We start from the raw sequence: 72,089 nt of genomic DNA on the forward strand, positions 1-72,089 counted from the left end.
TTTAAGGTACTTCGAACCGTTACAGGCGAGGGAGTAAGCTGTTTGATTTTCGGGTACTACGTCATGGTCGTAGCCCAATGGGTAAGACGACTGACACTAACACTGCCTGGTCTACCAAACACAAGCTGGAATCCTGCCGGTGCCTCTGTGATTTTTTTGCAATTGTAAATGCTATTAACACGGACGTGGACGGACATTGCGCGGCCCTAAGGTGCTCCGCACCTAAAAAATCGTTTTGCCGCACTAGCGGCGCCGCATCTGCGATTTCGCCGGGAAAATAGCACCATGTAGAACGGGCTTAAGGCGCAAGCGGATTGCGAAAAAAATAGCTGGAAGCCGCAAGGCGACGAGTCGCTTCGAGAGCGAGGGCAGGAAGCAAAGCGTCTCAAATGTTAAATTGGATGGTATGGCTTTCGCATTCAGAGCCCTTAAGACGTCTATAGATTTTCTCGGGCGTTTTTTTCTGTATGCAAAGAAACGTTAGAGCAAAAATGGGAGGCTTTATGCGTAAGCATTATTTTACGGGTACCCCAGCCGCAAAGAAGTCACTGCTTTCTATTCGCACAACACGCGAAATCGGCAAAGTGAAGATTTTTTTGTTCTGACTGAATATTTGGGACAGGGAAACAGATTAACAAAAATACGAAAACAAACCCTGCAAATGAGCTAACAAAATTATGCAGGTCTCTTTATCCCACCGCCCTTACGCGATTAAGAAAGAAACTCAAAACAGAAACGAACAAAAAATCGCGAAAAAGAACCAAATGTCGGAAATATTCCCGCAAATCAACACAAACATGCAGGGTTGGTGGAGTAAACACATTTAGTCGTTATACAGTAATAGTGTAAATTTATATCGTCGGCAAAAAACAGGAAATAAAGAATGACGACCAACCAAAACTCACCATCAATCAGCAGTTTTTTTTCGTTGCCAAGGTTTTAAAGCGGAGCTTTCTATACATCACTGGTGCAGTCCATTGTTATCCCCAAAACGCACAGCAGAAAAGCCAACCTACCCAAGTGCCTCAAGAAAAAAAAATATTGGGCGCGCATCTGTTCCCGTCGCTGCTAATGTCGTCGAAAGACGATAGTCTTCTTTCTCTCCTTCCACATAACTGCTCCTCCTGCCACATCCGCCCAGCTCTCACGCTGTTCCCCTCTCGGGCCACCCATTTAAAGGAGCCATGAAGACAAAATACAAGTCTATGCTACAAGCCTAAGTCTAAGATTTCGTGTTTTATAGTGCCCCCAGGGCTTCTCCAAATGCAAAAGATGCTTTATTCACTGAGTCATTATTCATTTAAGCTAAAATTTTGATTTTCCCGCTAAACCATGCGTTTTAGTCGTCTGCAATGACATAACAGAAACCGACCGTTCTGAAACCTAGATGGCGCCACCATACCGTGCCGTTTTCTGCGTTTAGATTTAAACCTGGATTGTTTTTGTTCAGGGAGAAAAGAATCGTTTCGTGAAACATAGTGCTCGCTCGAAATATGTGATCACGTAAGACACCGTTGCTTGCGTCAATCGGCCAGTGTCGTCTGAGACAACCCCAAAGCCCCGCAGTCCTGTGGAGCTAAACCAAGCATCGTGCACGCAGTATCATCAGCAGCACGCATCGGTAGTTCTATGTTTACGCGCGCTTTCGTAACTTTCACTGTTTGTCCCACCATTCTTACGGCTTTAAAAAGAATGTTCCCTAAGTTTAAGCGCAAATAGCTCGTTCGGCAAGAGTTTAAGCTCTGCCTAATTTCGCCGCCGTCCGCCATTCGCCGAGCTGGCTTGTATGACATCATAGGTTCTGTTGCGGGAAATAAGCTAATGGGTCGCATAGCCATTGCCTTTTTTCCAAATTATGTAGCTTATTTGAGCGACGTTTACGTTAAAAGTGGTGTCAGTATTATTCTAACGAGGCAATCTTTTGAATGAACCAAACTTGTGCTTTCTCTTCATGGCTCCTTTAAAGGGACACTGAAGTGATATGTAAACATTGCGGGATTACTAACGCAAATTGTAGTCCGGAGTCCCCAGGCCATGTTTCGACCACTCTGGGCGCGTTTCCGCGATTTTATTTAGTAGAAAAATTAATTCGAAAATGCTGTCCTCCTCTCTTTATGCTCGCCCATTTTCTGTGGCGTTTTCGTGTGACGTCGGGAGGAGCCGAGCTCGCAATTGGCTGCGCTACTGCAAGGCGCAGCCAATTGCGACTCTGGCTTTCAGACAGAGTCGCACTCTGACTCTGGCTTTCTGACAGAGTCAGTCGGCCCAGCGTTTCGTCCGCCGGCCGCCGACGGGTCGTCGCAATTCGTTCGCTCAGTTGAAACGAAGCCAGGACACGTTTGTGAATGGAAGAATGTGCCTTTCTTTACTTGGTTAGTTTGTACACTGTATCTAGGTCCAAGTCAAGGTCGCTTCACACAAGCGCTGCACAAGCGCACATGCGACGCTTCGCTGACTGGTACGCCAGTAGGAAAATATAAGGCCTCTTGAAGGCGGGAGAAGAGTCAGCGAAGTCAATATAGGTACTAAGGAAATAAAATCAACTGATATTTTTACCGTACAGCGTAAAACTAGGGTGCGGGAAGCACTTTTTTGCGCTGGGCGAACAAGCACAGCGGTCAGCAGCACGACTACGCATCTGCGAACGCTTTTCCGTCTAAGAAATGCAATTGCTAGACGTGATATATTGTGGAAACTTGGGGGATGCTTACTGCACGAGCGCAAAACAGCAAAGTCACCTAAGCTGCTTGAAATGCCGAAACTAAATAAAAGTGTAAACTGGTTATACAATATATACCTTATAGTACCAAGGTCCGCAAAGCCCGCCCCGTGGCCGAGTGGGGTGGAGCGCTAGCTATGTCATCACAAGTGTTTTGCAAGTCGCAAGTTCAAATCCCCGCGGGTACGTGGTTTTTTTTTTTCTGCAACTTAACTTTTTTGTTTTCCGCCGATGTCTTCTATATTGAGTTCACCTTTTTTGGGGGCCGCAACGTTCATTGCTCCACGAACTAGTTCACGGAACGCGCGCAGGCTGGCACTGGCGCGCTAGCGAGTTCTCGTTGGCGTGCTGTTGCCATAAGCACCGACTGATTGCGGGCAGTGGGCACAGGCCAGAATCAACAGACCCTTGGCCTGGTGCGAACACGCTTTTTACGATACAGGCATGAGTGAGGCAAGCTACAAATATGGGGAAAAAGCGCATGGCATTTGAGCGTCTGCGGGGACGCGGAGGGCGTTCATGCACTGCGTAGGCCTCGGCTAGTGAATGCTACGATTCTAAGCCGTCCTGGGAGGCTTATCTTACGCATTTTACAGCCGACAACATGGCAGAAGCGCGGTACGATGATTACTGAGATATTGAGAATGCCCATCCAACAACGCCATCGGTTGTGTTTTACAGAAACGAAACCGAAACTTGTTTGATTGCTAACCTTGGGCATCGTCCAATCACGGTGCTCCCTCCTCTCAACGTCACAGCGTTAGTTGGTACGGCCGCCGCAAACCGCGCATAGTAGTTTGTCCTCTTTCGCGCTGTGTAAAATAATTACCGATTTGTCAACCGGATAAACGATGAAAAGTGTGCTGATTTGAGCCAGTCTACGCAGTGCACGCAAAAACAGGAGCTTGACAAATTCACTTCAGTGTCCCTTTAAGGTTCTCGGTGTTCAATTTTGCGGTGTTCGCTCGGCTGCGCCATTTGGTTTGGCACTGTCGACACTTAGCGCTCGAGCCACTATCGCAAGGCCCAGACGCCAGCCTTGTTCGTACTTTGTAGTCAAACCATCCATTTCAACGAGGATTTTCCTACTCTGCTCTCGCAAAAATTGAGTATCTTCTTTTAAATTAATGAACAGTTCAAATACCAGTTACGTATTGACGTTCTTTTCCAAAAGGCCTCAGATAATCTTTTTGCTGAACAATGTCGACAAATGTACAAGATATTTCTTGATTTATTAGACAAAATTTTTGCCTATATGGACATGTCACTCAAGAATTATTTTATATTATGGCCGGGCGGCTGAATCTAGGGACAAACAGACAGACCAAAGTTCCGCGTTTGAGCAGCCCAAGAAAGACTATCGTCTTTAAAACACTTTCGTGGTCTTTGTAAGAAATACAACTTTAGTCCCTCGCGATATGATGTCGACGTCTATTCGATAGCGCCATTCCTACACGGGCAAAGCAGTTTCGATTTCGGACTTGGACTTTGAGGTTGGAAGAAAAAAAGCTTCACGTTTTAACTATCTGTCTCTTCACAAAGGGCTAAGAATTGTCGTTTCCGTCCGTTTTCCGTGTTTTTCTATTACATCGATAGCATTAGTTACTTCCACTGAGATTACAAACATTTCCTTCTGAGCCCGATAATATTCATCTCCACTGTGTATCCCCGCACGTACAATTACCCCAACGCGTTAGCTGGCTGCTTACAGGTGATATGTAGATATTAATACCCTCTCAAAGCACGCATTTCCTTCATCATTATTTACTGCCCTAAGCGAAAATGCCTGTGTCGTGCAATTGTCACACAAAAATTGAGAAAGACCTAGGCCCTTCGCACATTTATATCCAACTTCTTGTATTTCGCATAAAAAGCTCTTCCCAGCAATGTCGCCGCGTAGAGCAGGCAGAGCTCACGTTACAGGAGTTCAGTGTGTAACGTTTTGTACAGGTACATCGAGTCTCACCACGGTAGTACCTATTAAAACGCCCTAGAGCTTTCATAACTTCGTATAAGAATGCTTATATGGCCCTTCGAATATGTGAGCCAACAATTCATTTTAAAGCGAAGCTTTCTATGTCTAAGTAGTGGCGTCCATCGCTACGCCCAAAACGCGCTGCAGAAAAGCCAACTTACAGAATGGCTTTCCACTTGAAGCGCCACACACACACACAAAAAAAAGAAACAAAGAAAAGAAACGCTTGCTGTGGGCGGAATCGAACCTGTGTCCCTCGCGTTATGCACCCGACGTCTGTTTGATTGCCCCATTCCGACAGGGTCGAAGCAGTTTGGATTTTGGAGTCTGACTTCGACTTACTTTGCATGAAAGAAAGCGTCGCGTTTCAACCGTCTCTCTTTTAAGGAAGAGGATTTGATTTTTCTCAGTAATAGTAAAACTAACTTTGAAGGAGTTCGATGTCTGTGTTCACAGCGACTGAGAACAGCGTGAACGCAATGTCCGGCAGTTCGCACTTGGGCGTTTCTTCTTTTTCATACCTTGTACTTACTTCTTATAGCCTCCAATCACGTCATCCCACGCCTACTCCCAGCTTTTACTGCCTTCCAGTCGTCGATTCATCGCGGTTGTAACCACGTGAAACCTACAGCGAGTTTTTAATGTGGCGCCCTTCTATCCCGTCTCGATCAGGGTTGTCGTATGCAGAAGGAGCGATGTGGACAGGGGTGAATGAGATTCCGGTCCCGGATCTTGTGTGGTAGTGGCCAGTGGTAAAATGGGTGGTACCGTGTAACCTCCGCTCTGCGTGCGTTTAAGAACGGACTCGTGAAGAGAAAAATAAATTTTTCTCCTGCATCGGAGAGATCGTGCATGAAACTACTTTGGAGCGGTTACAGAAAACCGAATTCGACTTGCGTCCTCTTTTTTTGTTGACTGCAGTTGCCTTTTGAGAACGATAATTTATTAGGGCTTGGATGGTGACCTTTACACCTATGCGGTAGTCGACAATATCCGGAATGTTTTAGGAAGTCGTGCGACACTACGAATGGAAGAATAGGCTGCAGTAGGAGCACACACATACATGAAGAGAAAGAGAGAGAGAGGGATAGCTTGGCAAGAAAAGCTAGGTCAACTTACGCACCACGGCAGCCCCAACCGGCTGATTTTTTTCTTAAGTCTAGAGGTGGGAAATGAAGGGAGGATGATGAAGTGGTGTTAAATTACGGACATGTTTTGTCTCCGCTATGCTGCCTGTCTTAAATAACAAGAAAATCCGGCTTACCCCCTTTTTCTCCTAGCGGCTTTCAGCCCCTATAGATCCACGTTGAGTATGGAGCCACCACTCCCAGTCCTGGCGACGAGCAGGTGCGTGCAGCGCAATTTTAAACCAGCATAAAAAAGGCAGAAAGTCCCGGATCCAGACTGTAGAAAGTGTTCGAGTTATTCCTAGGACCACAAAATGAAATACACCCGGCTGCAAGTTAGGGCTGACGAGCCGTAAATGTCGCAAAACGTAACCATTTTTTTTCGTGTGGGCTCCGCGTCTCTTTCTTCTACGACGCGTATGTCGACCACCTTCATACATAAATACATCTATGGACGGCACGCTGCAAGATATTCGTAAAAAAAAACATGAGTGGCACCGACTGAGGCAACTCGGACATACAATAATGACGAGAAGGAAAAAAGAAAACGAGGCTCTTTTTTGCCTCTGGAAACATCATGTCGATTTCTGTGTAGACAGCCGCGCGCGCACCCATCTATCATGGAGGTATTCGACAGCGATCACTTCTTGCACGGTTTGTTTCTTTAGCCAGGAGTCTGCCTACTCCATTTAGCGCCATTTAGTGAGAATAAACGGTGCTTTTGCTCCACATTGACAATACGCCACGAGAGTTACGAGGCTGCATACCGCCTCAAAAATACCGAGAAAGGATTCGTAGTCGTTTGACAGCTGTCCCATTTTTCAATGTGGAATATGTCGAATTTTCGTTTTGTGCAGGAATTCAATGCAACCCCGCTACTCTTCGGTCCGTTCCTTTTAGGTTAGTGCAAAGAAGTTGTGAGCAGTCCTTCAGGGGCGCGCCTTTTTCATCATTCAGTAAGAGGCAGGGACGCGCCACACACTCCGTCATTGGAAAAGCGTAGGTTTAACCCTCAACTGTGGCTCAGTGGCTAGGGCGTTGTGCTGCTGAGCCCAAAGCCACGGGTTCGATTCCTGGCAGCTTTGGCGGCACACGTTAAAAATCCCCCGATGGTCAAAATTTATACGGAGCGCTCCACTACCACGTGCCTGACCGCCTTTGTAGAGTCGGCGCATTAAACCCCGCCGTCAATCAATCAATCAGGCTTACCGTGCCAATCACGCGCAGGTCATCGTTTCAAGTTTCAAGTTCGCCTGTACTGCAACAATGCCCGTTTTGATTCCGTTAATCCTGGAAAAGTGACTGATATGAAATATATTTTGCACTGCCATTTGTGACGGCACTAACTTCAAAATCTTGCCAAATGATTTAATTGTAACAATCAGCGCTCCTTCCTGTAATGACCTGGACAGAGAGTGCACGAAAAACAAGAATGTACAAAAAATACAGGAATTGTCCAATTATAGTTAAAGGGGACCATGCAGACAAAATACAAGTTGGCTTTATTCGATAGAATAATACTGCCCCCCAGCGCTTGTCTGGCAGCAAACGATTATTTTTTCACTAATAAATTCAACAATTTAAGTTAAACTTTTTATTCTCCCGCCAAATTGTGTGGTCTGTGACGTGTACGATGACGTAACAAGGACAGGTCTTCGAGCCAACGTTGGTATGCCGTTTAGTCTGCAGCAGACTGGGAACGTGCTGTTTACCGTCAGTCTTCCTAGATGGCGCCACCATACTGCGCAGCACCTCTGCCATCATACTGCGCAGCACCCCTGTCCACCTTGCTTTGTTTTTGACCGCATTTGTACCTGGCTTGTTTTTGTTACGGTAGGGAGCAATCGTTTCGTGAAACACGAGGTATGCTCGACAAACAGGGTCACGTAAGACGTTGTCGCTTATGTCAATCGGCCTGTGTCGTGTGAGACAACCCCAAAGTACCGGACGGCTGTGCAGCTATAACAAGCATTGTGCGCGCAGTACAAACAACAGTCGCACTGGTAGTTCTCTGTTTACGTGCACTTTCGTAATTTTTATTGTTTACCTTACCATTCTTACTGCTATAAAATGAATATGCATTACATTTAAGCAAAAATGGCCCGTTGTGCAAGATTATTAGCCCTACCTAACTTGCGTTTGTTTTTGCCGGCTTCAGCCAATGACACAGCTGTGCACATGTCGCTATCGGTTCTAGCGCAAGAAATCAGCTAGTGAGTCGCATGGCCATTCCGTTCTGCGGAATTACAGACCAAAGCAAAGTTTACGTTAAAAGTGATGTCAGTATGATTCTAACGAAGCAATCTTTCGAAAGAACCAAACTTGTGTTTTGTCTGCTGTCACCTTTAAGCATTCCTACACCGCTTGTTTTTACATCGTTTTTTTCCTCCATAAATATTGCACACATAGATTATTATAATGACTGAATGTGTCAAGTTCCCCAATTATGTATTTTTGTGCACTCCTGTGCTTCATCACGATTTTAGTTTTGCTGTGTAGTTTTTTTGTGGGCTTTTTGGTTTCGGAATTCGTCGTGTGACCGCGCTGTTTAAGATAGACAGTTTGATGTCGCTCGTTAATTTTGGTTATTCTATTATTTTCTTTGCCACTTTCCTTCCACGAATCATCTCCATTTACACTATTACAACGATTAAATGTTTTAGCTTCGATACTTATGCATTTTGAACAGATGGACCGTGTTACACGGCTGGTGCATTTTCACAATTTTATTCACGTTTACCTTTGTTTTCCAGTTATTTTTATCCTTTCCTCGTCGTGTGAGGGCGGTTTGTAAAGTTGAAAGCTGTAATTTCGTTCTTTATCATTGTTATTTTTATTTTTAAATTTATGTATTTTGAAAGTGAAAATTGACGAATAATCTTGATTTAGTCTATTATAATGACTAAAACTATCAACTTTGCAATTATGCATTTATGTTAGATGGACCAGTACGCACTTTTTCGACATCGAAGTTTCTGCGAAATCTGTATAGCTTTCCTTCGTAACCGGATAGCTGCGTTTCAGGCGCATGTCAAGTTTTGTTTAACACGCATTCCTGTGCATACGCATGGCGTTACACGGTAGGTGCTTCATCACGTTTTTTTATTCACGCTTGAATGTATTTTTTTGGGGGGGGTTCGCTTTTATGTCTTCGTCGTGCGAAGGATATTTAGGGATGAAGATTTTTATTTTGTTAGTTACATGCTTTTTTGTTTTTCAATCTTTTGTATTTGTGTTTCTTTTGCTAATTTTCTTTCCCCAACTACGTCCTTTCGCAGTAATGTAACAATTAAACGAGTTAACTTTGCCAATTATGCATTTTTGTGCCTATGCGGGGACTACACGCTTGGTTCCTTCCACAATTTCAATTCCCGTTTCGGTTGCATATTTCGCTCCTCTTTATTTCGGTCCTCGTCGTGTCAAGGTGATGAATCAGATAGACGTTTTTTCTAGCTCGTTAATTCAATTATATTGTATTTTAGTTTTTATCTTTTTTGCTTTTTAATCAATTTTTTTCGACGGGTATGCACTATGTAGTAACGAATAACTGCGTAGCTTCGCAATTGTGCATATATGTGCATATGCAAGGCGTTATACTTTTAGCGCTGTAGGGTACTCGGCAAGGAATGCTTACCCATTAAAAAATACAGCTGGCTCTTAAGAGGACGTGTTTACCGAGGCGTACCTATCGCATATGCGATCCGACTTGATAGGTTACTACTTGATACGGAAGTCGCATCGCATTGGAATGCGATGCGATGCGGTACACACTAACCAACCAAGTCGCATCGCATACTGAAAGCCTATACTTAGCGATCGTCTCAATTTTAAAAGAAGAAATGGCGCGGTTGTAAAATATATCACCACTGGCGACTTCGGCGCTTACAGCTCCGGTTTACACTAGACACTTTGTGGCGTTTACGTTGCTTCGAATTTTACCGTTCATTTGCTACAGAGATACCATGAACGGGGGATTTACTGTAAAACACGTTTAGTGTGCTTTTTGGCAGGAGCGGCAGAAAGTTAGATGGGCAGATGAGATCAAGAAGTTTGCGGGTATAAAGGGGTCGCAGTTAGCGCAGGACCGGGATAATTGGAGATATATGGGAGAGGCCTCTGCCCTGCAGTGGGCGCAGACAGGCTGCTGCTGCTGTTGCTGCTGATGATGACGACGACGACGACGACGATGATGATGACGATTATGATGATGATAACATTTGTGTCAGCTATTTGGTTCGCATTGCTACAATTGAACGAAAGCTGAACGGAGTCGCGGTACCCCCGAATTATACCGTTATACCTGCAACTTCGAAAAACCAAAAAGAATGTGGAAAACTGGGAGCCGACTGACAATTTGTTAATTATTCCCGGAGCTTCGCAAAATCGGATTTCGTAAACTTGTTGCTCGGCTGTATATACAAGTTGGAGCGCAAACAAGACATGATCAAAATAGACATGAGCATGAACAGGCAATATGTGTGCCAAAGTTTGTCTTTGAAGCCCTGCGTATGTGTTACATATAGGGATTAAAAAAGCCTCATTTACTTTAAACATGTTCTCTTCTGTAAAAAAATGGATGTGTGGCGTGTTTAAGTGAGTCCGAACAGGAAAAACATGGTGCACCCAATGCTCTCTACAGCCAAGCAGTTAATGGTTAGAGTTCTGTGTGTTGTGAAGTTAGGCCCCGAACTTGATGAAAAATCATTTAATTCTTTACAAAATCCTGTATAACTCCTCACTTGGATGGGAATTATGAGTAGATTAGTTACTATCGATAGGCACTTTCTTTTGAGATCAGCAGACCCTCAAGTAGATAACAAAAAATCATCCAAGATTTGCCGTGCTGCGAGTCGTGTCGGCCATGTCAATGTTTACACCGCCTTCTCTGTGTCGGCATTCCTTGCGCTTTCGTGTCTAGTTTCCTCCATATTTTCGTGGCGCCAGTCCTGTCGCCAAACAAGATGCCATTCTCCGAAGTTCCATTCCCCTACTCTTCGGTCGTGGTAATGCGGGGTCTGCGTGTAGTTACGACTCCCGCTTCGCTGGTCATACACCTTCACATAGGGGAATGGCTCATGAATTGGTTTTTCTTTTTACTAAAACTTCACGTGTTGCAGGCGCATAAAAATTGGCAGGCTATCACTTCTTATTCTAAGTGTGTAAAGCAAATTAATGCTGGGATCGCAATGCATTCATCATTTCCAATTCCATGCTCATTTCTTAGGGCTTGTGTTCAGGATATTTCCATCCGTCTGAATATGCTTAGGGTTGTTCGTTTTCTGGTAAAACCTGATTTAACCCGGTTTTAGCTCCCCGAAAATGTGTCAGGTGAATCGGGTTTAACCAGATTTCTCACCGAATGGTCCTTTTCAAAGTAGCGATCATCACAATTGTGCTCTGACGGTCCGCCATTTTCAACTATACTTAATAGAAGCACGCCCCACAAACACAGCTTTTGAACTCACTGATAACTATCATGACTCTGCCGCTCGCTTACCCCAGGCTGGGAAATGCTACACTGACATTGTTGTGCTATAGCTAAAAGAAGCTGTGATGTCGAGTGTCTCCTTTCTGACAGCTGAGATACTTTCGACGAGGGTGTAAACAAGGATGCGTAAAAAAATGATGAACAGTTTTATTATGAATGAAATATTTCCTTTCTTAGAAGTTATTCATGCTCTTCATTGTCATCATTACTGATTCATTTCCAAAGAAACACCAAATTTCGCAGAGTGTTTGCTAGAAAAACCTGATGTCCTTCACATTACCAGCTTCAAACGAACGCCAATTTTTACGTGTTAGAGTTTATTATGAAGCTCATGATGAGCTCGGATAAAACAAAGTGAGTGTATTACATAGTTAAGTCGTAGATTTAACAACAAAAACCCGAATGGTTTTACAAAAACAAAAACCCAATGCTCAATTGGAAACCTTAACCCGGTTTCTCACTGGTTATCAGTTTAAAAAATAGCACCCGATTTCCTAGCCCCCCCCCCCCCCTATATTTTGAAAAAATATAAAACCTGAAAAGGAACAATCCTAAATATGCTGCATCCTAGCTACGCCGCTTTTCCTTACGGTAAGAGGCAGCCTATACAAGAGTTATCCTTGAGGCTGCGGCATAGAACGGTTAGGTTAGTAAGGTGGTCCAACAGAGCGTGAGGGAAAAAGGGGGGGGGAGGAAGAGGGAGGGGAAGAGCGGGAGGGGTGGTAGCAATGAGTGGTTGGCGGCGCCCCAGCCCCTTTGGCGATTTACTGCTGCCGCACTTCCTACAGCTTTGAGTGGAACTGCTTTGATTTTTGAGATCAGTTGACATCAAGTAGACTTGGCGGTTCTCGGAAGCATAAAGCACCCAGACGCAGTCGATGACATTTCTCATGTCAGCTGATTGGAAACGACAGTTTTTGTGAGCGCACTTTCTTTCTGTTCAGTTAAGAGGCATATTGTCACAATAGGTTCATAACCTGCATGCAATAGACACCATAGGTCGGCAGTCTTACTAACTATTCTACTTACTATTCAATCATAGATCATGGGTGAATGGAGAGAGAGCCGGTCTCATCATTTCTTTTGGCGAATGCGACGCCAAGTAGGTGCCGGCACGAGCAGAGTAAACGTCCGGCTGGACAGTGGCGGATGCGACTGCCATTCCTTAGTGTGAGCACCCCTAAATTAGATTTGCTAGGAATGCCGACCACTCGGCATTCTAACGAGTGGTCGCAAGTGCCGCTCATGCTCAAGAGTCGCCGCTCGCTGCATGCAGCCTCCTCGGCTCGCGAGCACAGCCCTCGTATGCTAGTGCTTGCTTGCGGTGCGTGGTGATTGCGCTGATTAGTGGCCACTGGCGATGGAGTGCTCTAGGGCTTCGAATGAAAACTCGCGGGAAGTGGCCCTCACAGCTTTCAGTAGTCACTTGCGCTGAGTAGCACTCGAACTCACGAGTCGGGCAATCTATTCACCCGTCCTTGTTCACTGCGCCTAGGTTCGCGGTCGGCTTCCCAAGGCTTCGTTCCTGCTGCTTTGCAGCGTGTATCATGCCAGTCAATCACGTATTTAAAACAAAGTGGCCGCCTATCTGCTCACTTTGATGCCAATGCCGACTAAAGACAATAGTCTTCAGCCATGGCACGCAAATGCTTCTCTCCTTGCCCTTACCTTAACAAGGCTTGACGTTGGGCTAGTTGGGTACACATTATTCACACTAAAAACAGCGCAGGGACGAGGACGGAAGAATTGAAAAACTAGAGCGCTGACGAACGACTTAAGTACGATTTATTACACGACATCAATGAAGCCTCCAATGAAGCAGTCTTGCAATACATTGCAAGAAATGCAAGAAAAGTGGTTGCCATCCGAAGTTAAAAGAAACGCGCGTTTTGAAACGCTATCGAGAAGCTCGTTCACGGGAAATATTGGAGGCTTCATTTATTGACATTAGGGGGGAGCAATGCGTGAGCACGCCATCAATTGCCCTTTTGGAAAGAGAGGTGGCATATCTAGCCAGTTGAACATCACTTGTACCAGATAGCTGGCTTGACACCAAGTCTGATTGTTACATCTTATCCTTGAACGGGCGCATGCTTGCAGCCACTGGTTTTCTGTGTATTTAATGTCGTGTAATAAATCGTACTTAAGTCGTTCGTCAGCGCTCTAGTTTGTCAGTTCTTCCGTCCTCGTCCCTGCGCTGTTTTTAGTGTGAATAATGTTGCCCTTACCCTTCATGCTCTTCCCTTCCGATTCGGTCCTCCCGCGACAAACAGGGGGGAGGTTTGCTAAAGTCAGTTCAATTTTCCCGCGCCTTTTTTTACTGTTGAACATGGGACATTGCGACGAGGTTGTCACTCGTGCGAGCCCTTTTTGTATTTTTGGGTCAAAATATTGTTTTCAATGCCTGTTTTTTATTTGCTATCGTATATATCAAGCACATTTTTTTTTCAGTTAAAAGAACATTGTGAATACCAGTGGTGCATTCATTTCTTGCCGCAAATATGCTTAATGCTTTCATTTTGTCCAACAAGGCTGAAAAGTAGGAAGTGTGTTTCCACATTTAGTGGTTCGAAAGGTTTTGGCTATATAAACGTCATGTTCTAGAATACTTTTCGCTTTTGGCCGGTTGGTTGAATCGATGGACAGACAGACAGACAGAAAGACAGACAGACAGACAGACGGACGGACGGACAGACGGACAGACGGACGGATGGACGGACGGACGGACAGACAGACAGACAGACAGACAGACAGACAGACAGACAGACAGACAGACAGACAGACAGACAGACAGACAGACAGATCAGAATTGTCAGGTTTAAGTAGCCCAAGAAAGACTACTGTCCTTGAAAATGATATTAATGAACTTCTGACGCCGTACTGCGCTGGTGTTTTATTCCGGTTGTGGTTCGTACCTGAGTTGGTTTATTCAGATTGGTAAGGTGTGCTCCAGAGCTGGGGTTGGGCACGTTGGGGCTACAAGGTGAATACACCTTGCTACTACGGCATGTGAGGAGGAAATCTTACAAAGTACTTCGCACTCCCAGATGTCAGATCTTGAATTGCGTGCCGAGATGGCTTAGCGTGTTGGCACACGGATGCTGTTTTGTGCAGCCTAGTTTGTCGAGCGCACCTGCACTAAAGAAAGGCGGCTAGACCTTAGGGTAGAGGTGTTTGTTCTCCTAAGTGAACGGCCTGTTGTGGTTGGATCACCTAGCTTTCTTTCGCGGGGTCCCGGTGCCATAAACGTAAATGCCATGGCGCGTGACAGCTGCCCTCGCGGGCTGACATCAGACGTCAGCACAGCTCGACTTTAGCAGTAGCAATAAAGTATAAGCAAGGGGCGCGCGCTTCTACAAATGCGGGAGCTCTTCGTGCCGACGTCAAGGCCAGCCGTGCCGGTTCAGTGGCAGAAGTGCTTCGTCTTCACACGTCCCGTTGTTTCTTCTACTATGACTACTTGCACTTGACTGTGGTGCACATGATTTGCTAGAGCCGTCCTTAGGAAAAGAGAAAGGTTTAACGCGATTTTGACTATTGCAAGAGGTGCCGCAAATATCGCGTTTCAATTTTAACATGCACGTGGCTCAATCAGAGCGCGCCGAACGGAGTCGACCGTATCTAAGATGACGACTGCAACTGCTTACAGTTTATAATCTGCAGCTTTCGCCGTTGGTTTCGTAGGAAAAGATGCATTTGTTTTGGTTTGTAACAACGAGTATATTCTGCACTGTGCCCGTTTCAAGAGGCTTGAGATAGGGCGGCACGGCTGACTAGAATTAGTTTCGTGTAGTGCCGGAAGTACATTGCGGGGGCTAGACACTGCAGATGTTTTCGACCATGAGTGCATGCATAAAACAAACACACTCCTTGTGTATTTTGAAAGTTCTCTAAAATGAAGGGCCACCACAATTACGCAAGGCTTAAACCACGATGCATGCGTAGCCCTTGTGTGCGTCATGCTGAAAGCTTGTTTTGCGGAGCGTTATCCCTTTTAGATGCGACGCATCTCTTTAACTCGCGTTTTCCCTCCATGCATGCATCCGGCGTCCATCCGCACGCCTCTCCCCCATTATCCTCGCCACGCCAGCTGCGCGGTAACGCTGCTCTAACTGCAGCGCCATCTTGCGTTAGCGCTCGCTCCCCTCGCCATGCCAGCTGTGCGTCAGCGCGCGTTAGCGCTCGGTTAACACATGTGCATGCGCTACTCTCTCTCATTCCCCTCACCGTTAACGCGGGGTACATATAAACGCGATAACTGCGCCGCTCCGCTCAGTCGCTCCACCGCCGCCGCTCCGATGACATCCGATGACCACCGATGATTTGAATGGAGACTAACAGGTCTGCTACCGCGATGGTCGGCGCAACAGTAACAAGCACCACCCAGATGCGTCGCATCACCCTATGGTTTCCCCCCGCGCAAAGATGTGGTCAATTTTATCATGCTGGAGAGTATGGTGACACCACTGTCAATAAAAGCGCAGCATATTCCACGACATGCATGACTCGAACTAACAGTATCGTTTCTATTGCCGCAAGCCATGCATTGGGTTTGTTTATGCTTTGTTTGTGCCGATGGGCTGCGCCGAGCTGTGTTTTCTGTGTTGTCCGTGTGCCAAGTGAAAGCCCGTCTTCCGTTCTTCATTTTTATGCTGCACGTGTTAGCCCTGTTGAAAGAGAGAGCGTTTCGAACTAACGCCAACAGCCTAGAATAATCTTCTTTGATCTACAGGGTTCTGGATGAAATCGGTGGTTCGAGAAACACTCGCTCCCAAAGATAAATGCCCGCAGAGCAGACGCCATGGTATTAGACTCGCCTACGCTCGCCTCCGCGCGTCACTTCGTTGACTGCTGCTTCGCCGCCTGTGTACCTTTTTGAGTTGTTAGGGGAGGACAAGTTCGCTCCAATAAACTTGTTTTTCCTTCAAGACGACTGTGTCATCTTTGGCTTCGTGACACTATACTCAGAGATGGCGGAGTTTTAACGCCCTCTTTGACGTTCCGGTCGCGCTATAGGAGCGTAAGACGCTTGTCGACGAGATGATATACTTTTAAACAATTACGCTGTTACAGTTTGTTCCAGCCACTGTTTTTCAGACGTCATTAACTTCTGGGTTCCAGCTTGGACCTCCCCTACCGAGGTGAATCACGTAGGGAGGCGATGCTTACTGCCACACGCAATAGCACTTTCACGAGAAGGTCACCGCCCTTAGTTGGGCGAAGTAAAAACACTTCTATTTATTTTCATTTAAGGCACCCATTTAGGCTTTCCATCATTGCTTTTTATCCGCAGTTTGTGTGTGATACCTGTTTTTCTTTTCAACGCGAGAAGTAGTTGCCACGGTGTAGGTGAGTCGCGCGGAAGTAACTCACATTCTCATTTCGAAGACAATCCTCGCAGCGCAGAAATTTGGGCTTGTTGGTGATACGACTTCGACATGGTAAGAAGCGCGCATGATGGGGACACAAGAAGAGAGTTACATGGGACGAGCGCTAGGTCTTCTTGTGTCCCCGTCTAGTGCACTTTTAACCATGTCGACCTAACAGCGCCATGAAGCTGGCTGATAATGGAACGTGGCGTCGCGGCTCGATTCGGCTACGTCTCCGAGGAAAGCCGTCAGGGGCAATGTTTCTTGCCTGGCGAAGATAGGCGGATGGGGGGAAGTTGTAGCGTTTACAAACACATGTGCAGAAATGCTTCACGGGTAAAAATCATGAGTCATTCCAGCATGAACGCGGATGACCGGTGAAGCTTGAACAAAGGCAACCACTCATTTACGGTCTGATCGAACTATAGCTGATACAAAACTGTACAAAAAAACAGGAACTGCCTCTCCAAAGAGTTTCTTTAAGAGTGGAGCACTTTTAGGGCCCTGCTTGTCGTTTTAGCTCCTCTGGGGTCACGATATATACCTACCGTGGTCACGCGGCGTCGCGCCTCCGAATCAAATAGAGGCTTCAAAAAGATGATCGCTCTCCGAGATCAGGATTGACCCTGGGCCCCTCGCGTTACGAAACCGATGTCAATCCCATTGCGCTGTACAAGCACACGTCGCTCATATGCAAGTTCCCAGGCTGCAAATACGTGCAATATGTAGCAAAGACGGCAAGACATTCCCCTACAACGCCAGTGCCGTGCACCATCGCGGATAATCAGCACAGCCCCGCTTTTGGCATCCCGTCATCTAACATCATCAGAACGAGCTTCCAAAGAAGAGGTTCAGATTTCTTGGCACCGCCCTTCACTGCTTCCTCAGTGTTGACTCACCTGAGCACCAATATACACCTTTACATTTGGTGGAGAGTGCGGAGTCCTTCTACCGGCCCTGAAACTTCACAGCCGGGCGATCCCTACGGGCGTTCTTGACCCTCCCGTAATTCCTTGAGCCCCAACCTTCATCTGTTCTGGCGCGCTCCGCCAACGAAATCCTGGCAGGTTCAGCGGAACGGATGACCAGGATGTCGAGGACTGGTTGTCATCCTACGAACGCGTGAGCATACACAACAAATGAGACGATGTCACGAAAATTCAACAACGTGGGATTTTATTTAATCGAATACGCAGAGACGTGGTTTCGTAACAACGAAGCGGACGTTACCACCTGGTCGGCGTTCAAGACTTGCTTCACTGAAGTTTTTCCCGTCTCCCTATGTGGAAACTGCGCGCTGACCAGTGCCTGCACACCCGAGCACAGCAAACTGGTGAAACATTCACCAGTTACATAGAGGACGTTCTGGACCTATGCAGGCGTGTCGATCCATCCATGGCCGAAGCTAATAAGATCAAGCACGTCATGAAAGGTATAGACGATGATGCCTTTCAGGTGCTGTTGGGGAGACCCACGTTCAATCGCCGACGTAGTAAACCACTGCCAGAGTTTCGACGAGCTTCGCGGGCAGAGAATTTTACGTGGCGCCATTCAGCACCTGACAAGACTATAGCGAGTTTCATCCGCGACCCTGAAAGCCCTCCTTTGTTGTCGCGCATAAAGGAAAGTACGTGAGGAAGTCGCTAGTCAGCTTTTTCTGCTGCCTTGCACTGCCGAGCCTCCGTACAGTTGTGCTGACAATCAGGAGCGTAATTCAGGAGCTGTAGGTAGCTGAAAGGAGCCATGAAGAGAAAATGCAAGTTGGTTTTATTCAAAAGATTTCGTGTTTTATAGTGCCCCCAGCGCTTGTCCGGATACAAACGATGCTTTATTCACTGAGAAATTAAACAATTTAAGTTAAATTTTTGATTTTCCCGCTAAATCGTTTGTCTTCGGGGTCTGCAATGACATCACAGGAACCGACCGCTCTGCAGCCTAGAGTACCTTCATTCACGCATCCGCCGTACAGGGTAGAGACAGGTATACGCTGGCGCCGCCATTTTGGGTTGCTCGCTCGCCGCCGAAGGAAGTCATTGTGTCAAAAACGCGCTAAAATTGTCGCCGCAACGCGGTTTACTGAATAATTTTGAATCATATTGTCTGTTTCGCGTTGCTAGGTCTCGTGGGAAACGAAAAGAATAACGCGTTGAGCCCGTTGGCCCAATTGCGGCGCCACGGGACCGTTCAAAGGTTGTCTCCACCCTGTACAGCGGTGTTGGTTTGTTCCCGCGTTTGTTTACGTTACCCGAACCTAGATGGCGCCACCATACCGTGGCAAGCGTTTGGTTTGTTTTTGCCCGCATTTAAACTGGGCTTGTTTTCGTTCTGGGAGGAAATATTCGTTCCCTGAAACAGTGCTCGCTCGACAAATGGGGTCACGTAAAACACCGTTGCTTGCGTCAATCGGCCAGTGTCGTCTGAGACAACCCCAAGCCCCGTAGTGCTGTGCAGCTAAACCAAGCATGCTGTGCGCAGTACGAACAGCAGAACGCATCAGTACTTCTATGTTTACATGTGCTTTCGTAACTTCCACTGTTTGTCCCATCATTCTTATTGCTTTGTAAAGAATGCGCCCTAAATTTAAGCGCAAATCGCTCGTTCGTCTAGTTTGTAAGCTCTACCTAATTTGCGTCTGCTTCTGCCAGCCTCCGCCAATCGCAGAGCTTAGCTCGTGTGACATCATAGGTTCTGTTGCGGGAAATGAGCTGGTGGGTCGCATGACCATTCCCGTTTTTCCTAATTATGTAGCTTATTTGAGCGAAGTTTGCGTTAACAGTGGTGTCAATATGATTCTACCGAGACAATCTTTTGAATGAACCAAACTTGTGTTTTCTCTTCATGGCTCCTTGAAGCCCTGCCGCATACTGCCGTTGTGGATCCTCATCACGTGAATGCTATAACCGCTGCGATAACGTATGCAGGAACTGCCACCAGGTCTCCCCCGGCATATGACGCCAGCGACGAATGTAAAATAAGGAAAAAATCACAACTCTGCGCACTAATTTACTAAAAAAAATAGACGTTTTCAGGGGCTGCAGCGCCCTCTCTTGACTACTTTCCGTATCAACGCCAGGCTGATACTGAAACTAGCCAAGAGAGGGCGCCACAGACCCTTTGTACCGGTACTACGAAATGGGGAATTGCGTTGACCCCATGGCTGCTTCGCATACTACTCAGGGTTCCCTTACGGGAAGATGGAGTAATTTCATTGGAGGGGGGGGGGGTGTTAGAGTGGAGAGGCATTAAAGAGAGAAAGAGAGACGTTGCATGGGGTATGAGTTTGTCTTTATTTAGGCATTATCATCATAATGTTTAACGTAGGTGACGTCGAGCTGTGGTTTGCGTTTGCTTTGATTATGACCGCCTTACGGTGTGTGAAATGTGAAATGAAAAGCTAAGGGCTGTTGTAGTGGATGAACACTAAAGTTGCTGAAGATGAGGTCGATGCACGTTCCCTGGATGGTTGTGGGCTGCTTGTTATCACGGCCCGCCGATACTCGCCGACGCATTGTTGACACCTCACGGCGGAGGGAGGGACATTGTCCCGACCATGAGATGCTTCACATCTAAAATTGTCGCAGCTGGCACTAGTGCAAGACTGGAGAAACGGCAAACCTGGCGGCCCCTCTCTCTTCTTCGGAGCCCCGGCGGTTGCACCTCACACTTATACCCGAACTCGCCGCAAGTTCTCCACGACTGGCAGGCCCGGATCGTTTTGTGAGCAGGTTTTCACACCTCTCCCAAAGTGGACCGCGTTAGCACGCGCTAGAACCCGCGACAACCGGCTTGGCGGGCTCAGCGTCTGTGCTCCCCACTTGAGGCACGAACGCACATAAAGTGGCGAGGGGAAGGGCACGCGAGAGATCACGCACGAACGCTGGGCAGAGTGGTCTCAAAAGTCGAGCTGGCCGACGACGGCCGCTCCTCACGAGGCGCACGCTTACGTGGGCTCGGTATTATTTCTTGGAATTTTTTTCTGGTAACGCTCGACGGAGGAACAAGAAAGCTTAAGCAGCTGTGCTGTTAGAACGCACCCACGAACTCCGCGCGCATCAAAGACACGCAGAGCCTCGGGATCGTGCTCCAGGGAGGGAGATTACTTCCGTCCCGGGAAGCCGGAACAAACCAGCCATACACTTGGTGGGGGAGCGGCCAAAGAAAGGACGCACTGTGTTTTTGTTGGCGGAGCAGTCAAATTACACGGATCCCTATCCATATACGGCTTCGCTGTAAGAAAGTGCAGAAGGCGTTATTCAAACTAAACGCGATGAAATCTTAAATTGCCTGGTAGTATCAATTATAATAAATTATCATGATAACAATTTAGTAGTATCATTATAGTTACCAGCCAACGCTGTACTAATTTCCCTCGTTCGTACCAGTTTGCGGAACTTCCCCGCAGCTGAAGTCTTGTTACTTTCGGAGCGCGCTTTATAGGAATCCTCAATTACGACGACAATGACGACGGCCACGCTGATATCAGTGTTTCATTTTAATAAGCCAATGCATTGCCTATTACAACCGCTTTTGTAAAATAAAACTGCGCACAGGAAAGCGATTAACCTTCTCAATCAAGTACTCTGTGCTCTGGTTTTACCGCCGAAAAAGGTGTTTGAACAAGTACTTGGGTTTTAATTATACGATGCCCGCGCGCTCCGATGCTGCGCTCGGTTTAACTGAATCACCCTTCAACCACTGAGACTTGGTAAGTTGAGTGATGTGTAGCGAAATATCTACACATAAAAAAGTGGCAGCAGCGCACTTGGATCCAGGCGGACATTCACTTATAAGGACTATAGCCCCAAACAGCAGGTAGACAATGCTTAAATCCGAAACTCTAGGGCTGATAAAAAAGATCTCTTCAGAACTTTCCGCGGTGTCCACTGACTACAGAATGTTTAATAAATACCGTTCGTTTATTTTTCATTTGAGGGAATGTGAAAGGCAATAGTTTTTCGCACAGCGTGCGCTGCCTCGACGCGCTTGTGATTTCTTTATTACCCGCGACGATTTTTTTCTTGACTTCTTCTTGTTCTGAAACTGAAACATAAAAAAGTGGTGGTTAGTACATGTTATCCAGAGTGGACAAAAACATTGCGAAGCAAATAAATAAAAAGAAAATCCCCCATAATGAGAGGGCGTATTCTCGACTAAATTCCGTCGACAAATCACCGCCGGTGCTATGCAATTGTTTTCCGGTGCAGAAAATCACGCTTGCCATAAAGGCATTAAAAGCAGAGGTATTGTCCAGTTTATCGCAGCTAATGATTTGGAAGCGCGTTCAAGGCCATAATAGTGTGCGATCCTTCTTTTACAGCGAAGATTAATATGCCTCTCCACCCTACTGTTCGGACGTTCCTGCTGCTGCTGTGACCTGGCCGGACGCACGCTTGGCTTCCTACGATACCAGGTGGCGCTGGCCTCCGCACGACTCTGGTGTTTGTCTATGTAGTTTCTGCAGCCCTGCGAGAAATACCGTATTTACTCGCGTAATGATCGCACTTTTTTTTTTCGAAAAATAGGATGCAAAGTTAGGGGTGCGATCATTACGCAAGGTAAATTTTTCGGGAAAAAGTTTCAGCGCAGAAAACGCAAGTTGCAGCTCAGAATGTTTACGATAAGTATCATGAACATAATAAACGTAACAAATAAAAACATAATAAAAATTACCCCATCTTCCCGAGGCGAACCCTGAGTAGGATGCGGAGCATCGCGGGGTTCACCTACATTTCCACACAACGGAACGCAACGGAACCCCCTATGGAAATATAGACGTTGTTGACGTTTACAAACGGCTTCTAGTTCTCGAAGGTTCGGTTCCGCCGCTCGCTTCGTACGTTTGCGTTCCACTTCACGTTGTCGAAGTTCCGGTACCGCCGCTCGACGTTCTCGAACCGACGCTGCTTGACGTTTCCGAAGCTCAGGATCCGCTGCTCGACGTTGACGCTTCGAAGCTGCTTCGCGCTGACGAAGTTCATGGTCCGCCGCTCGCTTCAAGCGTTTGCGTTCAGCGTCGCGTGCCATTCGCTTCGCAGCTTTCTCTTGAGTGGACGTAACGTTGCTATTAGTGTTTTGGCTGATGCTGACGCGTTCTTGCGTCAGCCCACTCACTAACGGGACTGTTGCTTCCATCACACTGCATCGGAAGCATCAACGGAGTCAACCGAAGCAAGCGCTGCACTGAACGCGCGCAGCGCTCTACCCGCTTTATATTCACACTTGAAGGAGAGGAGACTAGAGGAGGAGAGTAGCGCATGCGCCGCGAGAGCAGAAGCGAGAACGCAGGAGAAGCGCAAGCAGGTGGCAGGAAAGAAGTGGAGAGAGTAACGCGCAGCTGTTGGAGACCGGGAAGGAGGAGAGCTGCGCATGCGTAGTGTGAGTGCGGACCGACCACCATCGGTGAACACATCTATTCCTCTTGAGTTGAGCGTGTTGCGATTCCTCAAAAAGGGGTCTAAGACGTATCATGCCACTGCGCTGCCTCCACTCGTATGCCCCGTCCTCTCATAAAAAGTGGAACCGCGCTTACGCTGTTCGTTCGCTTTCTACGATATCTAGATGGATGACTCTTACTGCCGATTTGATTTGCACTTCGAGTTATTATGATTGTGCCGTAAAATAACGGTCTGCTTCGTTCGAACGCCACTCGATCGCAGATCAATACGAAGATGTTTTTCTACGGAGTAGCTTCCAATTATGCTTTTGTCTGCTAGAGTGCTCGGTGAGTGGATTTTAATTTCAATAATGAAAATCCCGGTTACCCGAGTAAGAGGTAAGATATGTATGTGGCGTATATGTATTTGCATTTTGCTCTTGAAGTCATAAATCATTTTATGAAGCTCGCAATACTGGAACCAGCGGATAGTTGGTGGCTTCTATTTAAAGAGAGGCTTCGGTGTTCTCACTGATGGCGTCTGCAAAGTGAAAACGCCGAAGTGAAAAAAAAAAAAAAAAAACGGGTCCCCCGCGTTATGAAGCCGGTGTCTATCCGATGGCTCCATTTCGACATGTTCGAAGCGGTTTGGAAAACTCACACGAAAACAAAAGAATGCATCACCGGAAAGCTTCGCGTTCGTTTGACGGAGGGGCGCATGATTTTTTTACACCATTACCAAGTGGTCTCACCTAACCTGAATTAGTGAATGGGCCAATCTAAGCCTGTAGTTGATGTTAAAACACCCCCCCCCCCCCCCTTCCCGCGACCGAACCTAGGTTTATTAAAAGAATTAATTTTAAAGTTGTGTCCAAAGAATAAAATTTTAAGCGAAGAAAATCAGCGCAAATATTTCTTGAGACAATATTCCAAAAGACGGTTTAAGGGAGAAATTACGCCCGAACAGCTAACACAAAAAAGGGCTGTCACAATTCACGACTCGACAATGAAACAATCTTTACAATGCAATGACCCGAGCTTTATATACCACCTATTGCAATGATTTATTATTGTGCTATTCAGCTATATTAGTCGTGACACTGCTACCGTTCTTTACTCCACGAAAACGACTAGTCGAACACGGGTATATCGAATTATTGTCTATATCGAACTCATGAATTATCCCCTTGAAAATTATGTGTAAAAGTATAGGAATTCGTACGTCTATATCGAACGGTATTTTTCCCGACATTTGGTATATCGAACACCGCCCGAGCTGGAAGGTGCTCTTCGGTGGTCGCTGCACCCCCGATTTCCGCGGTCGCTTAGTGCCTTCGCCGAAACTCAACAGGGACAGAAGCCGGGGCGTCACGCTTGCCTTCTCATGGATAACTGCTCGGCCAACCAAACCAAATGCGAGCTCGACAACATCGAGCTCAAGTTTCTGCCTCCGAACACAACAGCCAGGCTGCAGCCGCTCGACCGCTCGACTAAGTCGTTCAAGGTTGGGTACAGGATGCGACTCCTCGATAGGCTTTTGATGAACCTCCGTGCGGGCACCGAGCTTAAAGTTGACCAGCTGGGGGCCATACACATGATGACGGGTGCCTGGAACAGCGTAAAGCAGAGCGTGGCCAACTGCTTCCGGCAGGGAGGCTTCGTGACGGCCGAACATTCGGAAGCTTGGAAGACGGCGACGACGACGAATAGGGCATGGACGACACGTTTCGCGAGCTGTCGTCCCTTTTCCCGGCTGCTGTTCCAGCCGGACTGTCTGCCGGCGACTTCGTAAACGCTGACAGCAATGTTTAGGCTGTTGCGAGCGTCGGTGACGAGGATATCGTAGCTGCGGTTGCAGGAACCCAGGCTGATAGCTCGAGTGGCGAAGATCGTCCGGACGAGGATGCGGCTACACGATCGTACTCCGCCGGTGAACTGGCGGCTGCGTTCAGCTTGATTCTGCGTAGTTGCGACGACATGGTAGGAACTGGGCTGTCACACCTGGATAGCCTCGAGAATATCGAGACCAGCGCCTTTAATTCCATGTACAAGACGAAGAAGCAGGCCAAGATCAGCGATTTCTTTTCACGCAAATAAAGCATCCTGTTGCGTCGTTAGTGCGGAATTAGTTGTCATTCTTGAATGCGCCGATCGGTAAGTGGTCGTCTGCCACAGGTGAGGTCTCAGAGCCCATATTTGTATATCGAATTTTTCATATATCGAACTATTTCGCAATCCCTTTGGAGTTCGATATATCCGTGTTCGACTGTATAAAAAAAACAATGTAGCAACGTAGAAATACTAGCAACGTAGCTTTGCACTAGTTGTTTATTAACGTTATTTTGAGTTTTTCTTTATTTCAGTGAATAAATACCAACCACTTCTCGCAAGAAGGAGGAGGAGGAGAAATAAGTGTTTATTTTACAAGCGCTGGTACTGCTCTCAGAGCACCCTCCCGGTGAAGGGCGTCCCCTGTCTTTCATTTCAAACACGCATACATGGTGTTTTCTTATTCCGTGGCATTGTGAGATTTCATTCGGCTTTTCTGTGTGCAACGGAGGCATGGTAACGTAGTATTACAATTAAACCTGGATATGATGAAGTTGAGAAAAATTCTCAATTTTTCGTTACATCCAGGTTTTCGTTACATGCAGGTTTTGAGTTAAGGACCGCGTGAGTGAAGCAGAAACGAAACCAAAGTGATAGACATCAGTCGCGGTGAACTCACTCATCAAGGAGTTTTTTCGCAGTGAAAACTGCGCGATTTGCTCCAGCTGCTTTCCAAATATCTTAGTCACTACACGACACTCCAGAGAAGCAAATTCACTTACCCCCCTGTTCAGAAACGTAACTTAGGTATAACCAGAGTCCTTGTATAACGTTTGCCTTTTGACACTTTTCGGTGCCTTAACGCGTTTCAATGACCGAACGTAAGCTGAAAGGACGCCTTTTCAGGAATTTGATGAACCTGAGGCTTTTTTCTGCACTCAAAATTGGCGAGATGGTGCTAGCTGGGATACTGTGGCAACGTTCTTATTTATCGCCGGCGGAAACAGCATTTAAAATTGCGAGCTTGTATTGAAAGAGCAAAACTTTTCGTTTTCTGGCAGCAGAACTCATCGGCGAAGAGACACCGCAGATAGCAGTGACACGCCCGACTACACACGCCGGCCAGCGGGCCTAGCATCTAACCAACACAGCGCTCACACGCGGAAACGCCCGGTAGTTTGCGGTGCGGGCGAAATGGTCTAAATTAGTGTATTTCTCCTGCCATTTTTTTCAAAAAAAGTGCAGAAAACAATCACTCATCAGCGTACGTCCAGCAGACTTTTCAAAAAAAGTGCCGAGAACGATGACTGATCACCTTAGCCAGATCACCGTCGCAACGCCTTCGTTGCATAGAGGTCTCAAATACATGGGCTTCAATGGGGCTGCCAATGGGGAATTGTAAAATTTCGTTACATCCAGGAATCAGTTACCTAGAGAGGTTGGTTACATCCAGGTTTAACTGTACTATTCTTGTGATCCCCTGGGCTTCCCTTATCTGAATTTCGTGCTAACCTGCTCTTGTCATGCGGGGTCGGACTAGACAACATGAAGCCGGGCTCTTTGCGGCCCCCCACACACTTACATTTTATCCTTGGGACGTGAGCGGTCGGTAATTCCTGAGCTTACGATGCACTGCGTCAACCATGGGGAAGAGTTCACCCACGCAGCCTCCCATGTAGTCATCCGCATCCAATGTCCACACGAAGACGCCGCCGAGCCAATGCTTCCGGAACCATTCGGCCTGCATTATAATAAAGGCCCTGTGAACGCGCACTCAAACGCAGGATCTCGAAAAGGAGGAACCGCTGCTTCAAAGTAACGCTTTGACCGAGCAACAGGCACTCAATGGTTGTGATAAGCACGAAGCAGAAAGTTCAGTTTTGTACAACAGCAGCGATTCTTCTGGTTAAAGCGAGATCGAAAAACACCAGGAGTCGCAGTATTCCTGTATTACGTTAAAATCCACGAACGGTCGAAAAAAACTCCCTGGAGTGGCGCAACGATGCGCCTAACCACTCGCACGTAGCGCAGGCAGTGTGAAGCCCGATTTTCCAACTTCTTTTTTTCTTTTCAAAAAGGCACCCAAGCAATTTCACCAAAATATTAAAATAGGTCCATGTGTCGAAACCAGCTCGATTTAGTTACCACAGTTCTTAAATAGACGGCAATTGCGAAATTGCGCCTCGGTATGCAATGGCCACATGCCTCCCCCCCTCCTCTACACCCCCCCCCCCCCCCCCCCCGTAATGGTTATGGTACGATCACTCCCTATGGCGCGTCGTCTCGTCTCGAAGCAATGAAAAATTCAGCCCCTGGAGAGAAATTTTTGTAGACTTGTTTGTAAATCCAAAAACATTTTGGAGGAAAGGGTAAAGTATGCTATTTTGATAGTTTTAACACTTCCGGGTGATTCCATAACGTGCAACTCTCGCGGTGCCTCTTCTATTTTGCCAGCTTTCTGTCAAAAGATGGCGAACCAATCTGGGTTTCTGCAACAGGATAGTGTTTAAGGGTAAAGGGGCCAAATATCACGCGTTAAATATCACTTTTTTTTATACACGGGTCTTAGAGCTACGCAACTTCCCATATGAACACACTCTGCCGGTAACTTTGTTGGCGACATGCATTGCAAACACGCAGATCGGGAAGTGATTACGTGGATCGGCTGGCGTTGTTTCAGAACGAGAAAACGAATTTCATGTCCTACGTTTTCGCTGGGGCGCCTGTGTTCACTCCCTGTCGAAATGCACGGCAATCGCGTACGTTTTCATAGTCCATATCATGTTCACATTTAAGTGGGGCGGACCTAAGTTCATCTGAGAAAGACAGAAATCACTTTATTTTCCAAGCAAGTTGGCTAGGAACGCCTGGTGGCGCAGGCTCGCGGCGACGGTGGCGGCTCGGTCATCCAGAAGTAGCTGCACTCCCGGTTGCGAGCTGCCCAGCGCGTCCTCCCACTGCTCGACGCTGGAGATGAAGTTGAGTTTTTACCAAACGGGCCGACCTAGCCTTTCGAGGTGGGCCGGAAATCGTCCCCCACCCCGAGTGGCATTTTTTAGGGCGAAAGCTTTTTTAGTGGGACCGATGGCGTCTTGTGGAAAAAAAAATTCCGGGCCGTCTCCACTAACGTGAAACCTGGAAAGGGTTGAAGCATGCAGTGTTAAAGTGTATTAAAAGATTGTAAGTCTCTCTCTTGCAACACAGCGCGCCCTGATTGGACGCCGGAGAAGCGCCATTGGGAGGAGCAATCGTGCGCTTGGTGAAGCGGTGGCGCCCTCTCTTGCGTTAAACCGGATTTAAGCAATTTGCATGCCATATCTGCCCCGGTTTGGGTTAGTGGCAGGGGTCAAGGCGATTGCAGTGCAAAGCGCGCGCCTCGCCCTGGGGATCGTCCTCGGTGGTCATCGAGACCCCGGCGCCACGGAAGTATGCCTTTTTTTTGCTTCGACCGACCACCCCACCCGATCAGGCCTAGCGTCGAGAGCCGGTGGATATTTGAGTGTAACACAAAAAATATAACCCGTCTACAAACAGCTTCCGCTTGTGCTTGACGATTGCTGAAGCGGACAAGGAGCGTTCCAGAAAGGTTCAAACCAGGTTAGCCGATTTTGAACCGGTTTTATCCACTATCCACTTTTAAAGGCGATAGTCTTTCTTGGGCTCCTTAAACCCAGAAATTTTGGTCTGTCTGTATATCTGTCTGTCTGTCCGTCTGTCTGTCTGTGACTCGATTCAGCCACCCGGCCAAAGTAAAATTGATATTGCGCAATAGTCTTATATACTCACAGCCACATGTAAAGGGGTATTCACACGAGAGAGAAATCCGCCGTTTCGCTCCTAGGAGTGCGCACCACGTGACCCCTACGTCACGGTTTCTCTCCGGCGCACCGCCTCCGATGGGAGATCGGAGCTTCTGCTCGCGAGCTACAAACCCTCCGACGCTCCGCGACGGAGGCGGCGGGATTTCGTCTGCTCGTCGGGCAGCTGGCCGCGACTGAAGTTCTAGAGCGGTTGCAGGCACTTTATTTTTATCGCTTCTTAATACATTGGACGCGAAAATGCGTGGCGCACATGACAGGCGCAATGAGGGAGCCGCGTATACCACCAGCACGGGCGCTTGGCGAGCGGCGGCCGCGGCTGCGAAGTGGCGCAGACCGGCGCCGGTAGCTCGAGCGACAGCTTGTTATTGCTCCCCAAGGCGCAAACAAAGCTGCGTATACGAGAAATGGGGTAATGATGTGATGGAAAGTTGCTTTAAAAATCGTCACCTGAGCCGCTTGCCAGAGCGGCGATCGAATATTCGCCGCAGTGTTAAGCCTAACATCAGTATGAGGGCCTGTAGGTGGGCCGGTCGGCTGCTACTACGTCGCGCGCCGTTCTCTCCGCGCGGCAGCACCTGCATCGCGTCGACGACCAATTTTTGGTCGGTTGACAAGATCAGTACGTATGCGCTTAACAGAAATTGCCGCCGTCGCGGAATCGGCGGCGCTACGGCAGCTATGCTTTCGAGATAGGCGGCTGCAAACAGTGACGTCCGTCCGAAAGTCGCATCCTCCGTGTGAGCGAAGGAGCTAGCCGAGCGGAGGTCCGCCTGCGGTGACGTCACGACCTCCCTCGGATTTCTCCGCTGAAACGCTCCGTCGTGTGAATACCCCTTAAACGTCTAAGCCCGGTTTATATGTTCATGCTTGTCAACTTTGTTGAACAAGAACAAGAGATTACGCCAATACAAGACAGGAAATTAGTACACAAGGGATATTTACAGTGTTCCTTTATTTAAAAATTCATGAATGTTAGGTTTTTCGATAGCAAATGATATTCTACATCTACTGCAGAAAACCGCCGCCTCCTGGCGGCATACGAAAAAAATTGGCCGCGTATCTGCTCCTTTCGTTGCAAATGCCGTCAAAAGACGATAGTCTTTATCGGCTTTTGCGAAGTAAATGCCTCCCTTCACTTTCCCGCTCACCTCTCATGTTGTTCTTCATGCGTCGCGCTCCTCCCAAGGTAAAGACGCCAAAGGTTTGCTTAAATTATTTTAAATTTCCCGCGTTCCACTGCTCCAAACCGGGTGTCTCGATGCGAACGCTGCCGTACGGCGAAGACGCGCGTTAATCGAGGCGCCCTACTTCAACGTTTATAGAACCGCGTTTCCCTACTCCACGTGCGTTGCAAGCAGAACGTGGAACCTATCTAGTGGAACCTTGCGTAATTGTTGCCGGTTGATTTCTTAAAATGACGCCAGAAGCTATAGTGGCGCGGGCGACAGCAGGCGACGGCGGAGTGAATTCTTTTTCTGCAGTTGATGAAGTAATTATTTCGCAAAAGTCAAGCATGTTTGATTTTGTTATAAAGGAACACTGCAAATATCACTTCTGTATTGATTTGTTGTCTCATATTTGCGTAATGTCTTGTTCTTCTTCAACAATGTTGACAAGTATGAACATTACACCGGACATAGACGGGTAGATTTAGCTGTGACTATATAAGACTGTTGCGCAGGCATTGTTTTGCTTTGGCCGGGTGGCTGAATCGAGTCACAGACAGACAGACGGACAGACAGACAGACATACAGACAGACCAAAATTTCTGGGTTTAAGAAGCCCAAGAGAGACTATCGTCTTTAAAATCACGCGGCAACAGCAACGAAAGGTTCCACTAACTAGATTCTACGTTCTGCTTGGAACGAACGTGGAGCACGGCCACGCGGCTCTATAAACCTTCTAGTCGGCCGCCTCCATTCACGCGCGTCTCCGCCGTACTGTCGCGCTGGCATCGAGGAACCCAGCCTGTAGCAGAGGAACGCGGTAAATTCAAATCGCCTTGCGCAAACCTTTAGTGTGTTTACCTTGGAATGAGCGCGACGGTACAAGAACAGCATGAGCCATGGGCATTTCCTTGGCAAATGTCGTCTTTTTTTTTTTAGTACGCAGTACGTTCTGGCACGAGGCGTTGGAAAACGAGTGTCCGTGTGTTTTAGTACCGTGACTACATGAGACGTAAGCGACAGGAGGCGCCGACAGCCCGAGCCCCTTAGGGGATTCGCCCTTAAAACAAATGCATTTCTTCATTGACCAGTTAGTCGACCGAAGAGCTCTGATAACAACTTTGTACACACGGCGCGTGCGTAAAAACGGGCTTCCACTGTGTCGGACCGGTTACTTGAAAAAAAAACGAAAAGGAACGGTTCTCGATAAGACAGTGCATGCATTGATCATGAAGGAGTACCATAGTATCCCTTTATCTCACAAGCCATGTGTCAGTGTTCATTCAGATCGTTCGTGGATGCCTTTACTTAGTGCGCGAGAAATCGACGCATGGGTTTGTTCTGCATTTTCGATTCGGGCCTTTTTAGGCTTGAGTGTCGATTGGACGAACTTTCGGTGAAGGTTGGACGAACTTTCAGCGAAGGTTTAGGCGCACGTTTGAAACGGTTTTGATGTGAGAAGGCTATCGCGCTTCTCTAAACTTTCTTCAGGAAGGGATGGTAAAGTTTTTAAAACTATTCGCAGCCGATCAGAAAAAGTAACAGAGGTTTGCGTCGTTTAAGTGGTCCTGACTGAGAAAACAATGCAGGGAAGTAAATTACCTGCGACTGGTTGCCTTACCTTGACTTCAGCGCTGTCTTTGTCGTCATAGCTGACCCACTGGTCCTTGTAGTATATGTACGGTGTCGCGGCGTACTTGACCCATTCACGCTTCCATTTGAAGTATTGAACGCGCCGGCATGTCTGGGAACACAAAAGGCGGTGAAATAGTGGCCGTCACCACGAGGATGTCTTGTCCAAGCCTTTGCTAAGAACGCTTTTGGCCACTTGACAATAAAGAGTTCCTCGACTCCACGAGCACTGTTCGCCAACACGTGCTATCAGTTTCATTTACTGAGAGCTCGTTACCCTGTTTTCATTCTAGAGGTGGCGTCGCGCTGCTGATCCCAGGCTCAGGGGTTCAATTCCATGTTTTGGATGCCATTTTTATGACTGCGGCGAAAAATAAAACACTAGTGTTTCCTGACTGCGGCGCGCGTATAAAAGCGATCGGGGGTAGAAATTAACCCGTAGCCCTCCTCTCAAGCGCACCTCATCCCCTGATGCAACTTCGGTGTCTAAAACACCTTTTTGCATTATAAAATTCATTAATGCATTGGCAGTTCTGTGGTAATAAGCATCATTTTCCATCGCGCTAAGAGCGCCAGCGCTCTAAGAAGGTGGACTTTTTTTTTATAACAGCAAAGCTGTTGGGAAAATCGTTTGTGTATGGTGTCCGCAGTTTTAAACCAAGAAAATGGCGAGCGCTCGTGCACCCGTGCCTCGAGCGCACGTTCGTCAAGCCAAGCATACCTACTTATAGAGATAGCCCAGCATTGGCCACGAAAAAAAAAAAAAAAAACCTCCAGCGTTCGCCGTATCGTGTTAACACTTGCCCTGAACAAGAAAACGCGTCATAGCGTACGCCCCTCCTACGTTCGTTCTCGTGTCATCGTGCGCATGCGCTCTGTACCCTAGCAAAGTGATGATGACTTGAATGTCGAAGCTGCTGTAGGTGATCATTGACTCCACATGGACCGGCTGCGTATAATTCGCAAGGCCGAGAAAGAGGCCGCGCATTGAGAGGCTCGGCATGCAAACCATCCGATAGAAACGATACGTCGCGCACGTAGAGTGGCGTGCGAAAACGTCGACCAAAACGGCGAGCTCACTCAGGCTTTGTCCAACAAAAGATTGTTGAAATTACACTCCGCCGACGTCAACCACGACACCACAACGATGCTAAAACTAAACTTTGTGTCCGTCAAAATCACCTACAACAGCTCCGTAATTCAAGTTTCCCTGAATTTTTTAAGCGTTGATACCGCTTCCTTCGGGGACTTTGTGCATTTTTTAACCATCTGCGGAACCAACTCGAAGATCGATTACGATTTCTTGAACCAGGAGGTAAAGTCAAGGCCGTCGAGGTTTCAAAGCGGGGACTATATAACGCAATAGAAATGCTTCAACATATCCTTGACCTGTTTTCGGGACAGGCAGGCGCTTGCGGCTACATTACTGCCAGTGCAGCAGCCTTGCCGATTAGCAAAGGTTGGTACTTGATTGAACTTTCTTATATTTTCTTTTCCCGAAAGTTCGTGTAATGTATGCCGTACGCACGAATGAATCGCTCAAGGCAAGAAGCGGTGAAGCGGATTAACCGAAATATATGTCCTATAAATGGTCCGCCCGGCGCTTTTCGTTAGGTCTACGCAGAAGAGGAGACGTACCTCGATGTAGTCCATATAGCCGTCCGTTTTCGTGAAGTTGGCGCCATACCCGAGCGGGTGATTCTTCTTGAGTTTCGCGCTGACACCGTTGAAAGCCGGGTTTTCAAGCGTGAAGCTGCGACCGTATGTGGCGATTCCTGCCACAATCTTGTACTCGGGTACCCCGGCGTCGATCCACCGGCTCAGACACGACTCCTGAAAGCGCCATCAGGACACCGTTAGCAGTGCACCTAGGACGTATATTGTTGGAAATAATAAAAGCGGCGCTAAGCAGACGAAGACGAAGTAGAAACATCATACACCACATTCAGGCGCCTGTATGGGGTGTATGTTTCTACTTCGGCTTCGTCTGCTTAGCGCCGCATTTATTATTTCCGATAAGCATGAACCAACTGGCTCAACAAGTTTTGTTAAGACATATATTGATTTACTTCCAGGCGCTTAACGGCAGCAAAACTATAGAACAATTAGAAATCAAGCGAGAGGTCAAACTGCGTCCTCAATACAATCTGCAAGCTTTCATACAAACGAGAGACACACAAAATATCGATGGGTACGTGCCCCTCTGGGTCTTCCTTTCATTCCTACAAAACTCTCGAATGAAGAAAACTGAGTGAAGGCTGCCGTTTACGTGGGACCTTTGATTTCGGCAATGGTTGCGGCTTTCAGTGGGCCCACGATGGTAAATTAGCAACAATGATTGCTTAATGTTAACACCAGATGTAGTAGCGATTTCCTGTAGCGATAGGTTATACTGATTTCATGCATAATCAATTTTTTCCTAATTTCAAGCATCCGAACCCGCATAAAATTTGGTAGACACAAGCTTTCAAAAGTGTTACTCGAATAGAGACCAGCGTTCTCTTTCACAGCACTCCAGAAGCGCAATACCGTGGAATATAAAATAGTATGCCAGTGCGCCTGCCATCAATATCAGTTTTACGAATTGCATTTTATGTACAGTCTTTGTCAAAATTTCCTAGGCCAAGCCAGACATGCATAGGCTGAGAAAATCTAAAATATAGGCTTACCTCTCGAGTAAGAATAAACATTCTGCGCCAGAAAGCTGGAGAGAGCAAGTTTCTTTCTTACTGTCACGAAATATTTTGGCCCCAGGTGGACGTTAAACTTTTACTATGAATTCTTTGTAGCCCAAAACGTTTAGCATGGCCTAGGAAATTTTGACAAAGACTGTACATGTTTCCGAAGGTCAAGAGTAATTTGTCACATATCGCCATTCTTATTTATTCCGTTATAAAACACGTGTATCAAAACCACGCTGATGGTTTGACATGAACTTGTTACTCTAGGCATTGCTCAAACAGTTGCGTCTCGATCTACGCAAGTTGGGCTCCATCTACATCCCCCCCGCTCCCCCGTTCCTCCTAGATGTTTCCAAGTATTTTTTGTACACTCAACCACTCAAGAAAACCGTGGACAACTTACACTTTCAATGGCTGTTTTTCTATCGCCTTCATAGTAATAAAGTCCACTAGTCAGCTTCGTTCGCGACAAGTCGTCAAGTTTGTAGTCGAAGGTCATTAAGAACACATAGTCCAAGAACCTGCATGCAAAACGTAATATATGAAACATGGTTTAGGCGCGCTGCGCCGCACGCATAAAAAACGCACAGAAATTCCAAGAATTATCTACTCATGCTTTGGCATTCCTATACGCCGGTTACCTAGATTTAAAGTATTATATTTACACTATTACAACGATTGCATGTGTCAACTCTGCAAGTTTGGCAAGTTTGTAGAACTGCAAGTTGTTAACACGATTGTGGCTGTACAGTATACGCGCAAAGAATGCACACGCATTGAAAGGCATGAGATGTCCAGGGTACTCTCTAGAACATGTACAGGAGACTCCAATAGTTAACTAACATCGCTCGGAACTCAACGTTTTTCTACGTTTCTGCTAAGAAAAAAGAAACGGAGTCCGTGGCAGGCAAAATCTTACCTATGCACCCTTTGTGGTCACAGCTCTAGGAAAAATGAAGGCAGCGGAACAAAAACGATCGAACAAATGACAAAAAACCACCGTTTTGCCTTTTTACTTGATGTATATCTATCTGCTTCTTACGACGAATAATGAAGTAATTATTGTGTGGGTGCGTGTTTCAGCGTAATTCGGTGTTTCATCCCTTCGTTTCCTGCCAGGTAGCTGGAAAAAAATCGGCCGCGGAATCGGCTCCTCTCGTCGCAAATTTCGGCAAAAGACCATAGTCTTTGTCGACATTTGCCAGGTAAATGCCTCTCTTCGCTTTCCAGCTCACCTCTCATGTTGTTCCTCTTGCGTCGCGCTCCTCCCAAGGTAAACACGCTAAAGGTTTGCTCAAGTCAATTTAAATTTACCGCCTTCCACTGCTCCTGGCCGACTGCCTCGATGCCAGCGCTGCTGTACGGCGGAGACATGCGTAAATGGAGGCGTCCTGCTTCAACGTTTGTAGAACCGCGTTGCCCTACTCCACGTGCGTTTCAAGCAGAACGTGGAACCTATCTAGTGGAACCTTTCGTAAATGTTGCCGCTTGAATTCATAAAATGCCGCCAGAAGCTATGTGGCGCGGGCGACAGCAGGCCACAGTGTTTTTTTTTTAAGTGCGAATGCACTTTATAAGCGACCCCAAACCATCCACCGCCGCGGCGGCGGCGGCGTCCGCAGTCCTCCTCTCTATATATAAAAAAAAACAGCACGCGGCGCCAGGTTTCGATCCGAGGACTTTGCGGCCGTAGCGCGACGCTTTACCGACTAAGCCACGGACGCGACGCTGATATCAGTGTTAGTAACGCGCCTTATATCTTTAACGCATTCAAACTACGTCGTCAGCGGCGTGCGTTGGCGACTCAGCGGCGTTATAGCGGCTTGATAACTGCGTGGTGTACACGTGATACTACAAACCCGATGGAAGAGATGGAAGAGAAGGCGGCGAGGCGGTGGGCTGCGGGGGCCGAGCGCAAGCGCCGCAAGCGGGCCGACAACCGCGCATTCGCACTTTCACATTCTCCCCCTCGGGGAAATGCGGGGGAATTTTTTTTCTGGAGTAGATGTAGTATTTCATTTCGCAAAATCAAGCATGTATGGATTTTTTTATAAAGGAACACTGTATATATTCCTTGTGTATTAATTTTCTGTCTTATATTTGCGTAATACGTGCTCAACAATGGTGACAAGTATGAATATATAAACCGGACTTAAACGTTTAGATTTCGCTGTGAGTATATAAGACTATTTCGCAGACTTCGTTTCACTTTGGCCCGGTGGTTGAATCGAGTCACAGACAGACAGACAGACAGTCAGACAGACAGACAGACAGACGGACAGACGGACGGACAGACAGACAGACCAAAATTTTGGGGTTCAAGTAGCCCAAGAAGGACTATCGTCTTTAAAAGTGCGCTGTGGAAAGTTACACGTATTTGACACCTCAGCTGATACGTGTCTCCTGAAGAACAGAAGAAAAATCGTTGTGCGATCGCGCGAAGGCAGGGCTGCGATTAGCGCCAGCTGAAACCACAATCAGTCTATGGCCTAGATTCCCTTAATTCTGATTTATTACGATTACATTTGGGTTTAGTTGCGCATTTTCTAGCATACAGTTGATCTTCATGGCGCGGGCGATGCGTCCTTGGTAAACTCCAATCTGTCTCGCACTTAACGGCAACACAAAACGCGATTGTGCCAAATTTGAGTTGAATCAGACAACCTGCAGCTGCAAATTCTTCTTTCTGTCTGTGATACCCCAATAAGCTCTGTTTAGAACTCTGAGGCCTGCGCTTCGGTATCTGGGCACCGGTTGCTTTTCAATTAGTGTTTTCTCCGTCCAGCTGTGGAATCACAACTGCATGCGCGCTGTATAGGGAGCATGCTTCCGCTATATAAAAAAGCTATAGATGCGACATGAGCACCCTAGGTCGTACAGCAGGGGTCAGCAACCTGTAGAGGTGGAGGGCCGAGTTGTATAAAGCCGACACGGCAAGGGACGGACGCCAAGGGACGGGCGGCATATCCGGCCGCGGGGGATTTTTTTGGAGCGGTGGAAAGAAAGGAAGTGAAGACGTTATCTGGCCAAGTGTGAAGACAGCGGGCAATGCCGAACGGAAGCGATCTTGCTTTGTTCCTGTCTAACCCTATTTGAGGTAAAAATCCCCATGTCATCCTTCAGCTACATAGGAAGGGACAACGGGATAGGAGTTCTGACGTCGTGCCGGGGGTCGCATAATACTTTCCTGCGGGCTGCATACAGCCGGCGGGCCGCCGTTTATACCGAACCCTGTCGTAGAGGTTACAGCTACGGCTCCACCCGCACCACTTGACCAGGAGAAAGAGGAACCGTTTCTTGAGTAACATGCGAGTTGTCGCTGCTGCGTTCGCCACCCCACGTCATCAAGCTGTCATTGCTTTGTTAGCGCTCTCGGTGGGCTGCTGCTGAGTTTTCGGCGTGATTGAAGCTGCCTCGCCCGTTTTCCCGTTGCAACTAACGCTGCAAAAAATTACAAGCTTGGTAAGCGGGAACAGCACTGCACCTTCAACGCGTGTGTGACGGCAACAGGGCGTATTTTGTGTCGTTGTGCCTGCCCTACTTGTGCTGTAGAAAGCGGAAATTATCGCCACTGCGAGAACATCTGGCGCGGCCACCATCACAATAAATATGCGGGCTGCTGCAAGTGCTGTTCCGCAACATTTCGTGTACAAGCCAGTGCAGGACGGGAACTTGCAGTGCGATGCTGTACTTCAAACAAAGTTGGTTGCTGGCTCCTCTCCGCACCTACACCGACCTAAAGATACTGAACAACCGCCGCGGTGGCTCAGTAGCTAAGGCGCTGTGCTGCATGAGCACAAGAACGCGGGTTCGATTCCCGGCCGCGGCCACCGCCTTTCTGGTGGAAGCGAAGAGCAAAAACGCCAGTGTGTTCAAAATCTTGGCACAAGTTAAAAATCCCAAAGTGGACAAAATTAACTCGGAGCCCTCCAATACGGCGCGCCTCATAATCTGTGTAGTTTTGTCTCGTCAAACCACATAATCAATCAATCAAGAGATACTAAAACACTCTTATTTACAAAAAAATGTATTAAAGCAGTTACACTCAGGGTGAAAGCGGTCGGAAGTGCAGAGCAGGTATTAATCCGCCCGAGGGGCCGTGGTGGCGTTATCCGCTCATTGGTACCGCCCCTTACGCTCTTCCCCTTCCTATCTCATTTCTCGCTTGCTGAACTGAACAGTTTTTTTTTCAACGCAACTCAAATGTACCGCCTTCACAGTGCTAGCACTCTCTTTGCCTGGAGCAGCATGAGCGGGAGTTCTGTTTTTTTTTTTTGTGTGTGCGTGTGTGTGTGCTTATTTTCATTTCGGACGTGCCGGAGCCTTACTGCGCAGTTTAATACGCGTCTTTTCTAGCCGCCACGCTTTTTGCTTACTATCGTAAAAACCAACCCAACGGGTGTTTATAACTAAATGGACGCGGGGGCTACCGGTTGTTTACACAGATTTTGTCTCAAATGTATACAGTCGCCCGAATCTTTAACTAGCGCGCGCGAGTGACGACACCTTTCTGTGCGTGAGCGCCATATGACGGGGCCAAGTTGCAAAGAGGTTGAGGCTAAGCGCATACCCAGAAAGCGCGCTCAGCTGGGCCCATCGTCCGCTCGGCTTTTCCTTCTTAAGAACGTCATCCCATACAAGCCAGCCGCAAACCAACAGGTAGCGTGAGTAACCGAATTATTTTGCTCGCATTTTATGCTCCGAAGGTCAACGTTGCATCAACAAATCGAGCAAAGATCTAAAGTTACGCTGAACACAACTAATCATGAAGTAAGCCGAAGAACATAAATTATTCATTTGCTACTTCGTGGCGTAAACGCTTTTTTTTTGTCTGCAGGAATGTCAGTTATCACTCTTGTGTGCTGCAACGTTATCTCCGAACCATTCCAAGCAAAATCATTCGCTACTCACGATGCCTGCTCGTTTGCAGCGCGCTTGAGCGGGGTGACGTTCTTAAGAAGGAACAGCCTCAGCAGACGATGGTCCCCGCTGAGCGTGCTTTCTGAGCATGCGCTTACACTCAATTTCTTTGCAACTGCAGGCCCCATCATATGGGGCTCACGCACAGATAAATCGTCGCTCCTGCACGCTAGTTAAAGATTTCCGCGACTGTACCTGCAGTTTGCTTTGAGCTAAACAACGGGGACATTCGAAGTGAAGTGAAGTTTAGTTTCTTTTCATAGAAAAGAAGGGACCCAGGCAAAAGGCGGTTAAGCCTGACGAGGCCTCGGTACCCTAAGCCTGTATGACAAGCCGCAGTGGTTCAGGTGTGTCGAACAGTTTTGACTATATAAACCGCTTGTTTTTCGAAACCTTTGTTTGGGTCCGCTGTGCCGTTGCGCTGTGGGGCTGTGTTCGGGCCCGTTACGTCGCTACGCCGCCTGATTGCGGATGTGGCTAGACAGCGTGACAGCGAAAGGCGGGACCCTAAAGTGCTCTGCACTTAAAAAAAACCCAGATGCTTACCGGGGCTCGAACCGAAGTTTGGCGTTAGAAGACGCAACGCTGGCAGCTAGAGCGCTTGGGCCAAAAAGCAAGCTCATTTTAGCTGTTGATCACGAAGATTGCGGGAGTGTTCTAATTTAATCACTAGACGGCGCTGCATGTAACAGGAAGTTTCTGGCGTGCATGACATGGAAATGGAATGCAGCGTGTTGTCCCTGAATGACATCTTGTGCATTTGCTTCGTATTTATCAAAGACCGCCGATAAAGACAGCATTCCTTGTTCCTACCTTTTTGTTGCTGTGTTTCATTACTGGTTTTCCGCTCTTATTCTGCCCTTCTAGATTGGTGGCACAAGCAGCGTATCGACGAAGGCATGTAACACAGAGAAAAGAATAACCCCGTACCTGACCAATGCGTCCTTGGGTATCGCGTCGCATTTTGGGTTTCTACATGCAGGAAGCTGGAACGTGATGTACCAGTTTTTCTTCCCGAACTCAGTCCGAACCGCCTGCGCATTGGACAGAAAACGTACGCAGAGATTAGCTGAACAAAATGAGAAGAAGGAAATAATTATGAGTTTGCCGGTGAGTATGCCCATTTTAGGCCTGTTTTAATGTGTCCACTTCGAGCGAGCTCTCACTGGTTGAGAGCAGGCGACACACGTGGGACTCTATGAAAGGAAAGCGGGTCATTGCTTTCTGTGCAGTTGTACTATCGTGATACATTGAAATACAAGCAACGGAGCGCGTGGCTTTGAGTACATGCCGCACGTCCTTGCGACGGGTCGCGTATGCGCAGTAGGAACAAGTTACGAGAGTTAGTGACCAACCTTGGCATGGAATTACCATCGTCTTTCCGTCGTCTGTTGGGCGCTCGGCGCGAAATAAAAAAATAAGTGCGCTGTTTTCACTCAACGCACCGCCAAAGATAGCACTCGCGTGAGCGGGAGCCGAAGGCGGCGGGAAGACAAACCGAAATGCTCATATGCCGAGTGATGGTTTTTCCCTGCCAAGGTTGGACACGAACTTTCGTAACTTGTTCCTACTGCGCATGTGCGACCCGTGGCCAGGATGCGTCTCATGTACTGAAAGCCACGCGGTCTATTGTTCGTATTTCAATGTAGCACGATCGATAGTATGTACAGTTCAAGTGCCTCGCAAGTGAAACTTCGGCATGTCTTGAAACGGATGCGAAATTTCGTTCCAGATCCTTTAAGGACTGAGACTGTTTATCTGCGTCGCTTCAAAAAAAAAAAAAAAAAAAAAAAGACGGCCAGTACCCCTAAGCACTTTTTATGGGTTGTGAGCCCGAATGCAATAATTTTCATCCAATGGAACGCCGCTTAGCTCTCCTTCTGGGCTTGTCAGGTGACTAAGGTCTCAGAATTTTGCGGCGAAGTACCTGCTTTTTTAGTGGCTTGGACGGCCACCTTTTGCTACTTGCAGGTAGCGGGACCTGGAATACTCGCCCTTTGTTTAAAGGACACTGAAGATAACCAGAATCTCAGTTTCAAACAAAAATATGACCCCTCATGGCCATTTTAACGTTGACATGATGCCGAAATATCTTTTAATTGTTGAGAGATCGCCAACCAAGCACCGCATTGCATTCCTCATTTCCCTCGCAGCGATTCCACGACGCCAACAGCGGCTGCTGCCGCCGCTGTTCGCGTCACGATAAACAGCAAGCGAGAGAGGCAGCGGTGATGTATAACGCTACAACGTTACAAGGGGTTTCGCAGGTTTCAGTCAAATTAGTCGTGCTGTCCTGAACTCCAATGGTCTTTGCTGCTACGAACAACAAAACAAAATGTTCCTTCACAAAACCCCTGATCAGCGTTAACGCTTTGTTGAAGAAAATCATGTTGGCGTTTTCATTTTTAGGCCACGTGAAGAATGGCGTCGCACCAACGGCTCGTGCGCAGCAAGCCTCCTCGTATACCGGTATCTCCACAAGTGTGGACAAGTATTGCCACCCAGCGGCAGCCGGGGAAGACTCCACGTACACTTTAAAGTATTGACGTTACCATTCCCGTGTTTAAAATACTGCCTAATCACCATTCCCACTTCGCTGTTATTGGTCGAGGCTTTATGGGACAAAGCGTGGTAACGTGGACGCAGCGATAGCAGAGGGCATAGGCGAGCGGGGGGGGGGGGGGGGGGGGGGGGAGAGCAAGCACCACGCGCGTGTGCAGCAGATTGATGGAATTTCCGAACGAGTCGTTTATGTAGGCAATGTATTTCTGAACTACTAGGTCACGTGACAATGTTTATACCTATTAACATTGTTGAGCAAACAGAAAACATTACGGACATTTGAGGCAAGACATCACTACACAAGTGATATTTGCATTGTTTCTTTTATTAAAAATACATGGCTGCCTGAACCTTGAGATAGCAAGTCAAAAACTACGCCTTGAAAAACCGTTTTGACCTCACAATACAAAAAGCGGTGGCGTCGCCACCTCATGGCCGTGTTCCAAATTCAAAAGTAGCAAAAAGATTCAGTAGATTGGGCGTGCAGTGGAACACGGCAAAATCGAACCGGCGCGAGCGGGAATGATTTGTTTTGATTTCAAGGTTTAATGCGCCGACAAAACGCAGACGATGAGGCGCGCCGTAATGGAGGGTTCGGAATCAATTCTGACCACCTGGGGATCTTTAACACGCGCCGAAATCTCGTACACACGGGCGTTTTTTTGCTTTTCGCCTCCATCAGAGAAGCGGCCTCCGCGGCCGGGAATCGAACCCGCGACCTCGTGATCAGCAGCGCAACGCCTTAGCCACTGAGCCACCGCGGCGGGTGTGAACCTTTGAGACGTTCTATGAAGGTTATCCTTGCGAGTAGGGGATGCAGGCAGCCTCACTGTCATCAGCGTTGCCGACGTTAAGGCAAAGAAGCGCGGATAATATTTTTTATCCCAGCAGAAGCACGCAGACGGGGACAATAAAAGTGGTTGTGCATAGAGTACTGTGCAAGGGTGACACAATTATCTGGCTGTGTATTGCACCACGGATTTCACCGAAACCGAAACGAACTTGGCGTTTGGGATCACCGCGTGATCTATCGGCTGGTCTCCCATAATATTGTTTCTAGCTTTCTTTTTCTTATTTGACGCTCAAAGATGGTACACAAAATCTCCCAGTTAGGTTTTTATAAACTTGGGAAAACGTATTGACAAAATATTTGTCATGCAATTACAATCACTTCCCACTTAAGGTTCGCGGTATAGCCAGTGGCGGCAACACCTGTTTTTGCGTTTTTTGCTATTTTCTGCCTTATTTTACACGAACTACGAGCAAGAGTGGCACATTCATGTTCGTGTATTTTGAATTGAATGTCCCTTTAATTAGAAGGTTGGTTGTTCTCCACGAGATGTCACCAGATGTCCCTCACCATTGGTGATGTGTATGACTATTTGTGCAGTTCGCGATGCATCTGATAACGTCAGCTTAATCTTGCGGGCGAAAGTTCCCACGGTGAGGAATTACAGGATTTGAATTGAACATTCCGGCCATTCCGGGAGTAAGAATTGATAAGATTTTCGCATTGCGTGGAATTAAAAGGAATGGATTTGCGGGAAGGTCTAATGTTTTAGAACGGAATCGGAATGGAGTTGGGCTGGTCGTTCCGCAACACCTCAGCAGAAGTCAAGGAGTTACGTTAGCTTCATCAATGAAGGGTGCGCAAAAATATGGGCAAACAATTTCCTGGTTTCTTCAAAGTGTGCTTTTTTTTTGCTTTTAAAAATGCAGTAGGCCGTGTAAAATCAATTGTCCTTCGATAACACCCTTAAAGACCACACAGTAACGTAGCCTGCTTTAACAAGCGACACATGTTATGCATGAGCACCAACAAAAACAATGGGGAAGCTGGTTATAACTCTGGGAACCCAAACGGTATATATTTTCGAGGGGAAAACTGGCTGACGATTACTATATTTCCTAACGCGAAATTTGCTCGCAGCGCGAACTGCAGTCTTCTTGGTCAAGGCGCGTAGCTGCTGTGTCTCAGGAAGTGATCGCGGGATGAGCGAAGTCACGGAGGCACGCGCTACTCTGCCGTTATCTCGCAGCGCGTCCCCGCGGCCCACGACGAACATGTTGTAAATCGTGTTTGAACCTCCCGCGCAAATATCAGCAATGGTAAGTAAGCCTCTGCGTCGGTGGTGCAAACTGCGTCTCAGGAAATGAACGCGTCATCGTCGAGCGCACGTAGACACGCGCTGCAATGGCGCCATCTCGCAGCCCATCGCCACCATAGAGTTTCTTACAGTATACTTACTAAGAAACTCTATGATCGCCACCGCCCAGCATATTTCACTGCTTCCCCCTCACACATTTGCCAAATTTCCCTCCTCCATTTTCTTTCGGTTCTCCTTCCATTCGCTCGGTAACGCGGACAACACCGCCGTCAAACTACGGTAGCGGGCGCCAAAGTGTTGCGCAATAAAATACGACGCATTTAGAATGGAGGGGCCACCATACTGGGGAGGGGGGGGGAGGGAAGGAGGGGAACACTAAGATATTTTATCTACATTTTAAGAGGCTTGAGTGATTCGTAGACTAAAAAGTACGTCCTACACGGGTTGCGCATTTCAAACCATGTCTCCATAGCCGTTAAAAAAATGCTGCTGAACCGTCAACGTGGTGCACTCTCTGTGAGCTCATCCATGCAGCAGTCGAAAAGCACAGCGTCCCGGCGCAGTGGTGAGCCTGATGTCATACGAGCAACGCCACGCAACCATATGGCATGGAATACTCCCAGCGCCAATTATGCTTAGCGTGAATCACTGGTAGGCTTAGTGGTACCCTGGAAGTTTTCTGCTGACGTCGACAGGAAAAGTTCCTTGGTTGGTTAGAGGTATACTGCTTCGCAGTAAATAAAGGAAGGAAGCAGACTTGAAGGTAGCGAAGCTGTACGCAACCTTCGAGACCATCATGACGGTTGAACTCCACGATTGCAGCCAGCCGATTTGCTTCTTCTTCGCTGCCGCAACGACATTTACTCCATTTTACTCCATCATTATCGCTATATGTGTGAGCTTCCTTCATTATTTTTGGACGTGATAATCACTGGAAATCACCTTGACGGGGGCGCACGCTATGAAGTGTCTTTCACGTTCCAAGCAATTGTTGCCACGATTACAGCGAACACTGGAGGCTTTCTCATTTCGAAAAGGTATTGCCATGATTACGGTGAACGCTGGAGTTTTTTTTTTTTTTTTTTTTTTTTTTGGGGGGGGGGGGGGGGGGCAAGCTTGGCCAATCTCGCTACGTGAGTATGCGTATGCTTGGCTTGACAAACGTGCATCGGGGACGCTGGGCGGTCGCCGCGAGACATGCCCATGCGAGTTCTCGGCATTTTCTTTGCTTTGTTAATGGCCAGGCGGTCGCCGCGAGGCAAGCGCTCCCGTGCGGGCGCTCATGTGCGCTCAGCATTTTCTTGGTATATTTTTAACTACGGACACGAAAAATAACGACTTGCCAAACAGCTTCGCTGTCAAAACCCTTCCGGGGGTCAGAATCGAGCCTGGGTGCCTCACGTTATGAAGCCGGCGTCTATCCGATTGAGCTTCCATCACATTCTGGGCTCCCAGCAGTTCTTTTTGAATTCGTAGCGCGGGCGTTGTCTTTGGACGTGGCCGCGGTTTCCAGCGCGTGCTGGCGCGGTCCACCTTGGAAGAGATCTGAAAGCCTGCAGACGAAAAATCTGGGCCTGCCAGCCATGGATAACTTTCAACGGCAAGTTCGGAAATAAATGGCAGGTTCGACAGCCGGGTCTTCGACGAAGGGAGAGCGGCCGCCAGCTCTGCTGTTTCTCCAGCATTGCATCACTAAAGCAAGCTGCGCGCCAATTTATTATTTTAATATGCTCACGCAAAAATCCAGCACACATCTACTTTTAATTAAACCAACACTGCAAACACCGGTTATGCACTGACGTTCTTCCTCAAGGCAGCCTAATAATATCTGAACGATGTTGACAAATATGGAGAATCTGTCTAGATTTAGTAGGCGGAAAATGCGTTCAAATACAAACATCTCGCGCAAGAAGTCTTTCAACTTTGGCCGGGCGACTGAAGCGAGAGGCGGACGGACGGACAAACGGACGGACGGACGGACGGACGGATGGACGAACGGACGCTCGCACGCACGGACTCACAGACGGACGGACGAATGGACGGACGGACAGACAGACAGACAGACAGACAGACAGACAGACAGACAGACAGACAGACAGACAGAGACAAAGTTTGCGCGTTTGCATAGACCAAGGGAGAGTACCCTCCCTAAAACAACGGTTCCGTGGCTCACCTTGATGAATGACAGGATTTTGAGGACGTCCTTTTTGTCGCATACGGAGGGTCCAGGTCCCTCGAGGTGAAAGTTAACACCGTCCAAGTTATACTGTCGGATTATATTGCCAATTTTCTTCGCCAATTGGTTTCGGTCCTTCTGCGATCCAAGCCGGTCCAGGAACTGCTTCACGTGGTTCCCATTACCATAGCTGAACATCACTTTCAGCTTTGGGTTTTTTTCCTTCAAGGCGGCCAAGGACTCCAGCAATTCTGCGAACAAAAACAAGCCATTGCCAGGTCAGCCTAATTTTAGAAGGTTTCGATTAAACTGTCTAGACTCCAAAGGTTTTCAATTAAACAGGAATAGGGAACACCTAGGGCATCCCGCGACACTGCAGGTCATGCATCCAGCTTGTGAGAGAATAAAATGTCTTTTTACCGCGATGAACCCCTTCCGGAGATTTATGCAGGTACCACATTCCAGCACTAATTCAGCACTTGCCAAGAACTCGCCAGTTTTTCTGGCGCTGAAACATCGCGATTTTAATTCTAAAACAGCGCAATCGACACGTGGAATTCGATCACCAATTAGCAGCGCTCTCCCTCGAACGATTTATGGCTGCACTATGAAGCTTAAATGACATTATTGATAAGGAAGATTTAGTCTCCCCTTTGCAGTGCTAATGATCATCCTGTGGGTAGAATAATGGTTCCGTCTGCACATCCGGTCCCTTTGTGTTCTGTTTTTCCATGGCATTGGTGAGAGAAACCCGGAACAAGGGAACTCCGGAGGGGAGCCACGCGGAGCGGATCATGTTATCACCACTTCAGAGCCGTAATGAAAGCGCGGATGGCAGAAACTGATTCATGGAAGGCCGAATTTTGTCCTGTGAGCCCAGTCGCACGCACTTACAAGACTTGCGACGCGAGCCTTGACCATGAAGGCCGTAGGTGAAAGACGACGGATCGCCCGAGAACAGCTAACGCGTGTGATCGGCTTAACGTTACGTTAAGGTCTTTTCATTGAGACGCCCACGATAAGAGAGTTATGGGACTTTTAAAGAATTTGATGAAAAATGCGATTGCCTCACAACAGAAATGTCGTAGAAGTTGCCAATCTGCAAGCGGATATGGCTCAAACATTTCATTTTGAGGTCACAGGAAATAACGGCACAAGTTTAACTGCAAATAAAGCTATCCGTAAGCAAGACTAAAATGGGGGGCAGTTGGTTATACATCCTCTTGAACCGCGCTGTTTTAAAACTTGAACAGACAAGTGAAGAGCACACAAGGACGGGTGTGCTCTTGTGTGCTCTTCCCTTGTCTGTTGAAGTTTTAATACAGCGTGGTTTAAGAAGAAGCTATCCGACGCAACCAATAATCGGTATGGTCTAATTACGTCGCTGAAACCTCGTGTTAAGGTAGAGCCCAGAGACCACTGGAAGAATACAAAGGCGACGTCCGCGGATACAGAAACTCCGAACGGAAATAGTAATGTTGAAACCAAAATATACAAATACCAGGAACTTAGGAGATCACTGAAGCCTTGATTTGATGCACCTAACCGATGCAACCTCGGAAGCGCGATCAAACTCGCGTGTTCATTAGTTTGATACAGAAGACCAACCACCTAAAATAAAACAAACGTATGATCTACAAAGCTACCAACAGATATGGCTTCAATCGATTCCGAAGGACATTGTTGAGCCTCAGCTGAAACCTACTTCATTGCAGAAGCCAGAATTCGGCCGCGGTGGCTGCTTTTCAGGTGGAACGGAAAAACGAAAACGCCCGTGGGTCGAGATTTCGGCGCTCGTCAGGGATCCCAGGTTGTCGAAATAAATCCGGAGCCCTCGACTACGGCGCGCCTCATATCCCATGTGTAGCTTTGGCGCGTTAAACCCCAAAATCAAAATCGCAAGTACAGCTGGCGAATGTGGTCAAGTGTTAATTGTAGGAGTCCCCTTTGAGGCATGCTCTTTTTAAAGTATGTATCGGCGTTGTTGCATCTGATATGTAGGAGCGAAAGAGGCCATGGCAGGAAATTATATATTACTTTTGGTGCCTGGGAGAAACGCAGAGATTTAATGTCCTGAGTGTCTGCCCGGAAATCTAGTTGCCGTTTTCTACCGTGCGTGTTAATAATAACATTTCGTATGCAGCCAATGTCGCAGAGATATTTGTACAGTCTCCTGAAGCCGAAACACGACAAAGAGCAGACCGCCAGCTTCAGCGACCGTACGACGACCTTTTAGGCAGGCCGAGACAGATACTGAGGCAGTTGTTTCTGGCTGCGGCTGCTTTCTGCTTGTGGCCAGAAGCTTCTGGGGGACAGAGAGACAGTAATGCAGTAGACCGTCGACATAGGCTAAGTAGAGCAGTACCACAGAGCAACAGTCACTGCATCATCGACGGCCAGCGAGATATTCGACGATTTGTGACATTGAGGATATTCTAGTACGGAGATGTTTGATTTCCGGGGCCCAAGTAAGGAATGTTTGAGGAATATTTGGGTTCGTACATACCGCAGGGTACGACCTCCAAGAATTAGTGGATATTGGTTGATGCGCTCGCGAGTAAAAGCCATACAAAAAAATCTCTTAGGACGATATGTGCAGTCCTTTCGGTGAAAGGTACGCAGATAATTTTGCGAGAGCTTCCTGTAGTCTTTGTTGCGTGGTACGACGTTATCACGCAGCGCTACTAATGCAGCTGTCGTCTGCATAGAGTGTGGCGTTGACGATAGGCGGGAACGTTATGTGTATAAGAGTAAGGTTAAATGCGAGAATGCTCAATGCGGCTTCTTGAGGTACCACTTTTTATAGGATATATACCATGTAAAAAGTGGTACCTGAACCTGAAAAGTCGAACCTCGTTATAACGAAATAGTATCGGCACACTAATTTAGTTCGTTATATCTGATATTCGTTGTAACAGTACAGCTAGAAATGGATTCAAACCAATCGGTAATCTGACTCCCGCCAGTTCGTGATGCAAAAACACATGGTTTTAATCTTCGAACCTACTATAAACAAGGTAACCCTTATCTTTCTGCTTGTCACATTTCAAGCTCAATGAACCAGAACATGAAACGGGAGATTACAGGAGAACAAAGCTCATTTGAGAAAACATGCCTGCGTTCCTATTTTTTCGGAGAAGAATGGGATCTTCGTCTGGTGGCTATTCACAGCACTGAGCAGGATGAAGATTTCCACAGTGTCCATGAACAAACGGGCCTTTTATACTTCTGCAGTTTCGGACTCCAGGAGTTTTTCCAAGCAGCTTCTCAGTGTACTGGTCAAATATTTCTTCGTTATATCCTATAGTGTGTGCGGCTCTCACAGTTTCACTTTCGTTATAAAAGAATAAGTGTCATTGAAATGAAGCGTGGGCAACCAAAGTTTGTATTTAGTTCGCTATAGCCGATAATTCGCTATATCGCAGTGTTCGTTATAAAGAGGTTCACCTGTAATAAGAGGTTGGGCCTTGCATCGTGCACATGAAAAGTTGCCTCCTCGGTAGGTAACTTAAAATCCAAGCGTAAACTTTTCCGTCAACCCGAAACCAGCAAGGGATGTCAGAATTACATCATAAAAAATCGAATCAAATGCCTATTTATTGTCTACAACTACGGCAGTAGGAAAACATCCGTTATGCAATTATTTCTCCAGAGACAAAACCAGTACTATCACTTTGTCTATCGCTGCCCTATTTTCGCGAAAACCGTTCATCTGAGGCGGATAAAGTTTCTTACTCTCAAGTTACCAGGCTATCCTTCTAAATACCATTTTTTTTGCGTAATTGTACCGACAGAGCTCAGCAAAGCTATTGGTCTGAAAGAATCGTGCGTCGTTGGGGGTTTACCAGGTTTTAGAATGACCACTAGCTTAGGTAGTTTCTCTTGGGATGTTACTACGTCAGAGAGACAAATTGAAGTATAATAGCGGTGGCGTAGGGGCAGAGCATCCATTTCGCGTGCAGAAGGACCGTGGTTCGAATCCCACTGCCACAAAATTACCACTAAATTAAACAAAATCCTGTTGAAATTGCAGAAGGAGTCTTGGGGTGCGGCCTAATCCCGGCAACCATTGGCGGTAACGCCTTCCTTCACCAGAGCAGGATTGGACACCCTGGTGTAGTAATGGCCACAACCTAACATGAATACGTCAATTAACCCTCGGCCCTCAGTCTCCATTGGCTGCGAAGCAACTGACCACGGCGGCGGCCAGACCTGTCACGCAACAGAGGGTGCTAAGAATCCCTGGATACGGACAAACCGCAATTGTAATCTGAACCTGGCAACGCTTAACACGAGAACTTTATCTAGCGAGGTGAGTCTAGAGGTGGTGTTCGAGAAATTAGAGGTAATTAAATGCGATGTAATAGGTCTTAGCGAGGTTATGAGGACAGGTGAAGCCTTTACAGTGCTGAAAAACGGACACGTCCTATGTTAACGTGGTCTAGTGGACAGAAGAGAGCTGGGAATGGGATTTCTAGTAAATAAAAGCATAGTTGGCAACATAGACGAACACTATAGCACTAACAAAAGGGTACACTATAGCACTAACAAAAGGGTAGCCGGTCTTGTAATTAGGCTTAATAAGAGGTACAAATTTAAGGTGGTACAGGGCTACGCGCATACATCCAGCCACGACGGCCACCTAGTTTAACGCTTCCGTAAAGATGTGGAATCGCAATGGCTAAAGAAAAACCCACTATACCGTAGTTATTGGAGACTTCAGTGCTAAAGTAGGCAAGAAGCAGCCTGGGGACAAGGCAGTTGGGAACTATGGTCTGGGATGTAAAAATGACCGACGGGACCTTATTAGTCGAGTTCGCAGAACGGAACAATCTACACATTATGAATACCACGAATACCTTCTGCGAATGGGAGAGCCGGAAGTGGACGTGGGGTAGCCCGAATGGGGTGCATAAAAATAAAATGAAGTTGGCTGAACATCATGTCGTGGCGTGCCGCATTTCAGCAACCCGAGATTAGCTAGGGGACATAAAGAGGAAGGGATTGCTGATTCAACATGCGTTTTTCCTTTGTCAAGAAAAAAAAAAAACAGCTTGATGGTTGGGTGTCTTGTTTTCGTTGGTGAACCCCAATGTTTAACGGCTCCCCAGGTACTGCGTACGAACATTTATGTCAAAGGTTGAAAACATTTGAGCACTCCAGCACGGTTTGTCTCTGCAAAAACGTGGTAAGGATTGCTGTTGGATAAATTCTCAGATAGTTCAGGCTATGTCGTGCAGATATTCGTTGTGGCAGCTTGTGACGCGTTCACCTGATGACCATGCCTTACGTTTAAACCACAAAACGGCACGAAACAAAGTCGTCGCCTTCTACAGACAACCAAGCGCCGACATTTTTTCAATCAATTCAATCAACACTCAAAGAACCCTGGAAATACATGGTCTCATTAACAGTTTCCGCGGCCAACAACGCAGTAACTGCTCAATTTTTCGGTACTTCTTTGAAGATCCGGTCGAGGTCACAGATGCGTTTAATCTTGCTTTTAGAAACGCCCTTCAATCTTCCGATCTTGTCGACGAGCCCTGAACACTTAAGCGGGACTCACCTGTTAACGTCCCTATTGGAATTACTACTTCATGATTCATGGCCTTAAAAGCATCGTGCACGAAAACAAAATGTTTTACAAACATAGAAATGTTCTCCACGGCCTAGTTTGCTTATTTTAAAGATATGTGACTTCTGTACTGAAATAAATACACAAACTCCCGCGTCATCTCCCTGAAACCTGGTTGTGGGGCGAAGCATGCAGTATAAGTGTATTCTTGGCACCTTGGAGTTTTTGCCAACGGAGATGAAACGTTTCGGGGGTAGAGGTATACAGCTTTGCTATAAAAGTAGCTGGTATTTGAAGCACAAAACTCGCAAGCACGAGACGTAAACGAGTGTCCCGGTGTTTTTTAGTACGCGTTACGAAGCACTCCAGCGCGTGGCGTGAACGAGTGCCTCGGTGTTTTAAATGCGGAGCATTTCTTAGGCTCGCCTTGTCTTGCGTCGTTGATGGCGGCGCCGTCCACACGCTCACTGCGCATGCGCAACTCTCCTCCTTACACCCACAGCTCCGCGATACTACACTATAAAAAAAGAAATAGTTAGCGGCGCCCGGTTTCGATCCCACGACTCTCTGGCCGCAACGGGACGTACGCAGTGCTCTTCCCACTACGCTACAAATCCGGGACAGGAGCAAGTGCTACGAACACGCCTTATGTCCTTGACTCATTCAAACTACGTCAAGAAGCTACTGATACAACGCAGGCACGCGAAGCTGAACGTCAACGGAAACGACGAACTGAAAACTTTAGAGGGGGATGCTGAATTTCCCGTGGGAAAGCTGTGGCGGGAAGCGCCACGCGCCTTGCAGCTCAACCAGCCCCGTCCGCAGCGCCTCTGATGCTGATTGTGGCAGGATGCCCCTAGGGATTGGCCAACCAAAGAATCCATCACGAGATAGGTTCGCGTTCAACCACCATCGTCATCTTCCCGTAGGGGAACCGCCGAAGAAGAAGAAGAACGAGAAGACAAAGCTGCGAAGAGGAGGGCGTGTACATTGCTCTCAGCCGGTGCACCAATGTCAACAACCTTTACCTCACCAAAGCTGACGGAGACTACCGATTCTACCACAGAGACAACATCGACAAGAACATGATGGACGAGTTTCGATGCCTCGAGAACCACCGCCTACTCACCGTAACACAACAGCACTTGCGTGCTTTTGCCACCGGTGTGGACCCGGACGTGGAATTCCCTCTGGCGCTAGTAAAAACCAGATCACTCAACATAACGGCAACACAATGGAACCACACGGAAACGCCACGATGCTTCGCATCCTCATCAGCGTTCCCCACGGGAAGATGGTGTAATTTTTTTAGTACGCATTGCGTTCTATAGCGCGAGGCGTAAGCGAGATTCCGCGGTGTTTTATAGTACCGTGACTACATGAGGCGGCGATTACGACTACGACAGGAGACGCCAACTGCCCCTGCTCCAAAAAGGCCTTCGCCCCTACAACTATCACTTGCTGGAAAGCTAGCGCCATTTTGTGAAAACAGGATAAACTAACATGGGTTTGTTGTTGATTTTATATTTCTAGAAAAAAGTGATACATTTCTAAAAAGATCAAGCTATGCCATTAGGAACATTTCCGTGGATTTCTAACTTTTTTCGTGCATTGCTTTTTAAGCCCATGGGTCATTAATTGGTCAGTCCCATAGGAATGTGATCAGTAGAGTCCCCTTAAGGACTTCTATTTCTTCATCCGCATTTTTACGCGGTTATAAACCGCGGAAAAAATTTTCGCTCGAACAATCCTGCTGGTGGCAACGGAATGTCGATTGATACGCTTCGTAGCAATTGTGAGGCTCTATCGGGTGTTGTTCTTTCGTTAAAACGTTACAAAACCGCCATTGTCCGGCCTTTTCACAGAGCAGGTCCGAAAAGTAATGTTAATTCATATAGGCTCATATCCCTTCTGCTAATGTCATTCCCAAATATAAAAAAAAATTCCTTTTGACGACGATGTGTTCCTTCCTCGAAAATGTTTCGGTCGTTTCGCCTAGGCAGTTTGGTTTTACAGCTGGGCGAGGAACCATGACACTGCCGGAAGAATTTGCAGACGAATTATACTCCGCATTTGATCGTAATCTTTTTGCCTGTGCTTTATTTTTAGATGTAGCTAAAGCCTTCGACTCTGTTTGCAACAATATATGTTTTAAAAACTAAAAGTATTAGGTTTCCGGGGGACTTCTTATAATTTTTTTAAATCAATGTCTTTGTGATCGGTTCCGGGTTGTAGCTACCGATAACCTAAAAAATTAGCAGTCCTCTTTCTTTACTAACTGGCGTAGCACATGGATCAATTTGATCTCCTCTGCTTTTCAATATGTGCATCAACAATCTTCTGTCCATAATTCATAAATGCAAAGTGCTTCAGTACGCCTATGACACCGTACTACTCAATAAGCATCTTAATTATGAAACAGCGATAAGACTTCTACTAACTGACATGCGTAATGCGGTAGGTTGGTTTTCACAAAATCTAATTGCTATAAATACCAATAAAACTAAACTGATCTGCTTCCGGAACCCCTTCAAAACTACATTGATTATATTCCTGCGTACTCGCATGGTCATAATCACCTTTTCAATTGTAGCCCTGTTGAGTATGTTGAATATGTCAAGTACCTAGGAATTCTGTTCGATTGTGCATTGTCATGACAACATCATTTAGCGTTTGTTTGTGACAAACTTTAATATGAAAACATTTGTCCCTTGCATGTAAAGAAAAGTTTAGCTCATGCACTCGCATACTGTGTGCTAAGGAAAGGGATCACCGTTTTTGCTAGTTGTTCGCCATGGTGGAAAGCACGAGTTGATGCTATTCGCCCCGAGCGCGAACACAGTCGGCCCCTGGCGGCGGCGGGACGAACCGCTCCTAGTGTGGATGGCGCTCTCGCGTCGTCTGCTTTTTCACGTTGCGTGCGGCGCAAGACGCGTGCTGCACACGACAAAACAACCAATATGTGTGCTCGTTTTGCGGTAAGCAATGACATAGTTACCTCTGCTTGCGCATTTACTCTAGCAACGCAATAATCAGCGGGCGTTGCGGGTTAATGCGCTGGGTTAATTCCACGAAACATCTTCGCCATGGTCACCGCTTGAGTGTGAAACGTGTTATAAACATTGCTTCCACACATTGCACTTTTGTTATTGTTGAGTGCAGTCGTCTGCCGTTTCGGGAACGTCGAAGGGTGCTTTTTGAAGGTGGCGTGGTGATTATTTAAACGATAAAAGTTTAGTACGCGAAACGAATAAGAAGCGACAAGACCTGTGCATACCCGTGCATTTGCCACACCCTTGTAAAATTGCGCTGTGTCCTTATAGAAAGAAGAAACAAACAAAAACATTTACACTGCACACGACCCGTGCGCTATCGCCCATACATTACCGGACACGTATTTTACACCCGCAAGCACCTGTCTGATCGTATTCTTCCCGTACCTTTTCTAAAATCAATACCATTTTTTGGACAGTCGTTGTTTACATATACGTAGTTGCTAATTTTACGTATTATTTAAAATGCGTTTCTATGGATGCGCAAGAATATTTAGGGGGGATTTCTCGGTAAAATTAAGCAGTTGTGAGTTTGCGTCTGTCGTGTGGCGTTTCGTGTGTCATTTTCATATATAACATTTTCAAATCCCGACATGAATCACCTTGTTCAAAAATGTGCCTCACTCAGCATAACCAAATGCCTAATATGGTCACGTCTTAACCTCTTAAGGTGGACCTAAGCTTAAAGAAAGAGGAGAAAATGCGTAATATAATGCACGTTGTTGCCCAAATGTGTGAGGGGTGTGTGCCATGACTCACTGTTTTTTTTTTTTAATTTTTTCCCACAATATGCTTGCTTTCAATACAATTTTGAAAAAGGCGAGCCACTATTCCTGGACAATCTCGGACCAAAGGGGGGTTAATCAGTTTTGAAAATACGTGTTAAAATACTGCTTTTTCACCGCTACAGAACGCGACGCCTAGTGTAGTTTCGATTGTAAGTAATAGTGATAACCATAGTTTGGCTTTTCGCGTTACATGCATTCTCTTCTCGCTGCTCTTTCAACGTTGGCAGCCCCCCCCCCCTTTCCCGAAAAAAAAAACGAAATGCACCGAATTTTATTTTTTAATCAATCCTCAAGAAGTAAATGCCAAGACAAAGGCGATATTCAGTTTACAAAACAAAGTAGTTACCGGGAACCCGTTGCGCTGATTCGCAACGAGAAATAAAAAGGAAATGTTTTACTACATCTGCAACAGCGCAACTTCATTTATTGCCATAGGGTTCGTAACCGACCTTATACGCAAGAATGCAAACACATCTCGCTGTTGCAGGTACCTCTTAGATTTTAAAAGGAACGAAAATGGTCAACAGAGCAGCCGTAACAAAAAATTTGTGCTCACTGTGAGGTTCCAGAAGCTTGGTTTGCACACTGTAAACCTGCTTGTCACTTTGCGAAAATCTATAGCTAAACATGAGATGTTGATTGTACTGCGTGCGTTGACAATTCAATTCGCAAGTTCACTTGCGACGAAATCCGTAAATAAGTGATCCGAAACCGTTATTCATAAAACCTTCCTTCAGAGTCGTTAGAATTTCATTTAAAAGACCCGTTAGAGCGGTTCCATTTATATATCTGCACTGATCAAAATTCTGTAATCTTATGTTGCCTTTTGAACACACAAAAATATCGTAAGCTCTTAGAAAGAATTTCGGGGCAGTTAAGTAGTGTTGCTTTCAGGGCACCCCACAAATGCAAGAATGCGTCATGCTACCAGTGAAAGCGATTGAGATTGCCGTTGTAAACTGAATTTCAGAGATCGAGGCTTCCTGATTTGTTTCTATTTATGCTTTTATTGAAGACTCAAAGCCATAGTCGGGAAAGATCGAGCTTGCTACGAGCCACAGCGCACAAGTTCATTGTCACAATTACGGCCATTCTGAGATTCCCGATGAGTCGTCGCTTTTTTTGGCGTAGTAATGAAAACTGACTGCCGCTTCCATGCTATACATTGAACGTTGAGGAACCGAACTACAGCATACCACTCTTGTTTGCACCTTTCGTGCGCGCATACGGCGAGAAAAAGGCACGAAGCGCGCCCACAGTGTGCATTCTTACGGGCCGCTCAGCGGAGCATCCACACTAGCAGCGCGACGCTATCGCCACCTACATGTCGAGCTCGCGGCGAATACTGAAAAACATACTATAATCTTCCATGTACAATGCCACAGACATTTTCAAAAATTTGTTCGCCCTCATTTGATGCTCTTTTTATTCGGACGGTCGTAACCAATCAATTTTGGGTTTCTGATTTCAAGGTTGAACATAAGGCTGTTCGAATTGTACGAAACCACCCTCTTTTTTTGTCCCTCGTCCTTGTACTCGCTACGGTATGGCACAAGAGATGTGTTTATGTCACAAAAATGTTTAATGAATTGCCAGATGAAATCTTTGCTGAATCCTCCAAAGTGCAACTAAAAAAATCCGTGAATGAGCACGCTGTGCAATGCAGTTATTCATTCAGTGTAAATAGTGAACCTAACAAGTGTTTTTCTTCTATGCATGCTTATCTTGTTTATTTGATGCGTTATTTTGACTTCTTGGCGACTTTATGCACCTCTTTGGCTTTATTTTGTTTCTCTTCGTCGACTTGCCGCGCCCGGTCCCTCAAGCCTATGTAGGCTTTGACGGGTCCGCTGCTCTCAATTGTCACAAATAAGAAAAATAAATTATTATTATTATTATTATTATTATTATTATTATTATTATTATTATTATTATTATTATTATTCCTAACATTTCCTAACATTTTGTTACTAAACCTTTGTTTTATGTGTATAATCTATCTCCGTCATGTGCATTGAGTATTTGCTTGTGTATTTTCAATTTTTCACGTGCCGTTTTGCTGGCCGGGTGTCATGGCTTCTTACACTAGGCTTCCTTTTTTTTTTGCTGTTTTGCTTTCTGGGATCTCTGTAACTATTTTTATCTTATTGTTTCTTTCATATATATGGTTTTCTGTGTTGTGTTGTCTTGATTTTAGTTTGTTTTTATGAATGCGTGTATATGGTGTACCAGTACCAAGACCCTAGGGTTGTTCCTGGGCACCAAAAATAAAGATTGATTGATTGATTGATTGATTGATTGATTGATTGATTATTATTATTATTATTAAATGGTCTAGTGCTTCTCGAACTTGAAAAACGTACAAGTGTGTGCCTCCGAAATATCTCTTGTACGCCCCGACAAGTTTCACCCCCTCTTATTGTCTCTATCTCTGTCGCTGCCCAGCATTGCTATGGTGGTGTTGACGATTGTGCAGTCCCGCGATATGCTTTCAAGCGTGGAGATTATGTTGGGCTCTATCACTTTTATTCATCTGCTGAATGGTCTAGTGTTTTTGATGTCAATGATGTTGACGAACAGGTTCGACGTTTTACCGAAATTGTCAGGAGTGGCATGGAAAAGTACATCCCGTTTTATAAGCCTGTTCATTCCAAATTTCCCCACTGGTTCTCTAAAGAACTTCGAAGTTCGCTTAAACTTAAGGACAGTGCCCACAAAAAGGCCAAGCGGTCTGGGCTTGACAAGTGGAAAGCGGATTTTAGTCGGTATCGCTCACTTTGTAAAAGCCTCTACCGGCGTGACCACCAGCTCTATATAGAGTCGTTAGAGGCTTCTGCGTCTCAGAAACCGGCTGACTTCTGGAGGTATGTACGCGGCCGTTCTAAGGCGTCTAAAGAACACATTAGTCTGATTAATTCCGATGGGGAACAGGTTGAGGATGTCGCCACGAGCTTTGCTCAGTACTTTCATTCTGTCTTTCAACTGCCAGATGGTCCCGACGAACGCCTATCGTTTAATAATATGTCTAATTTTAGTACACTTATGTTCGATGAAAAACTTGTCAATGATAGCCTTAAACGGATGAAACCGTCATTTTCCTGTGGTGCAGACGGAATTCCAGCAGCCCTCATGAAGGCTTACGGCAACATTTTTGTGCCTGTCTTAACTTCCATTTATAATAACTGTTTGCTTTTCGGTAAATTTCCTCGTGCATGGAAGATTGCTCGAATTTTTCCAATATTTAAGTCTGGTGATAAGTCAGCCGTTACCAACTATCGCCCAATCTCACTCCTTTGTGTCGCCTCAAAACTCTTTGAGTCAGCTCTGCACAACATTCTTGCTGCCTGCGTCAAGAACGTTCTGATACCAAATCAGCACGGCTTTTTCTCGGGTCGATCGACGGTTACAAATCTTGCAAGCTTCATGACTCAGGCTTCGGCTGCAGTTTGTGAAAACGGCCAGTTGGATGTAATTTATTTTGACCTCAGTAAGGCGTTTGATGTAGTGAACCATAAATTATTAATTAACAAGCTTACTATGTCCGGTGTTGATGCAAGTCTTGTTGCCTTGTTGTCCAACTATCTCCTTGACCGGTCCTTTTACGTAGATGTAAACTTCAAATGGTCTAGTGTTTACACTGCAACGAGTGGTGTACCTCAGGGTTCTGTGCTGGGTCCACTATTGTTTTCTATCTTTATCAATGATGTGTCAACAGTGTTAACAAAATCTTCATTTCTTCTCTATGCTGATGATGTCAAACTATTTAGGCACATTAGCAGTTTTCAGGACTGCTGTGCCTTGCAGAGGGATGTGTCGGAATTATCGGTCTGGTGCAGCAAAAACTGTCTAATTTTAAATCCAGCTAAAACAAAGGTTGTCACGTACAGCCGGAAAACCCATCGTCTACTGTTTTCCTACAGTATAGCGGGAGCTCCGTTGCAAAGGGTTGAGGAGATTAGGGACCTCGGGGTTCTTTTCGACAGTACCCTCTCTTTTTCTTCTCATATTAGGCTCATCACCCGGCGAGCGCTCCGAAGTCTTGGAAATGTGTGTCGGATTACAAAGGAATTCTCTTCTCCAGATCCATTTCTAATGCTATACAATGCAATATGTATCCCCCAGTTAGAATATGCTTCTGTTGCCTGGAACGGCATCTCCAAATCCAGTAGTGAATTAATAGAACGTGTGCAGAAGAAGTTTTTATCCATATTTAAGCACCGTATTCACAATCACAGTTCGGGTCCTGATTCTGACTTACCCATAGTTCCTCCCATTCCTTCGTTGACCTGCAGACGTATGCGTGCAGACCTTACATTTATTCACAAAATTGTTCATGGTGACCTTTCTTGCGCAGACCTGCTTAACTGTTTAGAGTTTAGTGTTCCACAGAGGCCCACCAGGTCGCATCGCCCTTTCTTGACCGCTGCGCGCAACTCCAATCATTCTCCTGTGCGCAGAATACAGAATTGCTACAACCGCTTCTCTGAACGCCTTGACATCTTTCAAAGCTCCTTTACAATTTACCGTACTGCTTTGTTGAACACAGTATGTTAAACATCTATGATATCTCTGTCGTTCGTTTTTCTTTTTTTTATTGCTGAAATTTGGTTTCTCTGTGGTTCTGTTTAACCACTATAGTTGCCTGTTTTTGAAACTGTTTACTTATCATGGTTGTCTTATCATTTGTCTCTATACTTTGTCATTGTTCTTGTCGTCTTACTGTTAAACTTTGTTCTCTGCTTGTTGTGTATTCATTACAATAAGCTGAGCCACAAAGGCATCTTCTTTTTCTTTTTTACCTGTACCCAGGCTCCGCCTGTGCTTTATTTCTGTAATTTTCGCTACTTCAATTTGTGTGTGTTGTCGCTTGTTTATTTCTTTCAATATGTTTCTTGTATTTTGTTTTCATGTAACTATCCGTGCGCCAGCACCCAGGCCTCTGGCTGTTCCTGGGCACGTAAATAAACATGATTGATTGATTGATTGATTGATTGATTGATTGATTACTATTACTATTATTATTATTATTATTATTATTATTATTATTAAGTAAACGATGCTCGTCCATCTGCAGAATACAATGTGCATATAATGAATATTCCGATCGTCTTGATATATTCCAGAGCTCTTTGTCTTTGCTCTCTAATGAATTGAAAACTGTTGTAACTTAAGCGCCTTTATGTCATTTATGTGCCGTATTTCTGTTCCGTATTTATTTTATGCAAATCATCATCTGGCTTGTTTGTTTTTCACTTTTCCTGATTTTGTGTTGCTTGAATTTCTGTCGGTTTAAGTGTCAGTGCTTGTAACGCTGAACTTCGTTTTTTCCATTTTGAAACTTCCTAACATTTTGTTACAAAACCTTTGTTTTATGTGTATAATCTATCTCCGTCATGTGCATTGAGTTTTTGCTTGTGTATTTTCAATTTTTCACGTGCCTTCAACGTTTTGCTGGCCGGGTGTCATGGCTTCTAACACTAGGCTTCCTTTTTTTTTTTGCTGTTTTGCTTTCTGGGATCTCTGTAACTATTTTTATCTTATTGTTTCTTTCATATATACGGTTTTCTGTGTTGTGTTGTCTTGATTTTAGTTTGTTTTTATGAATGCGTGTATATGGTGTACCAGTACCAAGACCCTAGGGTTGTTCCTGGGCACCAAAAATAAAGATTGATTGATTGATTGATTATTATTATTATTATTATTATTATTGTTAATATTACTATTACTATTATTATTACACTTCGAGTCAGCACCGGCAACCTCTGCTGTGTCTCCCGAGGAACTTTGCGACGCCTCGGCCCTGACCAACAGAGGGAGCGGACGTGCGGCGTGTGTGGGTGCGTCTGATTCGTGTCGCATCTCTGTGGTCGAGCGCTCGAAACGCAATCGGCGCATCTTTGTATCAAAACTGTCTCCTTGCACCACCTCAGAGCAACTGACGGAGCACCTGTCGACAGTGGATGTCGTACCCCTGGCTTGCCAGCGGCTTAAAACTAAGTATACCTCGTACTCCTCTTTCTGTGTGACTGTCGACGAGGTCAGCTTCCAGCGTCTCCGTGATCCTTTCTTGTGGCCCAAGGGCTGTCTTTACAAACCCTTCCGTGGCAAGCTGCATGCCGACATGTTCTGTCGCACTGATGTTCGAAATGACGACTAAAAGATGCGAAAGGGTGGACATCTATTATCAGAATGCGCGCGGCCTTCGCACTAAAGCGTCTGAATTCTTTTCAAATGCGATTTCTTCGAATTTTCCGATTATTGTTATTACTGAAACCTGGCTTTCTGACGACATTAGCTCTCACGATTATTTTCCAAAAAATTACCAAGTTTTCCGTAAAGATAGGGACTTTTCTGGGGTGAAACAAAAGGGAGGGGGGGTGTTAGTTGCGGTCGATAGCGCGTTTCTATCAATGCGGCGTCATGAACTGGAAGGCGACACCGAGTCTGTCTGGCTGGACATTCGTCTGACTGGCGGTGAGAAGCTTTTATTAGGGGCGTTTTACATTCCACCTGATGTTCCTATATTGTCGTTTAAAAAGCTCCTTACATCTATAGAAGAAGTCTGCTCATCACACCCGAATCACCAGCATATCATTCTGGGCGACTTCAATACACCGGGTGTACAATGGGAACATCTTACCCATCAACACTACAATTATTACGTACAGCAAAAATCCAGCATGATTTTAGACTTCGTGGATTTCACATCCTTGGTGCAACTTAATAATATCAAAAACAGCTCTCAACATATCTTAGATCTTTGCTTTTCAGACATTCAAAGCGCGCGTGTATCGTTGTCTGACATCTCTTTGGTCAAGCCCGACAAGCATCATCCTCCTTTTCTAGTGTCTGCTCACGTCTCGATTCAGCGTTGCATTGCTACACTGAAGAATAATGAATTCACTCCCTACTGTTTTGCCCGTGGTGATTACATTGGTTTGTATAACTTTTTTTCTTCGTTCGATTGGTTGCAAATTCAAGAACTCCCAGATTGCGATGCACAGGTCGAGCAGTTCACTGAAATAGTCAAAAGTGGCATGAATCAGTTTATACCCAAGTGTAAACCATGCCGTTCCAAACACCCCTTTTGGTTCTCTAATGAACTTCGTACCGCCCTTAAGTCAAAAGACCGCAGCCACAGAAAATATAAGAAAACCGGGCTTGATGAATGGAAAGAGGACTTCCGCTCCTACCGTAAAACGTGTAAAAGTCTTTATGAGCGGGACCACCGCTCTTATCTCGATTCTGTAGAGAGCAGCGTTAATTCCCAGCCTGCAACATTCTGGAAATATATTCGATCCCGTAAAAATAACTCTCATGAGCAAATCAGTCTTGTTGATTCCTCTGGGGAAGAAGTTCGTGATGTTGCCAACCATTTTGCTCGGCAATTTAGTACTACATATGGCCAGCGCGATGACAGCGAAATAAACCTAATGTTAAATAATGTACAGGGTCCTAGCTTAGTACAATTGGACGAGCAGTTGGTGCTCCAGAGTCTAAGGCGCATGAAACCGTCGCTGTCGTGTGGCCCTGACGGAATACCTCCCGCTATTTTAAAAACATTCAGCAGCATTTTTGTTCCTGTTTTAACTGCGGTATTCAATCACTGTCTAAACACAAACACATTTCCTCGTAAGTGGAAAATTTCTCGAGTGCGCCCCATCTTCAAATCGGGCACCAAATCTGATGGAAAAAACTATAGAGCAGTTTCTCTACTTTGTGCTGCCTCCAAGCTTTTTGAGACAGCGCTGCACAAGGTATTGTCAAGTTCTGTACAGCAGTTTCTCACAAGTAAACAGCATGGTTTTATGTCAGGAAGGTCGACAACGACTAATCTCGCCTGCTTCATGGAGCAGGCCTCCGCTGCACTTTCTGAGCGAGGCCAGTTGGACGTCGTCTACTGTGACCTGAGCAAAGCATTTGATGTTGTCTGCCACGAGTTGTTACTTGATAAGCTTTTGCAGTCGGGCATTGATACACCACTCGTGGCGTTGTTGGGTAGCTATCTAAGCAATCGGTTCAGTTTCGTTAGTGTTAATGGGCAGACGTCCTCTATGTATAGATCAACAAGCGGTGTGCCCCAAGGCTCCGTGTTGGGCCCTCTCTTGTTCTCCATTTTTGTGAATGATGTGTCAGTCGCAATTAGAAAGTCTTCTTTTCTTCTCTATGCTGATGACATCAAAATTTTCAGACGTATAAAGTCTATCGAAGACTGTGATGCCCTGCAGCAAGATATATTCTCCTTTGCCAACTGGTGCTCAGATAACAGACTAAATCTTAACCCGGCGAAAACAAAGGTCATGTCTTATACCCGAAAAACGAACCCCATTTTCTTTCGCTACAGTATTGATGACGGTTTTCTGTCTAGAGTCGACGAGATCAAAGACCTCGGACTGCTCTTCGACAGCGCCCTAACTTTCTCGCCTCATGTCACTCAACTGACTCGGCGGGCGCTCCGCTCGCTTGGTGCTGTATGTAGGTTTTCAAGAGACTTCCAGTCTCCTCATTCGTTCCTAAAACTTTTTATGGCACTTTGTATTCCTCAACTTGAATATGCCTCTGTCATTTGGAATGGAACCTGCACATCTAATTGTCAACGTGTAGAGCGTGTACAGACCAAATTTTTATCCATATTTATGCATCGTTTTCCTTCTGAGCCTCTCCCGATAACTGTCTCTTTAAGTTACCGGCGAACCCGTTCAGATCTTGTTTTCTTATATAAACTGCTTCATGGTACAATTTCATGCCCGGAACTGCTTGCAGCAATCGGGTTTCGTGTTCCGAAAAAAGCAACAAGGCTTAACCACCCTTTCCACACAGCTGCTCAACTTAGCAGATGTTCTCCTCTTGATAGACTGCAACGCCTATATAACCTTCACTCAGGGGAACTTGATATTTTTTGCGTTCCCCTTGGAGGGTTTTTGTCCGGGCTGTTAGCCGTGGCGCACTAACTTCATTTCGATAGTTCTCGTGTTCTTCAGTTATTTTCCCCATGTGTATGTTGTTTTCACAGAGTCTGTTCTCATTTGTTCATATATGTTGTTAGTGCTGCGGGCGTAATCGTTGTATGTACTATGCTACACTTCTGTAGTCAACTCTTCATACATATGTTTAAGAGGCCCAGGCGAACCAAATGTTATTGAAACAAATGTTTCTATAACTTATCAGTTTATGTGAATAGTTACAAACATTTCCTGTACTTTATTTCATACGTTTTTGTGTAATTGATGCTTCAGCCGATTGCTATGGTCATTGTACGCTTTGTTTGTGCAATGTACCAAAACTTCGTATAATGTAGTTTGGATACTTTTAATTTTTTCTCTGTGGTATTCCAGTTTATTGTTTTTCATTCACCTACATTTTTCCTGGTTTTATATGTGTCAGCCGCTGATGTATTTCAAGGCGGCATTTTCTTTTTTTTTCTCAGTGCGCCAGTACCAAGGCTTCGGCTGTTCCTGGGCACTATAATAAAGGTTGATTGATTGATTGATTGATTATTATTATTATTATTATTATTATTATTATTATTAAGTAAACGATGCTCGTCCATCTGCAGAATACAATGTGCATATAATGAATATTCCGATCGTCTTGATATATTCCAGAGCTCTTTGTCTTTGCTCTCTAATGAATTGAAAACTGTTGTAACTTAAGCGCCTTTATGTCATTTATGTGCCGTATTTCTGTTCCGTATTTATTTTATGCAAATCATCATCTGGCTTGTTTGTTTTTCACTTTTCCTGATTTTGTGTTGCTTGAATTTCTGTCGGTTTAAGTGTCAGTGCTTGTAACGCTGAACTTCGTTTTTTCCATTTTGAAACTTCCTAACATTTTGTTACAAAACCTTTGTTTTATGTGTATAATCTATCTCCGTCATGTGCATTGAGTTTTTGCTTGTGTATTTTCAATTTTTCACGTGCCTTGAACGTTTTGCGGGCCGGGTGTCATGGCTTCTAACACTAGGCTTCCTTTTTTTTTTGCTGTTTTGCTGTTTTGCTTTCTGGGATCTCTGTAACTATTTTTATCTTATTGTTTCTTTCATATATACGGTTTTCTGTGTTGTGTTGTCTTGCTTTTAGTTTGTTTTTATGAATGCGTGTATATGGTGTACCAGTACCAAGACCCTAGGGTTGTTCCTGGGCACCAAAAATAAAGATTGATTGATTGATTGATTGATTGATTATTATTATTATTATTATTAATATTACTATTACTATTATTATTATTATTATTATTATTATTATTATTATTATTATTATTATTATTATTATTATTATTATTATTATTATTAAGAAAAACAACCATGACTAGTTTAGATGTTTTTTTATCAGAATGTGCGAGGTCTTCGAACTAAGGCGACTGAATTTTTTGGTAACGTTCTGGCTTCTTGCTTTCCGTTAATAGCTATATCTGAAACTTGGTTGTGCCCTGATATCCTATCCAGTGATTATTTTCCTCAAAATTACCATGTATATCGTAATGATCGTGCTTTAACGGGATGCAAACAAAAAGGGGGCGGGGTCCTTCTCGCCGTTGACAAATCTCTCCCGTGTGTGCTACGTAGCGATATTGATAACGCAGATGAGTCTTTATGGGTCGAAATTCATTTCTCTAAATCTGAAAAACTTCTAGTTGGTGTTTTTTACATTCCTCCTGATGTAGCTCCTGAGGCGTTCAATAAGTTAATCTCCTCCATTGAACAGGTGCTTATCACTCATGGCAACCGCAAAGTACTCCTGCTTGGAGATTTTAATGCTCCTGGCGTGGAGTGGAGCCAGCTAACTTGTTCCCACTACAACCACCACATTGAACAGAAGGGTAATAGGTTGCTAGATTTTGTGGCTTTCACTTCTATGGCACAGTGTAATCGCATAAAAAATTGCAGTGGAAATATTCTGGACCTGTGCTTTTCGAACTTTGATGGCGTTAGTGTGTTGCACTCTGATTGTTCTTTAGTAATACCGGACAGATTTCATCCTCCTCTTTCTATTTCCTGTTGCCTCCCTTCATTGCTCCACCGTTCCGTAAATTCCAACAACACGCAACCTCATTACGCTTTCGCCAGGGGAGATTATGCTGGGCTGTATGGCTATTTTTCCGCTGCCCCTTGGTCGACCGTCATTGACCACACTGATGTCAATGAACAAGTCGACCGTTTCACAGAGATTGTGCTTTCGGGTATGAAGGAATACATCCCGCAATATTTACCGAGGAGGTTCAAGTTTCCACACTGGTTTTCTTCTGAATTGCGGGATGCCCTGAAACTCAAGGAACGTGCGCACAGAAAGATGAAGCGCTCTGGTGCCAACCAGTTTGCTCAGGAATTCCGGCGCCTACGTGCCCTATGTAAAATATTGCACAAACGTGATCATACTTCGTACCTGGCGTCGGTAGAAACTAAAGCAACTCACCAACCGGGAGCCTTCTGGAAATACATTCATTCTAGATCTAGTACAACTAACGATTCTATTCGTCTTCTAGACTCCAACGGCGATGAGGTTGTCAAGGTGGCCGACTGCTTTGCTCGTCAATTTTCTTCTTTTTTTGGGATTAGCGGTGGTAGTGACAACAGCAGCGCCCCTTGTCACCAGGGCGAGAACTCCGGTTGTTTACAACTGGACGAGAACATCATTCGGACCAGCATCAAGCGGCTCAAGCCCTCGCTTTCTTGTGGGCCAGATGGTATTCCTGCTGCAATCCTAAAAACATATGCAAATATATTCGTTCCTGTGTTCACTTCAATATTTAATAACTGTCTCCGGTCGGGAACGTTTCCTCGCTCATGGAAAATCTCTCGCGTATTCCCTGTTTTCAAGTCAGGCCTAAAAACTGATGCTATAAACTATAGGCCTGTCTCGCTGCTTTGTTCTGCCTCTAAAATTTTTGAGTTATCTCTTCATACGGTCTTGTCTTTCTCATTTAAACATGTCCTCATTCCTAATCAACATGGATTTATGCGTGGTCGTTCAACTTCCACGAACCTTATATGCTTCATGGAGAAGGCTGTCCCAGCAATCGTTGGTAGAAGCCAACTGGATGTGGTCTACTGTGACATGAGCAAAGCCTTTGATGTTGTCAACCACTCGTTATTGCTTGCAAAGCTCACTCTGTTAGATGTACACGCTTCTTTGGTGGGTCTTATACGTTGTTATCTCAAGGAGCGATATTGCTATGTAAGTGTTAACGGTCAAACATCATTTAGGTACAAAGCAACCAGTGGTGTACCCCAAGGCTCCGTCCTGGGTCCCCTTCTTTTTTCCATTTTCATTAACGATGTTGCTTCTGCCATTCAAAATTCTTCTTTTTTGTTGTACGCTGATGATATAAAAATCTTTAGAGAAGTGCGTAGTGTTCAGGACTGTAATTCTCTTCAGGTTGATATTGTGTCATTCCATCGTTGGTGCACCAAAAACGACCTTATTTTGAACCCTTCAAAAACTAAAGTTGTCTCCTATAGTAGAAAAACTCAACAACTGCAATACCCTTATGAAATTGCAGGCACCACACTGCCGAGGGTGACCGAAATTCGGGACTTGGGAGTACTGTTTGATTCTTCTCTGACTTTCTCTTCCCACATTGCACAAATTACCCGTCGGTCTCTTCGTTGTCTGGGTGCTGTTTGCAGGTATTCTAGAGAGTTTAAAGGTCCGCTTCCTTTCTTAAAGTTGTATTCGGCTCTCTGCTTACCTCTTCTTGAATACGGGTCTGTTGTCTGGAATGGAACTTGCAAGTCCAATAGTGACCGTATCGAAAGGGTTCAAAATAAGTTCCTTTCTATCTTTAAGCACCGCTTCCGTCATGTGCAAGACGACGCAAACGGCATCATGTCTCTTCTGAAAAGCATTCCTTCCCTTCGGTGTCGACGAATGCGAGCTGATATTATCTTTCTCTATAAACTTCTTCATGGTAATATTTTGTGTAACGATTTGGTTACACTTATCAATGTCAATTTGCCAAATAAACTTTTCAGAAAATTTCCAGCTTTCAGACCAGTTGCTTTAAATAGCCGACGCTCGTCCATCTGCCGAATACAATGTGCATATAATGAATATTCCGTTCGGCTTGATATATTCCAGAGCTCCTTTACTTTGTTCTCTAATGAGTTGAAAACTGTTGTAGCTTAAGTCCTTTATGTCATTCCAAATTTATGTACCCTATGTATTATGTGCAAACTGTTCTTGCTTGCTTTTCACTTTTTCTTGTTTTGTGTTGCTTGAATATTTGTACGTTTTTAGTGTCAGTGTTGGTAATGCTGAAGCTTTTCCCCCTTTTTTTTTGGAACTTCCTAATATGTTGTTAGAAAACCTTGGCTATATACGTATACTCTATGTCATGTTGATTCAATATTTGCTTGTATAGTTCCTATTTTTCACATCTGCTGAACGTTTTGCTGGCCGAGTGGCATGGCTTGCAACACTAAGCCTGCCTTTTCTTTTTTGACTGTCTGTTCTTTTTTTTTTTTTTTCCTTTTTTGCTTTCTAAGATTTCTGTAACTATTTTTACTTTATTGTTTATGCCATACATATAGTTTGTGTATGTTGTCTTGTCTTAATTGTAGTGTTTTTTTTTTGTATGGTGTACCAGTACCAAGACCCTAGGGTTGTTCCTGGGCACCGAAAATAAAGGTTGATTGATTGATTGATTGATTATTAAGTAAACGATGCTCGTCCATCTGCAGAATACAATGTGCATATAATGAATATTCCGATCGTCTTGATATATTCCAGAGCTCTTTGTCTTTGCTCTCTAATGAATTGAAAACTGTTGTAACTTAAGCGCCTTTATGTCATTTATGTGCCGTATTTCTGTTCCGTATTTATTTTATGCAAATCATCATCTGGCTTGTTTGTTTTTCACTTTTCCTGATTTTGTGTTGCTTGAATTTCTGTCGGTTTAAGTGTCAGTGCTTGTAACGCTGAACTTCGTTTTTTCCATTTTGAAACTTCCTAACATTTTGTTACAAAACCTTTGTTTTATGTGTATAATCTATCTCCGTCATGTGCATTGAGTTTTTGCTTGTGTATTTTCAATTTTTCACGTGCCTTCAACGTTTTGCTGGCCGGGTGTCATGGCTTCTAACACTAGGCTTCCTTTTTTTTTTGCTGTTTTGCTGTTTTGCTTTCTGGGATCTCTGTAACTATTTTTATCTTATTGTTTCTTTCATATATACGGTTTTCTGTGTTGTGTTGTCTTGATTTTAGTTTGTTTTTATGAATGCGTGTATATGGTGTACCAGTACCAAGACCCTAGGGTTGTTCCTGGGCACCAAAAATAAAGATTGATTGATTGATTGATTGATTGATTGATTATTATTATTATTATTATTATTATTATTAATATTACTATTACTATTATTATTATTATTATTATTATTATTATTATTATTATTATTATTATTATTATTATTATTATTATTATTATTATTATTATTATTATTATTATTATTATTGTCAGGGGAGGGAGGGTGACCGCGCCCATTATGCGCAGGTGGTTGCCTCCTTGCGAGCGGAGGTGTCCTCCTTGCGTGCCCAACTACTTCACCACCCCGCCGTGTTGCCGGAAGGAGTGCGTCATAGATCAGGGCAGCCTTCTTTTGCCCAAGCTGTAAACAAGGAAGTGTTGCCTTCGGCTACGTCTGCTCCGCTGCAGTCGGTGTCTTCGGCTTCCCCTGCACTGCCTCCTACTCCGTCCCAACTTTCCCCGGTGCATTCTGCGCCTGTGCTTGACTGTCTCCCTCCTACTGTTGAGAAGAAGCGTCGAAGCCGGGCATGTGTAGGAGCATCGGACACATGTGGACTGGTAGTCGTTCCGCAGCCGAAGCGCCCCAAAGCAATGTTCGTTTCAAAGCTTTCCCCATCCACCACCTCTGCTAGCCTTAAAACCCATCTGTTAACCTTAGGTGTCTCGCCCTTGAACTGCCGACGACTGAAAACTAAATTTGAAACGTACGCATCCTTTTATATTTCCGTCAGTGAAGAGTTTTTCGAGCGCTTGAATGACCCCGCTGTTTGGCCGAAAGACTGCCTCTTTAAGGAGTTTCGAGGCATGTTTCGCGAAGGCATGCTTCACAGCTCTGAGCGCAACACATCAGAAAAAGAATAATGACTAGTTTAGATGTTTTTTATCAGAACGTGCGAGGTCTTCGAACTAAGGCGACTGAATTTTTTGGTAATGTTCTGGCTTCTTGCTTTCCGTTAATAGCTATATCTGAAACTTGGTTGTGCCCTGATATTCTATCCAATGACTATTTTCCTCAAAATTACCATGTATATCGTAATGATCGTGCCTTAACTGGATGCAAACAAAAGGGGGGCGGGGTACTTCTCGCAGTTAACAAATCTCTCCCGTGTGTGCTACGTAGCGATATTGAAAACGGAGGTGAGTCTTTATGGGTCGAAATTCATATCTCTAAAACTGAAAAACTTCTAGTTGGTGTTTTTTACGTTCCTCCTGATGTAGTTCCTGACGCGTTCAATAAGTTAGTCTCCTCCATTGAACAGGTGCTCACTACTCATTGCGACCTCAAGGTCCTCCTCCTTGGAGATTTTAACGCTCCTGGCGTTCAGTGGAGCCACCTCACCTGTTCCCACTACAACCACCACTTTCAACAGAAGGGTAATAGGTTACTAGATTTTTCGTCTTTCACTTCCATGGCACAGCGTAATAACATAAAAAACTGCAGTGGAAACATTCTGGACCTGTGCTTCTCAAACTTCGATGGCGTTAATGTGTCGCGCTCTGATTGTGCTTTAGTAATACCCGACAAATATCATCCTCCTCTTTCTATTTCCTGTTGCCTTCCTACAATGCTCCACCGTTCTGTAATTTCAAGCAATGCGCAACCTCGCTACGCTTTCGCCCGGGGAGATTACGTTGGGCTGTATGGCTACTTTTCTGCTGCCCCTTGGTCAACAGTCATTGACCACTCTGATGTCAATGAACAAGTTGACCGTTTTACTGAGATTGTGCTTTTGGGTATGAAGAAATACATCCCGCAATATTTACCAAAGAAGTTCAAGTTCCCATACTGGTTTTCTTCTGAATTGCGGGATGCCCTGAAACTCAAAGAACGCGCGCACAGAAAGATGAAGCGCTCTGGTGCGAATCAGTTCGTTCAGGAGTTCCGGCGCCTACGTGCCCTATGCAAAATATTGTACAAACGTGATCATGCTTTGTACCTGGCGTCAGTTGAAGCTAAAGCAACTCATCAGCCGGGAGCCTTCTGGAAGTACATTCACTCTAGATCTAATACAACGAAAGAATCTATTCGTCTACTGGATTCCAACGGCGATGAGGTTGCAGATGCGGCCGACTGCTTTGCTCGTCAGTTTTCTTCTTTGTTTGGGCTTAGCGGTGGTAGTGATGACGGCAGCGTCTCTTGTCACCAGGACGGTTACTCCGCTTGTTTCCAATTGGATGAGAACATCGTGCGGGCCAGCATCAAGCGGCTAAAGCCCTCGTTTTCTTCTGGGCCAGATGGTATTCCTGCTGCAATTCTAAAAACGTA

The 72,089-nt window shown here is 45.8% G+C and overlaps 1 protein-coding gene across 5 annotated transcripts; it reads right to left on the reverse strand.

Moving 5' to 3' along the window:
• Window positions 1–21,578: 21,578 nt before the first annotated feature.
• Window positions 21,579–40,822, reverse strand: LOC144169888 (endochitinase-like). 5 transcript variants are annotated; one of them, XM_077699304.1, is made up of 7 exons: window positions 40,676–40,822; window positions 40,251–40,354; window positions 34,804–34,921; window positions 33,358–33,552; window positions 31,709–31,831; window positions 26,683–26,841; window positions 21,579–21,718 (listed from the first exon to the last, which is right to left on the reverse strand). In XM_077699304.1, the coding sequence occupies exons 3-6, from the start codon at window positions 34,897–34,899 to the stop codon at window positions 26,686–26,688; spliced, it is 570 nt and encodes a 189-aa protein (XP_077555430.1). In that variant the 5' UTR covers window positions 34,900–34,921; window positions 40,251–40,354; window positions 40,676–40,822; the 3' UTR covers window positions 21,579–21,718; window positions 26,683–26,685. The 5 variants fall into 5 exon arrangements, with proteins under 5 accessions (XP_077555430.1, XP_077555431.1, XP_077555428.1 ...); XM_077699305.1 differs by lacking the exon at window positions 34,804–34,921; XM_077699302.1 differs by lacking the exon at window positions 40,676–40,822 and having other exon boundaries at window positions 40,251–40,563.
• Window positions 40,823–72,089: the final 31,267 nt, after the last annotated feature.

The sequence above is a fragment of the Haemaphysalis longicornis genome, unplaced genomic scaffold (assembly GCF_048455015.1).
Source record: "Haemaphysalis longicornis isolate Haplotype H1 unplaced genomic scaffold, Haemaphysalis longicornis Haplotype H1 scaffold_2, whole genome shotgun sequence".
Taxonomy (NCBI): Eukaryota; Metazoa; Arthropoda; class Arachnida; order Ixodida; family Ixodidae; genus Haemaphysalis; species Haemaphysalis longicornis.

Bases quoted from the DNA above. Each gene is read 5' to 3' on its own strand.
- LOC144169888 (XM_077699302.1), bottom strand. From the start codon at position 40,444: ATGGGCATACTCACCGGCAAACTCATAATTATTTCCTTCTTCTCATTT. The intron at 34,922-40,250 runs GTACGGGGTTAT...TTTTGCATGCAG, and splicing joins CCCAAGGACGCATTGGTCAG to GTTCTTGGACTATGTGTTCT. The intron at 33,553-34,803 runs GTAAGTTGTCCA...TGGCGCTTTCAG, and splicing joins GAAAAACAGCCATTGAAAGT to GAGTCGTGTCTGAGCCGGTG.